Source organism: Eretmochelys imbricata, chromosome 1, assembly GCF_965152235.1.
Source record: "Eretmochelys imbricata isolate rEreImb1 chromosome 1, rEreImb1.hap1, whole genome shotgun sequence".
Lineage (NCBI taxonomy): Eukaryota > Metazoa > Chordata > Testudines > Cheloniidae > Eretmochelys > Eretmochelys imbricata.
Window position 1 is genome coordinate 25,128,503 of NC_135572.1, and position 72,089 is coordinate 25,200,591.

The window sequence follows — 72,089 nt, forward strand, 5'->3', positions numbered from 1 at the left end:
GCACATGATGGCATAAATCACATTGGTGGATGTGCAGGTGAACGAGCCTCTGATGGTGTGGCTGATGTTATTAGGCCCTGTGATGGTGTCCCCTGAATAGATATGTGGGCACAATTGGCAACGGGCTTTGTTGCAAGGATAGGTTCCTGGGTTAGTGGTTCTGTTGTGTGGTGTGTGGTTGCTGGTGAGTATTTGCTTCAGGTTGCGGGGCTGTCTGTAGGCAAGGACTGGCCTGTCTCCCAAGATCTGTGAGAGTGTTGGGTCATCCTTTAGGATAGGTTGTAGATCCTTAATAATGCGTTGGAGGGGTTTTAGTTGGGGGCTGAAGGTGACGGCTAGTGGAGTTCTGTTATTTTCTTTGTTAGGCCTGTCCTGTAGTAGGTAACTTCTGGGAACTCTTCTGGCTCTATCAATCTGTTTCTTTACTTCCGCAGGTGGGTATTGTAGTTGTAAGAAAGCTTGACAGAGATCTTGTAGGTGTTTGTCTCTGTCTGAGGGGTTGGAGCAAATGCGGTTGTATCGCAGAGCTTGGCTGTAGACGATGGATCGTGTGGTGTGGTCAGGGTGAAAGCTGGAGGCATGCAGGTAGGAATAGCGGTCAGTAGGTTTCCGGTATAGGGTGGTGTTTATGTGACCATTGTTTATTAGCACTGTAGTGTCCAGGAAGTGGATCTCTTGTGTGGACTGGACCAGGCTGAGGTTGGTGGTGGGATGGAAATTGTTGAAATCATGGTGGAATTCTTCAAGGGCTTCTTTTCCATGGGTCCAGATGATGAAGATGTCATCAATGTAGCGCAAGTAGAGTAGGGGCTTTAGGGCCAACATTTTTATGGCTGATTTAGAACAACGCTTCCTCAGCTCTCGTCCCCTAAAGCCCCTACTCTACTTGCGCTACATTGATGACATCTTCATCATCTGGACCCATGGAAAAGAAGCCCTTGAAGAATTCCACCATGATTTCAACAATTTCCATCTGTTGTGGAAACTGTTGAAACTGTTGTGTGGTATGTGGTTGTTGGTGAGTATTTGCTTCAGGTTGCGGGGCTGTCTGTAGGCAAGGACTGGCCTGTCTCCCAAGATTTCTGAGAGTGTTGGGTCATCCTTTAGGATAGGTTGTAGATCCTTAATTGCTGGTAATAGCTCATCCAAACTGACCACTCTCCAAGTTTAAAACCAAGTTAAACCAGAACATCTGGGGGGGGGGTAGTGTGTGTATGGGGGTGGGTTTTTGGAGGGGGGTGAGGGAGTGAGAGAACCTGGATTTGTGCAGGAAATGGCCTAACTTCATTATCATGCACATTGTGTAAAGAGTTGTCACTTTGGATGGGCTATCACCAGCAGGAGAGTGAATTTGTGTCGGGGGTGGAGGGTGAGAAAACCTGGATTTGTGCTGGAAATGGCCTAACCTGTTGCTCACTTTAGATAAGCTATTACCAGCAGGACAGTGGGGTGGGAGGAGGTATTGTTTCATATTCTCTGTGTATATATAAAGTCTGCTGCAGTTTCCACGGTATGCATCTGATGAAGTGAGCTGTAGCTCACGAAAGCTCATGCTCAAATAAATTGGTTAGTCTCTAAGGTGCCACAAGGACTCCTTTTCTTTTTACACATAAGGTTGTTCAGAAGTGCTTATACTTCATAATGTGGGTCTTGGCCTGCAGGGGAATATTCATTGCAGTGTGTGATTATTGGCTATAACCTTTCTTCTAAGAAAGAAAGAAAGAAAGAAAGAAAGATTCCTAGCTATCAGCCATTATTGACTTTTATACAAGATGAAAGACATTATGATAAATGACATCTAAGCATCTATTACACACACACACACACTTTTGCCTTCAGTTTGTAAAATGGCCTCAAACCAGATACAATGGCAGAGTAAATTAAGAACAAACCGACATGGGAATGGAAATCAGCACTAATTTATTTAGAGGGGAAAGATGTAGTTCTCAGAGATTAAAGATAAGTTTTCAAGATAAAAAATCATATTGAAAAAACACCCTTATAACAGTTACTATTAACCTTAGATTAAAACTGAAAGGATTTCTCATATCGAATCTACTTTTCCACATTTACACCGATATTTGGCATTTTACTCAATCTGGACAATGAAACTAGACGGGGAGCTTCAACTTGATTTGTAGAGAGCATCTCTTCACATCAGCCGGGCACACCACGTCAGACACTTAGGTGTCCTCATTCCTCCCATCTCCTTGGCATTTCATTCCCGGCTAGTTTAGGTGGCTTTCCAATCAACTTCCTGGTTTCTGAGGATCGCTTTCTTAGGTACCTAACTCTGCCTATACATTGTATGGGAAGCCTGGCTACCTAACTCGGGCCTGAGTATTCTAGTAGATGGCAGATGGCCTGGTAGGTAGGTGTCACAATAGCAAGGGGTACATGTGAGGATCTGGGCCTAAGTGTCTAAGTCACTTTTGAAAATTAGCTGTCCAAGTCATTTAGGCCTTGCAGTACGGAGCCGGAGCTGCATCAAAGTGCTTCTAAAAATCTGGCATAGGTGCCTCAAGTTTGGCACCCAAAATTTGTGTCTTTTAAAATCAGTTGCCACTTTGAAAACATCAGGCTTAAATTGCCATTTAAAACTCGTGATTTTCAGATTAATAGATTTTAAGGCCACCATGATCACTAGTCTGACCTCCTGCACAACAGCGGCAATGGAATTCCTCCAAGGGATTCCTGCATCTCAACCTGTGGGTGAACTAGAGTCTCTCTCTCTCTCTCTCTCTCTCTCTCTCTCTCAATGGGCGAGTCACTTTTCTGAGTAATGTTTTTCTAGCTAAAGGGGAGTGTATGCTTATAATTTGTGGCCAAAATATCAATCCTAAATGCCTAATGTGAGGGATCAAAATCCCTGTTACACCTATGTGGAAGCCCAGATTTTCAGAAGGACAGAGCTCCTATTGAATTCAGTGGATGTCCTGCACTTTTGAAAATCAGTCTATTTTCATGTAAGTACCTAAATATGGATTTAGATCATTAATCCTAAGAAATGCTGGCCTGTGTCTCTTGAAATAACCTGCATTAAGCATAGTGGTTTTAGGCCTGATCCAAAGCACAATTATCTCAGCTGAGTTTGGATCAGGCTTCTAGCTTCTCCTCTCACAAATACCACAAGTCTATATTAATCTTCTTCTTTTTTAGTACTGTTGATATGCCTTTACTCATTGCCTTACAATTAGAGCTCCAGAAACTTCTCTTTGTGTCCCTTATAATTATGCAGTGTGGTCTTTTCCCCACTTAAATAGAAATAATTTTTATCATGTCATTTTTCACTTTCCTCAAGGCCCTAATCTTTTCTTTATTCATTTTGACACATAGCTCCACTATGCTCCTGCTGACAACCCCATCTGTTTGACATATGCACGTATTCACACTTGAAATTGTTTTCTTAATAAGATTAGCTGTGTATGAATCTCCATTCTAAGATAATCTCTTATGTGTTCCCTAACATTTGAGAGACATTTTGCAATGAATTTGTCCTCATTTACCTTTTCTAATTTCCATTTTTTTAAATCTTTTCCCCCTCATTTGCCTTATTAGGTGCTAAATCATATCCTAAATAGATTTATTGTGAGCAGAGTAGGAGGCCAGCATGTGGTATAGCCATGATAGACTCCACTGATTTTGTGCTTGCAAATTGCTAGTGCAAAAATTGAGCAAAATTACATACATGCAATCACTTGTGTGCGTGCAATTTAGGCGATTTACAAACCAACTATCTGATTTGCAGGTGCAATATGGTACCCAGATGTCTGTAACTTAAGTGCAAATAATTGTGAGCAAAATTGCATTCATACATTGAATACATACATACATGTGTAGTAAACATTAGTGCATTGTTGTATGTGTAAGTGTGCATGTGTAAATATAGATCAAACATTAGTGCAATGTTGTATGTATATGTGTATTTATATATAGCAAACATTATATCATTAATCTAATATTAAATAAAACCTCAAAACACTCGTTGGCTTTCTCCTTCCATTTTAGTTTCTTCACTCCAATCTTTTACTGCACTTATTTCCTGTCTTTTTTTCAACCTGATTTCCTCTCTCTCTCTCTCGCCTTCTCTCTCTCTCTCTCTCTCTCGCCATTCCCTCATTCTTTCTCTGTATGGGTTATCTCTCCTTCTTCTTTCGTGGGCTACAGCCTACTTCATCAGATGCATAGAATGGAACATATAGTAAGACTATATATATACATACAGAGAACATGAAAAGGTGGAAGTTGCCATAACAACTCAAAGAGGCTAATTAATTAAGATGAGCCATTATCAGCAGGAGGGAAAAAAAACAAAAACTTTTGTAGTGATAATCAAGATGGTCCATTTCAGACAGTTGACAAGGAGGCGTGAGGATACATAACATAGGGAAATAGATTCAGTTTGTGTAATGACCCAGCCACTCCCAGTCGCTATTCAAGCACAAGTTAATGGGGTATCTAGTTTGCAAATTAATTCCAGTTCAATTTGAAACTAGATACCATTAATTTGGGCTTGAATAGAGACTGGAAGTGGCTGGGTGATTACACTCATTGAATCTATTTCCCCATGTTAAGTATCCTCACACCTTCTTGTCAACTGTCTGAAATGGGCCATCTTGATTATCACTACAAAAGTTTTTTCCTCCTGCTGATAATAGCTCATCTTAATTAATTAGCCTCTTAGAGTTGGTATGGCAACTTCCACCTTTTCATGTTCTCTGCATGTATATATATCTTCGTACTATATGTTCCATTCTATGCATCTGATGAAGTAGTCTGTAGCCCATGAAAGCTTATGCTCAAATAAATTTGTTAGTCTCTAAGGTGCCACAAGTATTCCTGTTCTTTTTGTGGATACTGACTAACACGGCTGCTACTCTGAAACCTCTCCTTCTTCTGTATTTTTATGTTCCTCCTTCCTCTCCATCTGGATCCTATTTAAATCACTCCTCAATCTCTCCCTCCAGTATCTTTCAATTCTCTTCTCTGAATCACCCCAGATCCTCAATTCTCACTCCCCCAATCCTCCTCGTCACCCAGCTCTCACATACCACATCAGAGTTGAGGAATCTTCCTCTCTCCCTAGGATAGGACTGGGCTGCCAGAAGAAACTTGACTTCTCTTCTCCCCAGAACTTCTAAATCAGCACAGTGTCCCCTAGCACCAAGCTGTTCAGAGGAAATTGTACCAGCGACTTCTTGCCCAATAGCACTTTCTGCAGCGCCCTGGGTTTTCTTGTGTGGTCTCCCATCCAACTACTGGGCAGACCCAATGCTTAGTGTATAGTATTGATGAGATCACGTCTCCAGGTGGCATGGCAACAGACTAATTGATTGACATATTTGTTTTTTGCCTATGAAACAAAGGGAAATTCATGCTGCCTCCTCCTAGGGCATGGCACAGGGGTTGTACTCCCTAGGAGCTTCAGGAAGCCTCTCGGAGTGGCAATGCTACATGGAACTCACCTTGAGATGATGCCCTTCTCCACTGCCCCCTACTCGGGGCTTAACTGGCACAATCTGATCCCAAATGAACGACAAACCTCACACTAATGTCAGCCTCCCAAGACTGACGGGCAATAGCTCGCTTCTGTGAGCTGTGTGCACATCAGTTTTCTAATTGGATAAGCAGTGCCTGTCAATCAACCGACCTAACAAAACAATTTCATTTGATCTGTTAATTTTTCTCTTCCTCTTGGCATTCACTTCAGTGTGTTCTTCATTTGCATCCCCCCTTCATTCCAAACACAACAGATTCTGTTTACCTCTTATGTCTAAGTAGCTGCCCTCCAAAGGCACCTTGAGAAGTTGCATCATTTCACATAGTCATTTAGGCCTAAATTTTTGTCTGCTTTGCCTCAGAATGACCTTAGCAAAGTTCCTACTGAGAACAACCATCATGTTATGTACAATAATTTCTGAACTGGCCAAGAGGTCTTGGGTCGATGGTCAATTACTATGATATAGTCATAGATTTTAAGGCCAGAAGGGACCATTAGATCATCTTGTCTAATCTTTAGTATAACCTAGAACCATTGAATTTCATCCAGTTACCCCTGCATTGAGCCCAATAACTTGTGGATTATACACTTTTTAGTTATGTAGCATTAAAATAGTGCTCGATACATTGCAGGTGAGGAAAGTCTAGGATCACCCAAGATATCTATCTGTTGTTTTTCAATACCATGGATCACTGTGGTGCCTAAGTGCTGAGACAGACCTATTCTTCCTCCTTGTTAACCAGTTCAGTCCTTTTTTTTTTTTTAAGGAGGAGGTTTCCCATAATCCTTCACTGCAAAGAGTTCTTTTTTTTTTTTACTTTATGAAAATAGACTCCCATTCCTTATTTACCTAACAATGGGCAGACATGACTACAACAATGGGACTGAACTACATTTCCCAGAATACTACAAAATGACTGTCAAGATGACTGCTAGATGAGGGGAGGGTTCACTCCATTGTCTTAATTATAAAAACCCCCATCTTCATTCTGTGCCTTCATTATAGGGAGCTCCTAAATGCAAGGAGCTAAACAACCATGTAGCATTCACTGGCCATCCCATTGCAATGAACACCTAATCAGCTTACTGAAAACAACAAAATAAGGTACCCTTTCACAGTTAATATGTAGCTCAGTATCCGTCTCTGGTTTAATAATATGTAACTGGCCTCTTAAGTGTGTACTTTTTTTACCTTTTATATACATAATTGCCTGGAAAGATTGCCCTGTTAAACATCCTACTTTCCCCCAATATATTTCTTGTGTCAGAGTAGGGCCTTTATGCTTGAGCTGCAAGTCATGCAAAAATGAAAGAAAGTCAGCTAAGAAAAGAAAAAACAGAACTATACGCATTCTTTAGAGCATATACATTTCCCCATACCCACCGGCTGTGACCTGTGTTTTCATCCCATGCATCCCTCTCAGCCTACCCTATCCTGGTAGGCAATGGACACAATATTTCTAGCAAGACTTTAAATCCCATAATAAGAATACCATGTTAGCCAGTCTGAGGGATGTCTTACATCCCCCTTATCTGAATGTAACTGATAAGCTACAATGAGCAGTTGCCTTTGGGAAACTTATGTCTTTAGCTTCTTCTAGTTGTCCTGCTTTCTTAGTGTATTTTATGGTAGGGCATTTCTTAGGGTTTGTCTACACTAGCATGCGGGGTCAATCTAAGATACACAACTTCAGGTATGTGACTAGCGTAGCTGAAGTCGATGTACTTAGATCTACTTAATGCAGTGTCTTCACTGCGGTAAGTCGACAGCTGATGCTCTTCCTTCAACTCAGCTTGTGCTTCTCTGGAGTTCCAGAGTTGATGGGAGAGCGCTCGGTGGTCGACTTATCATGTCTATACTAGGCACGATAAATTGGCCCCCGCTAGATTGATCGCTGCCTGCCGATGCGGCGGGTTGTGTAGACAAGCCCTAAGTGTATTATGTTAGATAGGCATTGACATCAGTGGCCTTTTATTGCAGACTGGATGATGGACTGTCATAAAGAGGCTTTCCTATGTGCTTTGTAAATCAAGTGTGACAATGATGTTGATTGTCTTTGTAGAGCAGAAGGGCTAATGCAGAAGAGTAGGGTGAACTGGAGACCGGTCTAGTAGCAAAGGCCATAAACATACTGGATCAAAAGACACAAGGCTAACAAGGATGATGAAACTTCTTCACTGAATGGAGGAGAGATGGAGATGAAAAAGTAAGCCTGACGGCAGGCTAAAATATATATTCATCAGAACTGCAAGCTATTCTGAGAAATCCTTAACAAAATAGCAGGTTTATTCAAGATAGCTAACAGTGAACAAAGTCCCCATGGAAATGGGGTAAAATGTAGTTCTTTATGCCCGGGATGATTCATATATTATAAAGCCAGAACTATCGTGATTATTTCGTCTGACCTACTACACAACATAGGCCAGAGGATTTCATCCAGTGATTCCCCCATCTAGCTCAAAAAATTTGAGTTTGAGCTACAGTATCTTTTTAAGGCTACATCTACACTACTAGCTAAAGCTCATGTACACGAACTCATGCTAGCTTGACAAGGACGAGTGCTAATATAAATAGCAGAGTAGCCTCGGGCAGCGGCACTGATAGAATAGGCTAGCCGTGCCAAGCCCAAACCTGCGAGAGTCTGGCGAGTACGTACTCTGCACAGCTAAATCATGCCTCTGCTGTTGCTGCTACACTGCTATTTATATTCACACTAGATCAGTGAGAGCTAGAGCAAGTATGGGTACACAACTTCGGACTCACACCTGGAACTCGTAGTGTAGATGTAGCATTGGAAGTCATTTAAACCCAGCACTACTTTATTGCCCTTCTGCTGTATTTTTAAGGCACCCTGTCATTGTAGATTATGTTTCCAGAGGTTTCAAAGTCTTCCATTGTTTCCCGAGTTGACATTTGAGGTTGCCACAATGCTGCTTAACGACAAGCAATAGTTCATAGATACCGTATATTGAGCTAGTTGCTCAACCCAGTGAATTACCTGAGAGCGCTTTGGAGCAGCCTTCCAGTAAGAGAAAACTCCATGGGAAAAACATTTTAAGATTACAAGCTGATAGCTCTTTTTCCCCCTCAGGTATTGCTCCTCATGTTGGTCTTCTTGGAACTCCTTCAGACTTCTTCCCATCCTGACAGTACTTATATACTACTAGTGACACTTCCTCCCTAGCCTTTAGGTTTGCCTGATACTTGAGGACTTTTGTAATTCTAGCTTCTCTTTTGTACATACTCACTGGACCCATCTGTCTTCTTGGTGTGCAATCCATGGTTGAGGCCTCATTCCCAAAGAAATGCCTCCCTGTGGTCATTAAAATTTGTGATGCTAGTGCAAGCCCAAAGAAGACATGCCCAAGTTAATCAGGAAGGTGTTTTTTTTAAAAAAAAAATGCAAATGTAACGCTTGAGAAATATCCTGGCTTGAAAGATCTAGATCCTCCAGCTTTCTGAAGACAAGCTAAAGTACACCCTACCCCACGCACAGCAACCTTCCTGTGAGCCTATAATTGAGGTTCCATGTCTAGGGGGAATGTAGCTCATATTCCATGTCCATTTAATTCATGGCCAACCAGGGTGCAAACAGTGATCACAGTTTTTTTGTTGGTGTGAAAACCAGCCCTCTGAGAATTGGAGGGAGACACCTCCCTCCGCCCCCCACACCCCAGCTCATCTCCTATAGGGAAACACACAACTGTTGGGAAATAACTTTCTGTCGCTGTTGAACTGCAGACAAGTCTACCAGGGCATGTTCATCAGATTAGCTTTGACACTGGGTAGTAGGCTGTGTAGCTCTGCTAGGATTAGCTCCTTATCTTTGTAAACTGATATTCCTATATTCAAAACATATAAAGAGTATGGACTTCAGCCCAGTCGTTAGGTGCTTTATGTGCTGCACTTGCAAATAAATTGTTTGTTGCTTTCCTCAGATTAATATTCCCAAATTATTTGATGGCTTTAAAGCCTGATTTTGAGACTCACTCTAATCGTGCAGCAGTGTTGCCACATGTTGTGGTTTTATCACAAGTCTCACAATATTTACTGTTTTTCTTAAAGCCCCAGCTTCTGGAGTCATGTAATGCGGGAATCTCAGTTTTCATATTTTTTTTAAAATAAAATATCTAGCCCTCATGACTGCAAAAAGCTTGAAAATATAAAACCTAAAGGATTCAAAACCCAAAGGCACCTCAAATTTATTATTATTTTTTTAAAAACTCATGATTTTTTAGCCAATCTCATATTTGGAGAGAGTCAGCTCATTGGTAACTCATTTTTTGTATGGTTGGGATGGGCAATAGTGCTGCAAGCACAATGTTGCATTCACGGTTAGGGATGGGGCCAGTTAAGAGCTACCTGATTTGCAAGCACAGGCAGTGTGTTACCCATCTGAGTTCCATGACTGCATGCTCCATTCAGATAGGCTCACGAAACTGCAGGTGCATTTATTTGTGGATGCAAAAATATGCCTGTAAAATCAGAAGCTGAATTGAGGCCATTTCAGAAATCTGGGACTTAAACTGCCTCTTTAAAATGGAAAAGATTAATTGGGGGCAGGAGGGAGGGGAAAGGGGAAGGAAAAGCTTCTTTCTCAACGATATAATACTTTTATTAATGCCAAACACTTAGCTTAAAAGATTAAGGGACAGGTTTTATATCTAGTGTGTTAAAACAAGTGAACAGTCAAAAGGAAACAATTCTAAAAATAAAATCATGAAGCAGAGATGTGTAGCATCAGAGTAGCTGAATTTGCATATGGTTATACAAGGATTCATGTACATTTATTTTGTTTGATTAATTTTAGAGAACATACATACTTTGTGTCCTGCCAGAAATGATTTTTATTATTATTACCAGAAGAACCTTCTGTCATATACTTAAATGCAGGTGCACTAAATGTATTTGTATTAACTGTTTCCCAGCAATTGACATAAATTGCATTTCCCTGCATTAAAATATATTTGCCATTTCCATTTAATTCAGATGGACAAGTTTCTTTAAAAACCCATGGGCAACCAAGCTACGGACAAAAAAAGAGGTCTAATTATATGTAGATTTAAACCAAAAGCAACGGGCTCCAGAAACAAAATATCAGCTGTCCAGTCAATTGAGGATATGTACATGAAGGATGTGATGGGCAAACCATGTATTGTTGGGAATAAGCTGATTTCTGACTGGCAAAAGCTAAGGACAACTTTGTTCTCTGCAATCATAATGCATAAGAAGAATGAAGCCTGATTTTAAGAGGGGCCAAATGCCTGATGCTCCCATGGGAGTTTACCCCACCAATTCACTGGAGTCAGACAGGTGTAAGAGAGCCAAATTTGCCCCTCGGTGTGTACATTTCCTCCTCTGAAAAGTGGTGTTAATGATACGTAAGTGCTTCTCCATGCGTGTGTAGGAATCAGTTAGATCGCGGTTATACAGAACTCTAAAGATATAAAGCAACATAAAAATGCAAAATGACAATACCACTTTTGGCAGGGGGAAACTTGCAAAGTCTGGCACTAAAACATCAAAATGGTCCCAAAATTCTGAATAAAGAGAAATGTCTCTTTTTCAAGAGATTTCAAGCCTGATTCGCCAGTGTCTAGCAACTTGTATGCTCATTTGTACTTGTGCAAAGATACTGTAAAAAGCTAACCGTGTGGTGCAAGTGGCGTATTCTAATCTGTTATCATTTTAACCACGCTTTGCACAGATGCCAATAACTACACAATGTGCAAGGCAGTGGAGAATCATGCCCACCCATAATTTCTTATGGCAGGGCAAGGGCATGCCAGAAGTCCAGAGTGAAAGCCTTTTTGCCTCACAATGCCCATGGAATTCAAAAGCTCACTCCCCAATACTAGAGAGGACAAGATAATACCAAACGTATCAGTAACACACAAGGAAATCCCATCCAGTCAGTGATTTAAACAATAAACTAAATTTCATACTCAATCCTGAAATGATCTAGTCACAACGTGATCACATTCATGATAAATTACAGAGCATTCTCTCTGGAGTGCTTACATCTTTTCAGCATGTGGCATCTCTGTTTACCCTGGTGGTATTTGTGCATTTCTTGTTTTATTGCAAGTGTCCTAGCAGTTACTCATCATCTAAGTAAAATAAAAACAGTGCACAGCCATCAGGAAAAAATCTGGAATGATTTTATCCTTACAGACCTTAAAGGGGCCTGATTCTTCACTGCACTGCAGTGTTTTATTCAGCATAACAAAGAGAAACTACTTACGACCACAGCACTGACTTACATGCAATCTATAGAGAGTCAGGGCAGAATTCGGCCCTGATAGGTGAGGTAATGGACCTGTATCTGTCCTAAATAGAAAGTCAGGCCCCAATCTTTGATTGATCAAAAAGCACACAGTAGAACTAAGGATGGGAGGTGGAGAGCTTACCAGACATTAATACAGTAAGTTACGGCAAAGAAACTAGTTTTTCAATGTTTTATTTTTGTTTCTTCTTAACAAGGAAATATTATGTCTAACTCTTTAGTCAGGCAAAGCTCTCCCACAGGCACTTCTGGGAGGAGGTTACATTTCTGTTGCAGGAACACTGATTGGAATCTGCTGTGGACAAGTGAAGATGAGGACAGCTAGGGCACATTGATACCTTCAAGACCAAGTTACAACACAGTTTAGCTCAACAATCTCATAAATATTAGTTTCTGGAAACGCAAGACATCAGGCGTCTCCTGTCCCATTGAGACATCTAGTTCCATACCTAAAGCACTGAGGCTCAAAGTATTTAGGCACCCTAGTCCCAGGGAGTCTGGACCTGAGTGTCTAGGGGGCTTGTCTTCACTGCATTAACTCAAGGTATAACTTGAGTGATGATTACCTGACTCCTGTTCACATACAGAAACCTCTAGCTGTAGTGTAGCAGTGCTTTAAGCTCAAGCTAGCTGGCCTATCAGATGTAGGTTGAAGCCTGAGTGCTGTTGATGCTCAAGCTAGTAATGCAGTGGGGATGCAGCCACAGGCCACAGCTTGAGGTAGCACAACTCATCAGCTGCTAATCCAATCAGCGTGTAGCTTGTTATTTCGCAGTGTGGCCATTGTCGCTCAAGCTAGAAGAGCTGGAGTGAAGTAACTCGAGCCAGCTGTTGCAGTGAAAACAAGCCCTAGTTTTATCTACAATCTAAGACATCAGAGAGCCATGTAGTTATGCAATAGGGTAGTAGCCATCATGCTTCACACTAAAAATACTTAGCACTTATACAGCTGTTTTCATCTCCAAAGCTCTATGCAGACGATAACCTGCGCAAAAGCCCTGTGAGGTAGGCAAATTCTATTAACTCTATTTTACAGATGGGGAAGCTGAGGAAGAAAGTTTAAGTGACTGGACCCAGGCCACAGCAGGAGCCTGTGTCGGAGGTTGGATTTGACTTCAGCACTTCGCTGTGCATGACACCTGTCCCTACATACAGACAGCACAGGTACAAGCAAGACTGGCACTTTTTTGTTTTAAAAAGCTGTGACTGTCACCTTGTTTCTTACTCTAAAATACTGTGACAGAAATATATTTACAATCTGAGGCTTTAAACCAAATTACCAGCAAGCTGTCATTGGTCACAGCTCCGTCCCTGGATCTATTCTGCAGTTCATATAGAGTAATAAGAGATGGCTCGGTCACAGACCAAAATGTAAGACCTGTTGACTCAATATTCGTTCATAATTTAAGGACACTTTGTTTTGCCCCATACAAGACCTAAGCACAGGCCTCTGTGTGTCCGACCCATTCACCTCCACCTTGGCATTCAGTTGAATTATTCTTATTCATATTACAGTAGTGTCTAACTGGCTCAGGTGAAATTGGGACCCCATTGTGCTAGGCACTGTACAAACACATTGTCAGAGACAGTCCTTGCCCCAAAGAGCTTACTACCCCAAAAGATAAGACAGGCAAAGAGTTGGATGGGAAACAGAAGTGATTTCCCCAAGGACACACAGAAGGTCAGTGGCAGGACTGGAATAGAATCCATGCGCTGTTTACTGGACCGCACTGCCACAATTCAGATTTCAGTGTTATTGTGGGGTTCATAATAGGTACCCAAAAGAGCTAGGTGAATACTGCAGAAACCATCCTATGAATATTCACTCCAGCCCCCTCTTGTTTTTACTTTCTGTCAACATTTATGCATTTGAGTTTTACTGGAAAAATATGGTTAGAAAGCAAATTTCCAAGTCGTATGAGTAAGAACTTGCAATAACCAAGAAGAAATTAAAAGACTGGGACTGTTCAACTTAGAAAAAAGACAGCTATGGGGGGATATGACAGAGGTCTATAAAACCATAAATGGTGTGGAAAAAGTGAACAGGGAAGTGTGATTTATCCCCTCACATAACACAAGAACCAGGGGTCACCCAATAAAATTAATAGGCAACAGATTTAAAACAAACATAAAGAAGTACTTCACACAGTGCACAGTCAACCGGTGGAGCTCATTTCCAGGGAAATTTGTGAAGGCCAAAATTATAGCGGGGTTCAAAAAAGAATTAGGTAAATTCATGGAGGATAGGTCCATCAGTGGCTATTAACAAAGATGGTCAGGGATGCAACCCCATGTTCTGAGTATCCCTAAACCTCTGACTGCCAGAAACTGGGAGTAGATGACAGGGGATGGATCACTTGAAATTTCCCTGTTCTGTTGATTTTCTTTGAAGCGTCTGGCACTGGCCATTATCAGAAGACAGGATACTAGGCCAGATGGACCATTTGTCTTATCCACTATAGCCATTTTTATGTCCTAACCAAATTTTAAAATCACTTGCCTGAGCATTTCTTGCTCACTCATTTAATCAGGGATTAGGAACACCACCATGTGACTTATCTGACCAATCATAACTAACCAAGACAATTTGTATGGTTACTATTAAAGTGAACTATTCACAGTCAAGCCAAAGAGCCAAAAAATCATTGAATAATTTTAAATAACATATACATTTGAAAAAATTGCAGTCTGCTCATGGATATTCTGTGAGCAGAAAAACAGGTGTTTTGGATAAATTATTCATCGTTAACTATTTGCTCAGCTCTAGTATCCAGGAATAGTCTGGGAGTCCCTTAGGATTTAAAGCAAGCTGAGCAACTGACAATATTAGAAGAATTCAGGTGTGGTTTTATAATATCTGGTTCAATGGGCTGCATTAGATCGCTCTCACTAGCAATTATGTGTTTCACCAGGCATCTGGAAGCTTCGTCTATATTTATGTTTTCCTGCAGGTGAAAGAGAGAGAGACATTAATTAGCCAAACAGTAGACACTCCATGTTGCATATCTTCTATATTCTAAGGTCAATTCTGGACAAAATCTAGCGTTTACTTTCCTATAAAAGCAGACTTTGAAAACTGACAGGATTTAATAATATTTTGTACAGATTACATTAATTAGTCATTATATACACTGTCATTCAAATATCTATTGAATAACACACAGCAATACCATTTAGCCTACGAAAACCACTGGTCATTTGTATAGCTCATGAAAGCTTATGCTCAAATAAATTTGTTAGTTTCTAAGGTGCCACAAGTCCTCCTTTTTTTTTTTTGTGGATACAGACTAACACGGCTGCTACTCTGACACTAGAAGGGAGTTTCAAAAATGGGTAAATAGCCATATTTTTGCACCTGCATAAGTAGCCTGATTTTCAAAAGTGTTGAGTACTCAGCAGTCATTACTGCCCTCTGTAGCTTTTGTGTTTTAAAATCTTGTACATTTTTTCAGTTGATTTTTCTGCCTGATGCACAAAACGATACGTGATGAACAAGATCTCTGAATACACAGATACAGAACTGAGTTTCTGCTAATACAAGTAAGCTCTAGTGCAATATTTGGGTTCATTGTTTTGTTTGTTATAGATACAGAGTTAGCACCTATTTAATTCCCAGAAGGCAATATCACTTTTAGTCCAGCTTCAGAGATAGAGATCCCCATCCCAAGGAGTTAGGCTCAGAAGCCCGGCATATCTTTATACATTTGCCTTCACTTCTTCAGTTCTCCTGCTCCCCTTGTAGCCAATGGCAACACTCCATAGAGGCAATGGAACCAGGTCTCATCCCTTTGTACTATAATAAAGAGCTGAAATCTAGGGAGCAGATCAGTCTTTTAATTGGTTCTTGGGTTTTAAAGGATTTCCCTCTCTCTCTCTCTCTCTCTCTCTCTCGCTCACACACATACACATGACTGTGCTTAAATATTTAAATGTTGACCTCTAAATAATATCCCTTGATTGTAAACAAACAAATCATAACACAAGACGTTTACAAATCTAACAGCCAGTATGGAACTGGGAATCAATATGCACCAGCTGCAACCTCAGAACTACAGTGCATCTCTGATTTTCTGACACCAGACTCCCAAATTCCTCAGCCATGCAACAAGTCATTTTCAGGGCACTGTGAAATTTAATTAGAAGACATAGTCAACAAGAAAAAGATCTCAAAGCGCTGGTTAGAAAAAAGAAGATGAAATAGAATGTCTCTCTCTCTCTCACACACACACACACAGACTTACACTTCTGCCACATTGTATTTGATGTCCTTAATAAAGTGACTAACATTCCATCTATCCCCCATGCTGCCTCCCTTCTGGAGGGGCAGGGCGGAGTTCTAAGGAATACTTCATCAACTATCTGAAAATTACCTAAACTCTAGTAATATTTAAAAACAGTAAACAAAAGGCCTCATTGTTAGAGGCTTGAAATAAGCTTCCTAAGGGGATGATAGAAGGGAAGGAAACACTGGAAATGAGCAAGAGGGAGGTGTGAACTGCAATTTAAACCATAGAACTATACGAGCCAGGCCTGGCCTTCACTTAAATATTTTGCCAGCATAGCTCCATCAGTTAGGAGTGTGGGGGGAAAAAATCATACCCCAGGTGACAAATATCCTGGCAAAAGTCCTGGTATAGATGCCGTTAGACTGGCAAAAAAGGCCTTTTGCTGACATAGCAAAGAACTCTTTTGCTGGAATAAGATGCATCTCCACTATGAGTACACAAGGTCAACAGAATCTGTCTGTGGTCTCAACCTTTCATGGATTCCTTCTGTGGCCTTAGGCAAATTATTTAAAGGGAGTAACCTCCCTACCTCAGTTTCCCATTCTGTGAAAACAGGCGAAGACTTGCTTTTTGCCACCACAGGCATGAAGTGAGGGTTAAGTAATTAATATTTGACAGTTCTTTGAGGATGACCACATTCCTGTGCTGCCTACTGGACAGAAATGCTTAGTGAGTATGTTTCTGGATGAGTGGGGGACTGATTGAACCATCACTTACACTGGCTTTACAGAGGTGACACACAGGCTTGTCTACATGTAGCGTTCCACTGTGGTAACTCAAGGTTTTATTTTAAACCCAATTTGATAGATTGGTATAACAGGCTGCATGTGTAACGCCGACAGACCCCAGTCGCTGATGGGCAGGATTGAACCTGTGACCTCTGGAGCTTAGTGCATGAGCTAAAAGCCAACTGGCTCTTAGCTACGGCTGCAGAGCAGACTTTTTTTCTCTCTCTCTCTAAGTGGTCTCAGTGCCACTAGATGGGACACAACACCACACACAGAAGGTGTGTGGGTTACACATGGACATGAGTTTCAGTTTAAATCAGTTATTTCACCTTAGGTTAAGTCAATTAGGAACACATGTCTACACTTTGAGCTGCAGAGGGGGGGTGACTCCCGGCTCGAGGAGACATACTTACACTAGCTCCCATTGAGCTAGCATGCTAAAAATAGAGTGTCACCACAGTGATGAAGCAGTGGGAGGAACTAGCTGCCCTGAGTACGTACCTAGCGTCTCAGACATCGATGTCTTTGGAAAAACTCCCATGGACTTCGTGGAACAGACCCTAAGCTGGAGGATAAACAAACCTGCAAATCTTGGTATTATATAGGTGGTGGTCCCTTATTTTATAGCTTGCACATATGCTCCAGACAGGTGGTGTACATTTTAGAGAGGTTTCATTATAACAATACGTGCCTAATTTTATTTCAAACATTCCATTCACACACCATCTGCCCCCATACAGCCTTTGGTCTTTTGTATCTCTGAATTCAAGCAAGGCATAAATAAATACCCTGCTATTACATTTGGTGGCCTTATGAAGAGAATGAGTCTTTGGTTTTTATCATTTAATTTTTCAAATATAATTTTCTAAACATCTTTATTAACATTTTGGTTACCACAAAATATCTTTTAAGTCACTCTCTTTAAGTAACCCACAAGTGTATCGGTGGCCCTATCTGAGCATTTCATAAACATTAATGAATTTATCCTCATGTCACATCTGTGAAGTAGGGAGGTATTACCTATCCCCATTGTACAGGTGAGAACTGAGGCACAGGGAGGTTAAGTGACATGCCCAAGGTCACACAGGAAGTCTGTAGCAATGCCAGGAAGTGACTCCAGTGCTCCCAAGTCCCAGTTCAGTTCCTTAACCACTTGCTACCTTATGTTTATATCACCTTTTGTTGTGACCCTAATCTCATGGTGTCTGGCCCGCATCTTAGGGCCGTGGATTGATCTCTGCTGTATTACTGCTGTTGCTCTGGTCTGCCTAATGAAATATTGATTTCCACCCCCAGCCCCAATGTGCTCCTCAACGAAATCAATAGCCCACTAGACTGCAAAGCAGCTGGAGACAAAAGAAGATGATCTGCTATCCCAACACGGGCACTCAGAGGTTCATGGATTTTAGAGGGTTGGATGTTCTGAAAAATCAGGGGAAGGGTGTGTTCAAGGAAGCAAAAGAAAAGATAAGTAACAGAGAGAACACACAGTAAGATGGTGGTGATGGATAGGTTAGAATAATCAAACATGCCCTAGTGCTGGTACTGAAACAGCTCACAGTATAATAAGAAATAACATTGATTAACTTCTAAAATAGACAAAAAACATAGGAGGAGCAACTGACAGACTGAAATGGTGTCTTTCCGTTCTCCTCCTTTACCATTCCCTTACTGAGTGCCTTTGTTCTGTACAATACAGGCCACAGGAATCCCACTGCTGAATGCAATTCAAACAAAGAACTATCGAAACACTCAGTCCACCCTCGGCTTTTCCTTATGTTTTATTCACCTTATATTTGCATGCTGAGTAGGCTCTTCCCTTCATTCTAAAGGGCGCAACACAGAACCCATCTCTGGGATAGTGCCACTTCAGATCATCACGGACCTGGCTCCACTGTGGGGGATGCTACTCTCCAGTTGGGATTGCTGTCGCTCCTATTTTAGCCTCCTCTGAAGTCACCTTTATGGACGTCCAAAGAATACGGAAGTTCTAGCTCTCTAAGATACTTCTATGGCCCCATCACCATAGCAGCTGGCACCTCACAATCTTTAATGTGTTTAATCTCACAACCCCCCCAGTGAGCTATGGAAGTACTATTATCTCCATTGACCAGGTGAGCTACTCATGCACAGGGAACTTAAATGACTTGTCTACAGTCTAAGGTTCACACAAGAACTCATTGGCAGAACAGAACTGACCACAGGTTTTCCAAGTCCCAGGCTAGCACCCTACATATTCCATTCTTCTCTACTTTGCCAGGAAAGAATATAACAGTAAAGATTAGCACTTGATAGTCTTTATTTCTAATGTTACAAATAACAAGGAGGAAAAAAAAATTGGAACCATCATTGAACAGCAGAAGGGAGCAGTAAAGGGCATATACCAAATTTGAATTTGCTTTGCAGTACACCTTTAACTATATATCCATAAAGGAAGGAATAGCTCCTCTATTTGTGTGCTGCTTTCCGTGGTTTTTACATGAGTTTCAACTTTTTAGCCAATTGCTATGGGAAATAATGTCACTGTCTAGAAATGTAACATTAAACAAATGAGAAAATAAACACTTTATTGAAAGGGTCTCCAAGCACTGCACAGTCTCAGTGTGCTACTTAGTATTTCTGACTGACTTCCACCCCTTATCTGTTGTCCCATTTGAACACAAATGCAAACCATTAACATCGAGAGCATTCAGTTTTAATATCTGAAATAAATCCCCTTGGACTAGACTGGTTTTTATTTCTTTACTAATGAAAAAGGACCGTTGTTAGTTTTATGAGCCTTTCACACTTCCAATGAAACATCTTATTCTTTGCAATGTGGAGAGCTTGGATTTGTCGCCCGGGTTGCCCCCGGTGCAAAATTACTCCTAGATTTCTATTGTCAAGTTGCTTCTTTCTATGACTGCAAAGGTGTTGCTTCTGAAATCGGCAGGGATCTACAAATGAGAGTCAGACATATGCAGGTGTAGTTGACCCCACTTGGGTCTGGCCTTTGGACTTTCAGAGGTAAGAGTACAAGCCTCTATTGCTTGAGCGAGAGACCAGAGAGGAAAATACCTCCCTCTAACTGCAAGCAGTAGCAGATGCATAAACCTCCAGACACTAGATGGGGGCACGGACCCACACAGATGCTCATCTATTGTGAGTTATACAGGCAATGGCTTTCGAAGCATTTTCAGGTTTCAGAGTAGCAGCCGTGTTAGTCTGTATCCACAAAAAGAACAGGAGTACTTGTGGAACCTTAGAGACTAACCAATTTATTTGAGCATAAGCTTTTGTGAGCTACAGCTCACTTCATCAAATGCATTCAGTGGAAAATACAGTGGGGAGATTTATATACATAGAGAACATGAAACAATGGGTGTTACCATACACACTGTAACGAGAGTGATCAGGTAAGGTGAGCTATTACCAGCAGGAGAGCAGGGGGGAAAATGCCTTTTGTAGTGATAATCAAGGTGGGCCATTTCCAGCAGTTGACAAGAACGTCTGAGGAACAGTGTGTGTGTGTGTGGGGGGAATAAATATGGGAAAATAGTTTTACTTTGTATAATGACCCATCCACTCTCAGTCTTTATTCAAACCTAAGTTAATTGTATCCAGTTTGCAAATTAATTCCAATTCAGCAGTCTCTCGTTGGAGTCTGTTTTTGAAGTTTTTTTGTTGAAGAATTGCCACTTTTAGGTCTGTAATCGAGTGACCAAAGAGATTGAAGTGTTCTCCAACTGGTTTTTGAACGTTATAATTCTTGACGTTTGATTTGTGTCCATTTATTCTTTTATGGAGAGACTGTCCAGTTTGCTCAATGTACATTGCAGAGGGGCATTGCTGGCACATGATGACATATATCACATTGGTAGATGTGCAGGTGAACAAGCCTCTGATAGTGTGGCTGATGTGATTAGGCCCTATGATGGTGTCCCCTGAATAGATATGTGGATACAGTTGCTAACGGGCTTTGTTGCAATGATGGGTTAGTGGTTCTGTTGTGTGGTGTGTGGTTGCTGGTGAGTATTTGCTTCAGGTTGGGGGGCTGTCTGTAGGCAAGGACTGGCCTGACTCCCAAGATCTGTGAGAGTGATGGATCATCCTTCAGGATAGGTTGTATATCCTTGATGATGCGTTGGAGAGGTTTGAGTTGGGGGCTGAAGGTGATGGCTAGTGGCGTTCTGTTATTTTCTTTGTTGGGCCTGTCCTGTAGTAGGTAACTTCTGGGTACTCTTCTGGATTTGTCAATCTGTTTCTTCCCTTCAGCACGTGGGTATTGTAGTTGTAAGAACACTTGATAGAGATCTTGTAGGTGTTTGTCTCTGTCTGAGGGGTTGGAGCAAATGCGGTTGTATCGTAGAGCTTGGCTGTAGACAATGGATCGTGTGGTGTGGTCTGGATGAACGCTGGAAGCATGTATTTAGGCATAGCGGTCAGTAAGTTTCCGGTATAGGGTGGTGTTTATGTGACCATCGCTTATTAGCACCGTAGTGTCCAGGAAGTGGATCTCTTGTGTGGACTGGTCCAGGCTGAGGTTGATGGTGGGATGGAAATTGTTGAAATCATGGTGGAATTCCTCAAGGGCTTCTTTTCCATGGGTCCAGATGATGAAGATATCATCAATGTAGCGCAAGTAGAGTAGGGGCATTAGGGGACGAGAGCTGAGGAAGCGCTGTTCTAAGTCAGCCATAAAAATGTTGGCATACTGTGGGGCCATGGGGGTACCCATAGCAGTGCCACTGATTTGAAGGTATATATTGTCCCCAAATGTGAAATAGTTATGGGTGAGGACAAAGTCACAAAGTTCAGCCACCAGGTTTGCCGTGACATTATCGGGGATACTGCTACTGATGGCTTGTAATCCATCTTTGTGTGGAATGTTGGTGTAGAGGGCTTCTACATCCATAGTGGCCAGGATGGCGTTTTCAGGAAGATCACCGATGGATTATAGTTTCCTCAGGAAGTCACAGGTGTCTCGAAGATAGCTGGGAGTGCTGGTAGTGTAGGGCCTGAGGAGGGAGTCTACATAGCCAGACAATCCTGCTGTCAGGGTGCCAATGCCTGAGATGATGGGGCGTCCAGGATTTCCAGGTTTATGGATCTTGGGTAGCAGCAAATACTCACCAGCAACCACACACCACACACCAGAACCACTAACCCAGGAACCTATCCTTGCAACAAAGCCCGTTCCAACTATATCCACATATCTATTCAGGGGACACCATCATAGGGCCTAATCACATCAGCCACACTACCAGAGGCTCGTTCACCTGCACATCTACCAATATGATATATGCCATCATGTGCCAGCAATGCCCCTCTGCAATGTACATTGAGCAAACTGGACAGTCTCTCCGTAAAAGAATAAATGGACACAAATCAGACGTCAAGAATTATAACGTTCAAAAACCAGTCGGAGAACACTTCAATCTCCTTGGTCACTCAATTACAGACCTAAAAGTGGCAATTCTTCAACAAAAAAACTTCAAAAACAGACTCCAACGAGAGACTGCTGAATTGGAATTAATTTGCAAACTGGATACAATTAACTTAGGTTTGAATAAAGACTGGGAGTGGATGGGTCATTACACAAAGTAAAACTATTTCCCCATGTTTATTTCCCCCGCCACACACACACTGTTCCTCAGACGTTCTTGTCAACTGCTGGAAATGGCTCACATTGATAATCACTACAAAAGGTGTCTTCCCCCCTGCTCTCCTGCTGGTAATAGCTCACCTTACTTGATCACTCTCCTTACAGTGTGTATGGTAACACCCATTGTTTCATGTTCTCTATGTATATAAATCTCCCCACTGTATTTTCCACTGAATGCATTTGATGAAGTGAGCTGTAGCTCACGAAAGCTTATGCTCAAATAAATTTGTTAGTCTCTGAGGTGCCACAAGTACTCCTTTTCTTTTTCAGCATTTTCACATGCCAGTCCTGTATGGCTCCAGAACACAGGGAGTGAAGACATGGCTTCAAAACCATTTTTGCCTACAGTCTCCCCACCAAACACTGGAACAGACTGACAGACTCACTGTATATCTTAGGACAAAAATTAATTTCCTTTCTCCTGCATACATTAGTAATACCAGCCAGATATTATGTATATATGTGTGGTGGTGGGGCAGAGGAGATAATCAAACTAGAATTAGAGCAGTTCTGTGCAAAACAGCACACACAAAACTTTAGCAACTTGCAACACATTTTCAAGTGATTTCCAAGCCAAGACTTAAAAGTATATCTAGTTTTGCCTGACCTGTCTTGTTTCCACATACAAATCACGTCCATTTTCATTGGGAAGGGACAATGAGGCTGAAATTATTGCCCTGGCAAGCACAGTTTAAAGCTCCTCTATTTGAACAGGCAATAGAGGTGATGTGTATGTGTGTGCTGAAAGTCATGGATCTCTGTCTGATAGCAAAGCACAGAGGAGGTTTTCAGCTTTATTGGTCACATGAGGGCTATTTAAATGGTGTGTAGTAGGAAGGAGAAGTCTTGCTGCTTTGGACAATGCATCTTTTGCAACTGCGATGACATTGTAGCTTAAATTTATGACAGGATTACCTAAAAAATCAGGGGCGGAGTTAGACTGAAATCTACACAACTAAATAAAATACTGAGAGGTAAGCATACATCAAAGAGCAACCAGGCCCTCAAGTGAGAATGTAGCAATAAGTATAAATTATGACTGTTTTGCACTGTGTTCTTACACAGCAAGGCAACCTGTCAGAGTGAATCCCCAAGTCCTTTCAGTGCCCTGAAGACTGGAATGGATTAAATATTTCGTTTAAAAATATCAAAGAACCAAAACAATATGAGTACATTCTGTGTCCCCAAATGTTTTGTTTTTAAGATCATTAAGCTAAGAAAAAAATAGCACTAAGGAACGATACAACAATATCCTATGGTATAATTCTCCAACAGTTTCAAATGGAAGTTTTAATCCCCTGGCAGCCTGAAAAATGATCGGTATGTATATAACACATAGCCTTCTGCAATATATCCAGAACTAAAGGGGGCATTTTTATAAATAATCACCTTTCTTTTTCCAAAAGGTATGAATCATATTCTCTCTGCTCTGAAAGCTATAACAATTCCAAGCATGTTTCCAAAAAAAACCTCTGGAGAGCTAATTACACCAGAATTGAGCAAAAAAGAGTCATTACCTGTTTGAACTGCGAGCTGCTGTATGATGGATTCTCAGTCAGTAGTATTCTACTTCAGAAAAGAGTTTCTATTCTCGATGTAAAATGTAGGTGGCTTTTTATTTCCCCTACTCCTGAATTCAATGATTTAATTTGCCCCAGGCTGAAAAAGACTAGAGCCTTTCCTGGTTTTAAAGTAATTGTAATCATACCGTTTTAAAAAAAAGTTACACCATGGCTTTTAGTTCAGAACTAAGACCAAATTGGGAATCAATTCTGATCTCACTTACACCAGTTACATACTCGTGTGACTCCACTGATTTAACCCTACTGCCTTGAGTTAAACCCCCTAACTCCCCCACCTCCCCTTGTTCAGCTGCTGTTTCTTAATGTCTCTTTTGTCTTTGTTTTTTGAATGCATGTGATGTGTTGTGTAGCCTCTCTCCTTTTGCCATTGTTATTGTGCAGAAGCCTGTGTAAGACATCTTCATCCATCTCTTGAATCTAACCCAAACCATTTTTATTGTTAACGCTTAAATAACACTTCTTTTTCATGTTTTTATTCTCTTGGTTTCCATTCTGGCCTGGAAGCGGATGTGTCAAAATACCATAAGAAACTAGATGCTATTGAACCACCAGCAGGAGTGAAACAGTAGACTCCAATGGCCAGATCCTCAGCTAGGGTAAGCTAGCAGAGCTCCATTTACTTCAATGGAGCTACACAAACTTACACCAGCTGAGTATCTAGCCCTAAGTATGCAAGAAATTTTAGCACTGGAAAAATACTTTTAACTTTGGCCAAACTGATTCCCTTAAAGCAGTGGTTCTCAACCAGCGGCACAGATACCTCTGGGGGTACACAGAGGTCTTCCAGGGGATACATCAGCTCATCTAGATATTTGCCTAGTTTTACAGGCTGCATAAAAAGCACTGGCAAAGTCAGTACAACTAAAATTTCGTACAGACATTGACTTATTTATACTGCTCTAAATACTATACATTGAAATGTAAGTACAATATTTATATTCCAATTGATTTATTTTATAATTACATGGTACAAATGAGAAAGGAAGCAATTTTTCATTAATAGTGTGCTGCGACACTTTTTTATTTATATGTCTGATTTTGTAAGGAAATAGTTTTTAAGTAACATGAAACTTGGGGGCACACAAGAGAAATCACACTCCTGAAAGGAGTACAGGAGTCTGGAAAGGTTGAGAGCCACTGCCTTGAAGCAGCCGACTGGACCTAGTTTTATGATCTACTTATTAACAAGATAAAGACTATGGAGTACTTTTGAATACACAGATAGCTCAGTAAATAGCAGTGCTAACAACAGCCCAAGACTCGGATAGTGCTTCATGCCTTTCAAATAGTTCATGCCTTTACCACAAGACCAAACTCGATATGTGGGGACCCGACAGCTCAGATCTTTCAGACTGAATACTTACAACGATGGGCATATTAGAAGTGCCATAGTTTACAGATTTCAGAGTAGCAGCCGTGTTAGTCTGTATTCGCAAAAAGAAAAGGAGGACTTGTGGCACCTTAGAGACCAATAAATGTATCTGAGCATAAGCTTTTGTGAGCTACAGCTCCCTTAAATAAATTTGTTAGTCTCTATAGTTTACAGAAAGGCTGTCTCTTCTCTGCGTGGGAATGAACGAGCTCATGGCATCTTTCCTAAGAGGAGCTCTGGTGTCCATTGCCAATGTGCCGCCTTCCTCACACGGTTGTGCAGCATGCTGTGCATCAGATACACACCTTAGCAGTGGCTGCATTTCAGAGCTTCTAAAGTGCTTTGAGATCCTTTGAGACGAAAGGTTCAATAGAGATATACGTTCTCTTTAAAAGGTTTTATTGTTTTTTAAAAGTGCTTCCGTTGACCCTTCATTAATTCAGCAGAGATAAGAGCTTTGCAAGGTACACATTGCAACTGAGTAACCCATTTTAGTAGTTAATGTCTCTGCATTCGGAGAATGCTTCTCACACATTTGGTTTATTAAAAAAGAAATGTAATTACCTTAGCTGATGTTTCAAACCATCCCACAAACCCATTTTCCTTGCAGAACTGTTCCATCTTGAGACCGTTGTTCATAAGCACATCTTTTCCCTGGTCACATTTGTTTGCTAAGAGAACTGTCGCCACGGGTTTGCCATTTGGGAGAATCAATTTAGAGTCCAGATCCTCTTTCCATTTTGCCACCGCTTCAAATGTCGCTGGTCTTGTAACGTCAAAGACAATAAACGCTCCCATGGCTTCTCTGTAATAGACCCTTGTCATGTTTCCAAATCTTTCCTGACCTGTGATGATGAAGATGTGACAGGAAAAAAATCATTTGAATCATCATTTCCAGACTGAGGCAACAGTTCACATGCCCGTGTGTTATCTGGCAGAACATTATCTAGCCTGGAGTTTAATGCTGTAAATCTGGAAAGCTACAATTCATCTAAACAATAATACACATTGATAGCCTCATTTGTGTGAAAATGCCAGTGAGTGTAGAGAGCAGAAAGCATTTAATAGGGCTAGAGTCTAAGGAAATGTAATAACTTTATCATAAGCTTAAATATTAGTAGTGCTAGAATCCTATTAAGCCAGTAGGTTTCCAGGTCTATGGAAAAATACCAAGGATCTTAGCAGGCTTTACAGATATTAATACATCTCACAAGGCATATAAAGGTTATCCCCATTTTACAGATGGGAAAACAAAAGTACTAGAGAAGCTAAGGGCAAAATTCTAGATTTACAATTATAAAATGCACTGTGCGGCGTAGAGCAGCTATGGTTAAGCAAAGGGCTGCATGGTTCACGTGGGCCCCGGGAGCAACATGCTCCACAGTAAAGCCCCTGATTACTGTTCCAAGAAAGAGCAATATGCAATTTGCACCTCATGACAATAGGAGCATATGTGCAAGACTAATGCCTGGCCATGCTGCCAAATTGCTTGCTAACGTGCATTTGGAGCTCTGGAGTGCTACTGTTATAATAGCCAAGTGCCGTGGGTCCACAGTACCTGTGCTATGCTTTTAGACCGTCTCTTGGAAGAACCAAGGGGATTCACTCATCCTTCAGGGTAGACCATGCAACCTCACTGCCTCCTAGACTGAGATACTGGGCTCCCGGATTCCTTGTTCACACTGTGAGCTCTGTCCAGTGAGTCCAGCTGAGAGAGACTCTCAGCTGGACTGAGACTTGTACCTTCTTCGCCTGCACCCCAGGCAGTATTTACAGTGACACCCCAAACTCAAAACAGAGTAGGGTTTGTTAGTCAGGTGGAGCACAGCATTGCAAGTGCTTAGGTTAGCAGAGAGAAATAAGGATTCAAGTATAGTCCATTCTGGTCAGCTTATAGCAATTCACCATCCAAGATGTGGTAAATTCCATTTGCAGACTCTGAAGTTCTCTAGTTGGTAATCCACCTCATCAAGAGGCAGTCACTAGAATTCTTCCATAGACCTAGCACTGTCTACACTGGGGATTAGGCTGGCTCAGCTATGCTGCTCAGGAGGGGTGGATTTTTCACACCCCTGAGTGACAGTAAAGCTGACCATTTTCTAGAGTAGACCAAACCTTAGTCACTTCCAAAGTCAGAGAGCCCAAGCTTCTTCCAGAGCTCACATTTATCCTGCCTCATTCCACCCAGTCCTTTGTTCTAGAGCTGGGATCTGTATGTAGCTTCCCTGATGAAAGGTGAAGAAATCTTCCTCCCTCTGGGTCACTGGTTAGTTGTTCGCATTGTCTTCTCAGATTTCCCGTTGCTATGGGTTGGCCTCAGCCAGCCTTTTTTTTTAATGACACATTCACTCCACTCAGACAGCTAAGTGACACCCCCCCACCCCCCACCTCTCCTGGCAGAATGAAGTTTGTTTTCAGGGCATGCTACTACCCCACCCCGGATAGGAATGTATGGGGGGGGGAAACTGAGGCACAAGTAGGTTTCATAAAAACATTACAAAAAAGTCCTGCTTCGTCACACCAGAGCCCTGCCTAGCACACAGAGGAATGCTCAATCTAATCTGCCCTGCTCCTGTTGCATGCATCTGAGGGTGGCATGGGAGGGCACGGAGCCTCCCTGGCCCTTTGCTCCTACATAAGACAAGGCAGACTTTTTGCACGAAGGGATTTGGTGAGGTCACACCGTGAGGTTAGGTGCAGAGTACGGCTACGCTGCAGTGGAAGGTGTGATGCAGGAGAGCCATGGCGTAGGGGCAGCGGCTCAGCCTCGCCACCCACATACGCACCAAATATCTTGGACAGGATTGTACTTCAGTGCCTGCCAGCCATGCTTCTGCACCGGCACTGTTTTTAGCACACTAGAGCAATCAAGGGTTAAATGGTTTCTTCTACCTGGGCTGGAAATGACACCCCCAGCTGCAGTGGAGACATACCCTGAACCTGAATCATAGAGTTGGAAATAGAACCCAGGAGTCCTGGCTCCTGGAACACGTACTCTCATCATTAGGCCCCATTGCCTTTCCATTCTGTCTTCCATGTCTGGCACATGGAATGCTGAGAATGTGTATTACGCAGACCGTCCCCCAGAGCTGTGATATTTAGCTTTTGTTTTCGAGGTTAACATTCAGACTAACAAGGAGATAGTCATCCACATGATACAGAAGCCAAGAGTGAACTTCCGTCTTTTCTAAATTAGTCTTGGTTTCATATACCTGAAACAAACACTGCTCTGCATTGATGAAACAAGACTTGGACATGTCATTGCTGGAAAACATACGGTCATGTTGAACTATTATTATGGCCATGTTTTATAATAGTGTCTTATGATCTCTCTCGATGGGCTAATCAGATGAGTGGCTAAGTCATGTGTTATTCAATAATCTACTTGTTGGGAAGATTTTTTTCCAGACAAATGTTCATTTCTGTCCAATAGCCTAGGATCGACAACAGCAACAGATATAAATAATGTTCGTGTGTCATGGCTCAGTAACACTTCCTGCTTTTCGTGGAAGGCTCTCAAGGGGTTGACATTGGTGATAAGCATGAAATAAAAACTAGATCAGTAAACTTGTGCCTCACAGAGTCATTCTGATGGGAGTAATGATTGTATCCATTTTACAGATGGGTATACTGAGGCCCAGCTACCTTCAGCAACTTGCTAATGATCACACTGCAAGTCAATGGCAGAGCTGGGAATAGACTGCACCAATACACCAGGCTCCTGGTCTCTTGCTCTCCAAGGGCCAGTCCTTGCTTTCCTTCACAAGGAAGTAGTCTCCCTGCCTTCTATGGTCTCTACTTAGTTGAGTAAAGACTTCTCAGACTGCAGTTCTGGCCATGAGGGGAGTGCATGCCAGATAATGCCCCTTGGCACTAAGTTAGCAGGATGAGACAGAGGAGAATGATTTAGAGGACCCCTGGTTCCACCCTGCTCCCTGCAGTCACCAGCCAGTGTAATTAGCTGGGAGCACAGGGGGACGGTAACTTCCTTCTTCCCCAAGCAAGGGGGACAGGGAGGGGTAGTGCCTCCAAGGCACAGTTCCTTCCTAGGTCTCCTCCTAGGGCAGTGCAGCTACCCCCCACCTCTTACTCTGGGCTGAGCCTAACTGTTTAGCCCTGATCAGTGCAGTATATAAATAACATACGTGCAGTCCCAGTAGGACCTTGCAAATCCACTAATGTGCCTACTGCAGATCTTACTCATCCCCAGTGCTGGCCTCTTTCCACCTTCCAGTGAGGATTTCACAGCAAGGTGCTGCAGGGAGGGAGGCCCCGCGTTACTAAATTACTTTTGCAAAATATACTGCAGAACCTTGACTCCTTTACCAGGGAAAAGCTAATAACGCAAACTGGACCACGCTCGCCAAAGTGAATGAATGTCCATTGATGCATCAAAGGGTAAATAAGGTCTCATTGATCTTTAACATTGTGGCGTTTACTGTGCCCTTCACAATGATCCTCTCCAGTCCTTGCATTGGGACGCTCACCACTATGGCCCTTCCCTGACTAGCTCAGTCAGTGCCCACTATGCCGTTTGCAAAGAGGAGCCTTTCCTCTCCTCTGGCACAGCCTTGTGCGTGGCATTCCTCTCTCATTCCACCAGCCTCACTAACCTGACGGGACAAAGAATCGACGCTGGCAGAGCGCCTCCAACTAGCGAACGGAACAAGGGTCAGAAATGGAAGACTAAAAAGTTGTCCTGCAAAGAAGGGAGGGTGGGACAAAAAAATCTGGACTTAGGATGTTTTTTTCTGCAAGAGAAAGAAAGCCTGGGAGGTTTTCGGTTTTGTCTCAAAGTCTTATTTTCTGCTTGTTTTTTAACGTTAGAAATTCCCGGGAAACTCTGATTGCAGAACTAGTGGAAGGACAATGTCATGGTAACCTAGTGTGTGTGAAAGCTGAGCAAATGAGAAGGGGAAGAAATTTCAGTCAAGGTTGCCTAAAATTTTTGTATAATTGTGAATGGGAAAGGAGGTGCTCCACAAGCTACACATGTGTATTAAGAGGTGATCCTTATTAAGGAAGAATGATCCCTTGAATTAATGTTTGTATGGTGCTTTGAAGTGCTGTTATAGCTAGAGTGCCAGCCAAATTCCTTTACTCCAAGGATTTTGACCTACACCAACTAGTACCTTACTCTGCAGATATACCTAATCCCAATCTGTGGGATTACTCGTAGAATACAATCCCATTCATTGTGAGTGTGGGTAGCAGAACCTGGCTTTACAAGCAGGGAGTTAAACACAGACAGTACAGTTACTGGGTTAGCAAACAGACCAGTCATTACGCACTCAACAGTATCTCAAACACAGCCTTGAACATTAGAACCTCTTTTACTGCAAGAGGGAGTGTTGATCAAGACACCAGAATTATCTCCTGATTGTCACAGGATCTTCAGTTTCCTCCTTTACAGGGATGGGCAGAAAGTGGCTGGGGTGCAACTTGTCATCAGAAGCAGCAGAAATTTAAGGAATAGTTGTTTTGTTTGGCTCATGGGTACAACAGTGCATCTCTTTCCAGATCACACAATTTATTTATTTATGGCCAGATTCAGACTATCTTCACTCATGTATTTTACTCTACAAGTGAGCCCCAATGAGCTCCTGTTACTGGAGTAAGGTCATCTACAACCTGCGCAATCAGGATCAGAATACAACCTTACTCCACAAATGGTACCATTGGTCTCAGTGGAACCACTAGTGAGGAGTAAGGTATCATTTGACACAAGTAAAGATAAAGGGCACCAAAATCTGGGCTTTATTGATTTATAAAAATGCACCCTATATAATCTCACCAGCAACACATCATAATTTATACTGCAACCATCAACATGTAGCTGACCACAGTCATACTTTAAAAACTGCGTCTGTATCTGCTCAGAGTCTGAAAAATATAAACCAAAAGTTAAAACAAATCCTCTCTGCTCCACAATTCTACTGCCTATCTGGCTAGAGTCTATGGAAGAGTCAGGCAGGCTTTGCACCGTGCCCTTAAGGCCATCACGTGAGCTACCAGCAGTAGAGGAAATTAATTCCAGGACTGAGAGCCCTCCACTGAAGACACCTTGCCAACCGCTCCCAGACATTTAAATCTAGGTCAAATGGTATAGTTGATTTTGGCTGCAACAGAAGATCATGAAGAGAGAGGTAACTTCTTGGGGAGACAGTCATGGGCGGAGTGTATACCGCCGGCTCAAGGAGACTAGCCCCCAACCCCGCCCCCTTCTGCCTGAGGTCCTGCCCCTTTCACCCGAGCCTAGAGCCCCCGCCCCCCATGGCTGCCAGCCCCTGCCTGAAGCTAGCGCCCCCAGCCCCAGAGCGCCAGGAGGACAGATGGTGAGGCCCCAGCTCCTCCCAGCCCTGGAGCGCTGGGAGGATGGGTGGCACAGCTACGAGCCCCTCAGCCCTGGAGTGCTGGGAGGGCAAGCGGCAGGGATCCAGCCCCCCAGCCCCGGAGAGCAGGGAGGGAAGGTGGCGCATGCAGCCTCAGCCCCAGCCCGAGATGGAGCCATGGTAAGGGGAACTAGAAAGAGCCAGAGAGGGAAGCAGGAGGGGGCCTGGGAGCAGAGCATGGGTGGGGCCACGCCTGGCTATTTGGGAAGGCACAGCCTTCCCCAGCCTGTGATACCCGCTGCCCATGGAGATGGTACCCAAACACACAGTGCTTTATAAGTCACTAACACCCTTTTCCATTTACCTGGAAAAGAAGAGGAAGTCAGATACTGAAGGGCAGCTATTTCCCTGAAGCCAGTTGTCAGCACTCCCATATTACGTGATTTGAGCTTCAGTTGGCTCACCCTCATTCAAGCCCCTATATCAAAAGCCCTTGGAAATCAGGGCCACTACACCACCCAGTTTTGGTGGTGGTGGTGGTGGTGTTGGTGTAGGAGTAGACGTAAAACTGACTGTTGTCCACATATTAATGAAACTGCAGCCTAAACTACCTCACTTCCCTCTCTCCTTATCCAGCTGCCTCACCTGTATGAGGAACAGGGGGGATAGAGGATACACTGGGAGGGAAGGTTTGCTCCCAGGTGCAGTGTAGACCTGCCCAGTGGGTCAGTGAAGGATGGCATTAAAGTAGAACTTCACACCAGTGAGGCAGAGTGGAAATAGGATGTGCTCATATATGGGAACGCTAAGGATGTCTAGGGGATAGTGTGGTATATTCTCAAAAATGACCATAGTTCGCTTGGTTGTAACTCCTGAGAGCTTCTCAATAGGGATCCTGTAACCTGAATGACGTGTATGTCCCCAGAGATGTTTGTCTCTTTGGTACCTAAGATACATGTGTAGGCCTAGACTGGGCACCCCTGACTCACGCTGTTGAGCATTTACTCCCAGCAGTAGTCACCAGTGGGAGTGAGTGGTCACCAGTGCAAGGTAGGGTTGCACATTCTAGCCTGTGATATTTGTGTCCCATGTGCTGTGCAGTCTTGCAAGGAATCTGTCAGCCAACAGTATGCAGACTGCCCTGCAACAGACAGGTTTGGGTTCATCTTTGTCCGCAGGATAAATACTTTTTCAGAGAATTTCCATGGCTAGGAGATTGTGGAAGGTTAAAAGCTCAGTCACAGCTGAACTGATCTTTCCTCCAAAGCCACCTCCACTCACCCCATTCTCTGTCACTGGTGCCAATATCCTGCTTCTCAACCAGGCCTGGGAGCTGGGAGTCATCTTTGACTCCTCCCGCTATCTCCCCACCACAATTCCAGGCCATATAGAAACACCGCTGCTTCTTCTGCCATAGCATTTCTAAAATCTAACCCTTTCCTTCAGCCCACACAGCTCATTCAGGCCATGATCTCCTATGTTGATTATGGCAACCTTCTACTTTCTGGCTTCCTTCATATCAGGTATAAAGCTTTTCATCGTCCTCTTCGGAGCCTATCACAATTCTGCTCCTCCCTATTTGTCCATTCTTGCCTCTTATAACATCACCCCATGACCCTTTTTATTCTGTCAATGATACCAGCCTTAAGCACCCATTCATCCGCTCTTCCCACAAAGCTCTTTCACATGAAATACCCTTCTTTAACTGAGCCCTAAAACTACTCTCCCCCACCTTCTTCAAATCCCTTCCCAAGAGCAACTTGGAAATACATTACAGGCAGAGCTAGTAGCGCTGCCTACAGTTAAGGTTTCCTGACAGTTTCCATGCTAAGACCCTGTTTTCAATTGTCTATGTTTTTGCCAAACTTTAACAGTTTGGGCTAAAATTCCACATACAAGGTGTCTGCATCAGGCTGAATTTTCTTGTCAAGTTTCAGCAAAAATGGTTCAGCCATTTGCGAAAACAAGATTAGGGACTAATATGTTGTTTTGTCCGTGTTATGGTAAATTTTCAAATCACTTCACTGAGAAGTCTCATGCTAGGTCATGGACATTCATTCAGCCTGAGAAATGCCCATCCCTTACATTAGAATACTGGCGGGGGTGGGGGGGGGATGCAGTTGTAGTGTGTAGGAACCGGGTATCACCCCTTTAAATTGTTTGTGAGCTCTCTGTGTTCAGGAGTTGGGTAGTATCCAATTCTTATACACTGCAACAGTGGCCACGTTTTCAAAGCCTTTGAAAGTTCACTTGTAAATTTGGGTATTGGGCCTCCCCCAATGAACAAGCTACTGGGAAGTCAGTGGGCTAGGGAGAGAATTTTAAAGGGCCACTGACTGAATGTATCAGGCTTTCCTGGCTCAGTTCCTGTCACCTTGTGAGAGGCAAAAGGGTCCCACTGATCTGAAGACTCATCTCCCCTTGACAATAAAATGGTTAGTGATGAAGGGAAATAGGTATCCCCTCCCATGGACTCTAGGGTGATGTGAGAATTCTACCCACAGCTTAAAAATAGTTGAGCCCAAACTCCCTTTTTTGCCCATATTCTCTGGTGACTGGGAGGGAGAGGGCAGGACATCTCCTTCCACCTCCACTTTCAAGTATAAATCAAAACAAAAAATCCAGTCCAAAACCAGGCCCAGATCCATCTGCCTGCCCACCAGGAGCTACAGGAGATTAAATGTATTCTTCCATTCCTATGGTTTAAGTAACCTCCAACCTTTGCTGGGAGAATGGACAGGGTCAAGAGCTTTCTTTCTTCAGGGAGCTCTGACACCTCCATGCCCCCTCCACCCCCACTCCCATCCCAGTGAATAGCTTTCAGTCTGGGACTTGTTTCCACTTTCCACCTCAAAATGGCCTTTCTCTGGTTATGGAGAAGACCCTGCACCATTTAAATCAGTGGGAATTTTGCCATTGGCTTCAGTGGGGGCAGGACTGGACCCTAAACTGTCATGCAGTGGATTTAGTCTCTGCCATCAACTGAGGCTTGGGCAGCTTGGAAATCAGGCTGCAAGTATAGTGTGCTGGCCCAGGCTCACAGATGATGACAGATCACACTAAAACCACAGACAGTCTCTGTGAAAGAAGAAGCACATTTAAGGACATGGGGCTTTTTCTTTATGACTGCAGAGCTGTAATTTCAAGGGAGCTTAGCTGTGAAATCACTGTGACTATCTTCTTTGTGCATATGACCCAAAATGTTTGGCATCCCACTAAGGGCATGATCTACTGAGGACGTAATGTGCTCAGCATTAATGAAAGGCTCGTTTGCTCGTGAGAGATCCTAACGTTGTTATAGACTTTACAGCTTTTTAAACATTTGAATAGTATCTGTGCAAATGCATCTGTCTCTGAAGGTGAAAATGGCACGGATGGGAAACAAACCCATTTTTAATACTATGCTGCTGTCTTCAATATGAGGGGCAGACATGGGCAAAAAGTAACAGGAGTTGATCCAAGCTAGGAAAATGCAAGCCAATATATGGGAGAAAGAAATAATCCAACATGCATGTGCTCAGTGGGACAAGAAAACCTGGAAGCCATAATTCTGAAAGAGACCTAAGGAGTGATAGTGAACAGCAAATTAGACACAAGTTTGCAGTATAATACATTGTGGCTTCAAAACAGTTCTGGACTGTATTTGCCAAGCACACCACTGCAAACCAAGTAGATAATAGTGTCTGTCTCCAAGGCTCTGATTCAAACTATGCCTGGTATTTTTGGTTTAAGGTTTAGGCACCATCTGCCAAAAGTATACTGACAAATTGGAGGGAGCTCAGAAAAGAACAACAAAAAGATAAGGGGGATGCAGGGACTGAAAGATTAACAGAGCTAATTATCTATCTTTTCGTTAATCAATAACTAAAGGAGGATTGGATAACAGTCTACAACTATCTGAAGGGTGTGAAATCCAAGTTGCAAGAGTAGTTATGTAGGGACATACTCTGAAATATAACTACGAGTAATAGGGCGAGGTTAAGATAGGGGAAAGGTAGGCTGTGTATTAGGAAAAACTTCCTGGAGTATTGGTTTGTGGAATAGCCTCCCCCTGGATGTGCTGGAAGCACAGTTGCTTGGAATTTTTAGAACTTGCCTTGATTAAAACATTAAATTCATAGATTTTTTTAAGGCCAAAATGGACCATTATGCTCATTTAGTCTGAGCTCCTGTAGAAAACAGGCTGTACAGCTTCACCCAGTAATTCCTGCATCAAGCCCATAACTTTGCAAGAACTTATTTTTGAGAAAGGCATCAGTCTTAACTTAAAGATGTCAAGTGACGGAGAATCCACCTCATCCCTTGTTAAATTGAGCTAATAGTTAATGACCCTCCCTGTTTAAAGTTTGTGCTTTATTTCTAGTCTAAATTTAATACATTTCAGCTTCCAGTCATTAGATCTCATTGTGCCTTTTTTCTGCTGCAAAAAGAATAATAAGAAAATATACTGTAGGGGATAATACTGCAGTGGCAGGGGATGGCACTGAATGAGCTAGTTTTGTCTTTTCCATCTCTTACGTCTATGTCTCAGTGAGCTATACTGTGCACAAACACCTAGCTGGAAAGTATTAATTCATTCTAGAAATAATGCAGTCACAAGGGGCTCTAATCTCTGGTGGTGCTGTAATAGCACTTGCCAATGCTCAGCACCACTCAGAATCAAGCCCCATGCTACTTTTACTGCGGAGCAAATTATGGGCTCACCCCTGCGATTTACTACCATGTGTAGCTCCACTGAAATGGACAATTGATCTATTCATGCAAGTAAGCTCTACGTTTGGTAGTACAGTGCAGTGCAGTGCAGTGCAGTGCGCAGCGGCCACCAAAGAAGCAAACAGGATGTTAGGATTCATTAAAAAAGGGATAGAGAATAAGACAGAGAATATATATAAATCCATGGTAAGCCCACGTCTTGAATACTACATACATATGTGGTTCCTTCATCTCAAAAAAAGATACACTGACATTAGAAAAGGTTCAGAAAAGGGCAACTAAAATGATTAAGGGTTTGGAACGAGTCCCATATGAGGAGAGATTAAAGAGGCTAGGACTTTTCAGCTTGGAAAAGAGGAGACTGAGGCGGGATATGATAGAGGTATATAAAATCATGAGTGGTGTGGAGAAAGTGAAAAAGCAAAAGTTATTTACTTGTTCCCATAATATAAGAACTAGGGGCCACCAAATAAAATTAATGGGTAGCAGGTTTAAAACAAATAAAAGGAAGTTCTTCTTCACTCAGCGCACAGTCAACCTGTGGAACTCCTTGCCTGAGGAGGTTGTGAAGGTCTATAAAGAGAACTGGATAAATTCATGGAGGTTAAGTCCATTAATGGCTGTTAGCCAGGATGAGTAAGGAATGGTGTCCCTAGCCTCCGTTTGTCAGAGGGTGGAGATGGATGGCAGGAGAGAGATCACTTGATCATTACCTGTTAGGTTCACTCCCTCTGGGGCACCTGACATTGGCCACTGCCGGTAGACAGGATACTGGGCTGGATGGACCTTTGGTCTGACCCAGCATGGCCGTTCTTATGTTCTTATTCAGTGACCATTGAAGTGGGGAGCATATAAGAACTCAGACTGATAAATCTGCAGGATCATCTGCTTTTAATGTGGCCCTAATACAAAGCCAAGCCGATCCATTTGTTTTGTAGGATAAAGGGCATTGCTTCCTCTGCAAAGCTAAGCATTACCTTATAAAGATATTTTCCAAAATGAGACCCAGAACAGCTCTGGAATTTCACTTGTCCCCTCTTATACTTTGGATATTTGTATTTTGCTCGCAGTAGCTCTTGACAGTCAGAGTAAAAGAAACAAAACAAACCACTGCTTCTGTTCATTGCCTGTCGCAATCAAATTTATTTCCCTCTGATTTTAAGCAACTTGTTTTTCACACCATCCAGCTGCCTTACTCATGGTAGCTTTAAAACCAGAATTGTGCTGATTTGAATTTAAAGTGTTGCTTACAGAAGTTATTTTCTATTTTACATTGGTCAACAACTAAAACTCCTTGGAAGCCAGACACTAGAACTCACGAAAGCTCATGCTCAAATAAATTGGTTAGTCTCTAAGGTGCCACAAGTCCTCCTTTTCTTTTTGAGAACTCAGATGGTAACTTCTGTTTGTTATTGAGCACTGTACTGACCTTCATTGGGATTCTTGGAGTTTAGCAATCCAGTTTAAGTTTAGGAAGTCACTTGATCAATGCACACAAACACAGTACTGTAATTCTCTCTGTCATGTGTGATCACTCAGAGATTGTGCTAGTCATTGAATACTACTGCTTGGTGTAATTGCTTTCAAACCTACTGCTGCCTGACTGAAAGCTACATCATATGATCCAACAGCACATGATTAGCAGTTTAATATAGTCTCTGGGACAAGGCAGGCAAAAGAAGTTTTTAAAAACTGTGAGTGCATGTCTCATTAGAGATGCTGCATCTGTTTTTAAGGATTTAAATAGTTTTAATATTGTGCATAGACCATTTTCTGCAGTGTTAGTAGTTTTGATAATACAGTGCCAAATTCAGAGCTCAGATATGAGCTAGCTCGTCTCTCTATGCCAAATACACAAGTGTATCAAATCCCTTTATTCAAAAAGAATGCTAAGAAGTTTCTTATTTCACTGGCCTCAGTAGGTGTAATTCTAGGGTAAGTCAATAAACCTAAAATACAGGTCAGAAGTCAGAATGTAAGTAGAGCAGATCAAATTTTCTCTGCAGTTCCTTACTTGTAAAGGTAACTTCTTAATTCATTTGAAGGAAAAAGGCCTTCCTTTGTGCTATAGTAGTATAAAAATTCTGAGTGATAGTAGTAGTATTTAAGGTACCTCTCTTATATAGACTAAATAAAAATTGGTACTGGCATCATACTAAATACGCTGTTGAGACATATTTACATTTTGCACACTGAACCCCAATTAATGGTTATAAAGAGAGACTGTGAAAATGAAAACTCATCATTTTAATTAGAAGCAAAATATAAAACAATGCAAAAAAAAAATCTTTCCCCAAATATCTATTGCAATGATGTGGAATTATTCTGTTTTAAAAATGGAAATAAAACGGGCATGATAGGATGTTGTTCTTTTTTTATTATTTTTCTCATGATGCAGAGGAATTTACCAAATTTTCCTGTATATTACCGTAAAATGTCTAGGAAATATTAGTAAACCAGTTATTGACAAGTGAGATTATTCCTCAAATACAAATAGGGATTTTTTTAAAAAAACAGTGTGAATAACTCTATTAGATTGTACCCATGGGCGGGGGGGGGAACAGAAAGGAAAAAAATGGAAGACGTTTGCTAAAATAACCCAACAATAGCTTTTCCTCGGTTAATAACTACAAAAATCACATTAACAATCCTGATGAGCCTTTTCTTCCTCCAGAAAATGCACAACGAGGAGACCATTTTTCCCCACTCCCACCAAAAAAAGAAAAAACAAACAAACAAACAAAAAAACACAAACCCCCAAACCACTTAGGGTTGTCAGGCAAGGTGGATGAGAACAATTTGAATGAGAGGGGGAAAAAATCATAAAAGTGATGAGAGACTCCATCAGTGTGTGCATGTAGAAGATGAGTGAGACTAGACAGAACTGCCTTAGCACTGAATCCCCAAGGGGAGGGTGTACCCTCCCTCCCCCACCCTTGGGGGAGCTCTGAAGTTTTGATCTAACCTGAGGTGTTCTCTCCTAGGTCTCCTCCATCATTTTTAAAGCATCTGTAGTTCCCAGTTCAAGGCTTGATGCTGTTTTGGGTTAATACTTAGTGCATCACTAGACAGATATGGGGGAAAGGGAACGGGACCCCTCCCTCTATCACTTCCCTTCCCCTCTGTACTAACCAGCAATATCCCAGAGCTGCAGCCGCACCACCGTCTCAGCATCCCAGTTGAGCACCTTCAAGGCAAAGTCCACCCCAATGGTGGCCCGGTAGTGGGGAGAGAAGTTCTGGTGTACGTAGCGCTTGATGATGCTGGTTTTGCCTACACCAAGGTCCCCAATCACCAGTAGCTTGTAGAGATGTTCTTTCTGACTAGACTTCTGCATCTTCCCTGCTGCTGCTGCTCCCTGATTGCATGCTCTGCTGGTGGGATCCTGCCAGGCTGAGGGGGAGAGTAGGAGTGAGGAGCCAGGGAGGGAAGAAGTGAAAGGAGGTGGAGGCTCTCTCCCCTATCACAGAAGCAGCAACGCCCAGATCCAGCAGTCAGCCCAGCTGGAGGATGAAAGAAACATGAGAGCAAATCAAGCAGGAAAAGTCTCCCAGCAAAGTTTGTTTGTTTTTTTTTTGGCAGAGTTTAGTGTGAGGTGTGTCTGTGGGATAAGTAATAGTGCGGGGACTAAAGGGTTTGCATGGAAGATAATGCAATAGACAACCCTGGCCAAGTTTCACTGCTTGTTGCACAGAGAGTCCCTCATGTGTGAATTAGATTTAAGGCAGTTTTTAAGAACACTCGTCCTTTAATAATGGATATTTTCCCCTCTGTGTGTTTCAGAAGCACGCAACATACCAGGCATTAAAAAAGAAGAAGTAGAAGAAAAAGAAATAGCCTTTCAGATCATCACAGCTTAGCAAAGACCTGGTGTACACTTAAAAGTTTTACCAATATACCTATGGTTAGGGATTGAGGTTTTTTTTAGCATAATTGTTATACCAGTAAAAGCCTTCGTGTGGATGAAGTTATTCCAGTACAAAGGTGACTTATTTCCTTTCCCATATAGGAATAGTTACACCAATATAAAGCATCTTTATATCAATATCACTGCATCCACATTAGAAGATTTGTACCATTTTAACTATATTGGAATAGTTAAAATTGTATACCGTTTAAGGGTGGACAAGCTCATAGCTGCTGAATGCAGCACACAACTGATTTAGTGTTTATCTTCCTGCTCATAGACCTGGAATCTAAAATGAAACATGATGCACACCAGTTCCAGCAGAATTTTCCTGGAATGCTGATGAACTGCACTCATGAGAAAGAGAACAGTATTGCAAAATATGGACGTGGGTGGTCATTGCTCTGTTTGCCAAAATCAAAAGCCCCAACCCTGCAAAAACATATATGTATGCTTAACTTTATACAGTGTGAGTGGTCCCATTTGCCTAGGCTAGGGGACCTAGGCTTTCATTTTGAGAGCTATCATGGTAATGAATGTAAATCAGAAGTTAGGAATTGTAGAAAATTGATAAGGGAAGCCAAGGGACACAAGAAGAACTCTATGGCCAGCAGTGTTAAGGACAATAGGAAAGAGTGTTTTAAATATATTAAGAACAAAAAGAATCCTAGTCCATTAGTAGATGAAAAGGGTAGAATTATCAATAATAATGCAGAAAATTCAGAAGTGTTCTGTAAATATTTTTGTTCTGTATTAGGAGAAAAACAGATGATATAGTCTTATTATATGGTGATGATAACACTCTTTCCATTCCACTAGTATCTCTGGAGGATGTTAAACAGAAACTACTAAAGTCAGACATTTTTAAATAAGCAGGTCCAGATAACTTACATCTAAGAGTTTTATAAGAGCTGCTGAGGAATTCATTGTTAATACTGATTTTCAATAAGTCTGTGAGCACTTGGAAAGTTCCAGAAGACTACAAGAAAGCTAATGTTGTACCAATATTTAAAAAGGGTAAATGGGATGACCCGGGTAATTATAAGCCTGTCAGCCTGACATGGATCCCAGGCAAGATAATGGAGCAGCTGATATGTGACTCAATTAACAAAGAATTAAAGGAGGGTAATGTAATTAATGCAAATCAACATGGTCTTATGGAAAATACATCTTGTTGAAGTAACTTGATATATTTTTTGATGAGATTACAAGATTCATTGATAAAGGTAATAGTGTTGATGTAATATACTTAGACTTCTGTAAGGCATTTGACTTGGTAGCGCACAACATTTTGATTCAAAAACTAGAATGATATAAAATTAATATTGCAGTCTATAAGTACCTATATGGAGAGAAACTATTTAATAATGGGGTCTTCAGTCTAGCAGAGAAAGGTAGAACACAATCCAATGGCTGAAAGTTGAAGCTAGACAAACTCAGACTGGAAATAAGATGTACATTTTTAATTATGAGAGTAATTAATGATTGGAACAACTTGTCAATGGTCTTGGATTTTCCATCACTGATGATTTTTAAATATGGTAATGGATGTAAGAAAACTTAAATAGGAAGCAGATTGATAGAGAATATTTATAAATATTTAAATGGAAAAAAAATTGAAGTTATTTCCATTTTGCCAAGTTTGAAACTAATCCATCCATTTCAATTTTTTTACATTTTTTCATAGAAGTTTTTATCCAAATGTTTATTTAAATGATTAGTGATTTCTTTCATTTATTAAGATACAGGTTTTCAGTAAACAAAACATTCCAATAACCATTTCAATATGGTTTTTTATAAAAACTTCTGTACAAATGTAATTAAAAAGTTTTGCAAAAAGTTTTGTGAAAATGGAAAATTTAAAAAAAGTCAATAGTTTTTTCTTGAAATTCTTTTATTTTAAAGACAAAATAAACCCTTTCTTTCAAAAAATTTCAATCAGCTCTTGTTTGGAGCCCTTCTATGTGGAATGATGACACTGATAGGCTACGGTTTTGTCATGGAGGTTGCAGAAGGCACAGAATCTGTGACTTCCAAGGACCTCTGTGACTTCAGCCCTGGCCACTGGGAGCTGAAGGGTCTCACTGCCTCCCACAGTGGCAGGGAGCTGTGATGTACCCCTGCCATCTGAGGCAGTGGGCCCCCAAGCTCTCAGCCGCCATGGGCAGCAGGGCTACTCCACAGTCCCAGCTGCTGCTGCAGGCAAGGGGGGATCCCCACAGCTCCCTCCAGCCATGCCGACAGGGGGACCCCCGCAGCTTCCCAGCCACCATGGGATAGGGGGACTCCCACAGCACCCCACTGCCACCACAGGGCAGGGGGACCCCCTCAGTACCCTGCTGCCGCCGTGGGGCAGGGGGACCCCGGCAGCTCCCTGCCACCGCTGTGGGGCAGGGGGACTTCGGCAGCTCTCCTGACACCATGCAGGGAGAAGGGGACCCCGCAACTCCCAGCTCACTCCGTGGCAGCAGGGGGACCCCTTCAGCTCCCCACTGCGGTGGTGGCAGGGGGATTCCTGCAGCTCTCTGCCTCTGGGAAGGGGATGGGGGACCCTGCAGCTTCCTTCCACCACTGGTGGCAGGGAGGACCCTGGATCTCTGAGCCCCCACTGGTGATGGGGGGCATAGAGCTCCCAGACACCCCGCAGCTGCCCAGTCCCTTCCCATTTTATCATGGATATTTTTAATAAAAGTCAGGAACAGGTCATGGGCTTCTGTGAATTTTTCTTTATTGCCCATGACCTGTCTGTGACTTTTACTTAATATGTCCATGACAAAATGGGAAGGGACTGGGTAATCTGCTTCGCCTTACTGACAGGGTATGCCTACACTGTATATTGGAGGTGTGATTGAGCACGTGGGGCAGGGGTGTGGCATAACTCTCTTTAATTGGGCTAGCTCGCTAAAAACAGCAGTGAAGACATAGCAGCCGGGAACATGGCATTAGCTTTACAAGCCCGCCTGGGGATGTCCCTGTGCTGCCTTGGCTTCATTGCTATTTTTTGTGAGCTATCTCAATCAGAGCTTGCTTGGGTATGCCTTCATGTGCTGGGCTCACACCTCTCCACCATGTTTTGGACACACCCAGAGTCTAAATAGCTGCTATGTTGACTGTAGCCAGCCAGACTGAAATGACAACAATTTAGGGGAAAAGTCAACAAACTCCATCCAAACAGTTGTTAACTCTGGCCGGATCCTGTGTTGTCAAACCACACATTGAATTTACATTGTTACCTTTGGGTATACAACATGTGACTCATTCCTGCATATCTCTAGAACACAAATAAATTGCATTTATACATCATTTACCCACCAAGGATCTCCAAGTGCTCACTACACACCTGTGAGAAAGGTTGTATTAGTGACCCTATTTCACAGATGAGAAAACTGACGCAAAGAGTGGTTAGGAACATAGGAAATATAGGAATTGACATTTTGGAGTAGACCCAACATCCATCTAGTCCAGTATCTTATCTCTGAAGGTGGCCAATACTAATGGCCAAAGGTGCAAGAAACTCCACAGTAGGTAGGTGTAGGATAATTTGCCACTTATTAATGTCTCATCCCAATTCCTAATAGTCAGAGTTTGGCTTAAACCCTGAAGCATGAGATTTTATATCCCTTTCAAAATTCTTGTTAATTAGCTATTGTAATGCTGGATATTCCTGTTAGTCATAAAAATGTCCAATCTCTCTTTGAATCTTGCTAAACTCTTGCCATCAGAGACCTCTTAAAATAATAGACTCAAAAATGATAGAATCTTAGGACTGGAAGGGACTTTAAGAGATCTTCTAATCCAGTCCCCTTTACTTTTGGCACAACCAAAATATTATCTAGATTATCTAGATTAGTTGTTCTCAAAGCCAGTCCACTGCTTGTTCAGGGAAAGCCCTGGCGCACCGAACTGGTTTGTTTACCTGCTGCATCCGCAGGTTCTCACTGGCTGCGATTCACTGCTCCAGGCCAATGGGGGCTCCGGGAAGCGGCGTGGGCCAAGGGACCTCTGACAGGTGTTTGTCTAACCTACTCTAAAAAATCCCCAATGATGGAGATTCCACAACCTCCCTCGGCAATTTATGCCAGTGCTTAACCACCCTGAGAGTTAGGAAGATTTTCCTAATGTCCAACCTAAATTGCTCTTGCTGCAATTTAAGCCCATTGCTTCTTGTCATATCCTCAGAGGTTAAAGAGATTTTTTTTTCTCCTTCCTCCTTGTACCTTTTAAGTACAGTAACTCCTCACTTAAAGTCGTCCTGGTTAACGTTGTTTCATTGTTAGGTTGCTGATCACTTAGGGAACATGCTTGTTTAAAGTTGTGCAGTGCTCCCTTATAAAGTTGTTTGGCAGCCGCCTGCTTTGTCTGCTGCTTGCAAGAAGAGCATCTGTTGGAGCGAGCTGGTGGGGGCTTGGAACTAGGGTGGACCAGCAGCCCGCTATCAGCTCTCCGCTCCCCTAAGTTCCCTGTGTGGCAGCTGGCCAGCAGGCTATCAATTGCTGGCAGTTCAGCTGTCCCTCCCACCACTGCCATGTGCTGCTCCTGCCTTCTGCCTTGGAGCCGCTCTCCAGATTCTCCCGCTTGCTATGCAGGGGAGAGAGGGAAAAGGGAGGCTAATGTCAGGGTGTCCCCCTCCCCCCTGATCCTGCCCCCCGCTTACCCCATCTCCATAGAGCAGGGAGGGGACACGACTGGGTTCAGGAGGGAGGGAGCTTGCTGGCAGCAGCTGCTGTCTCAACTTGCTGATCTACTTAAAAAGGCAATGTACATAGAGTGGGATCAGCATACTTAAAGGGGCAATGCTCATGTCTCTCTCTCACATAGGGTGTGTGTCTCTGTCTCTGTCTGCCATGCTGTCTCCCCTCCCTCCATTTGTGCTGCCTTGTAGAGTGTGAGGCTACATTAACAACAATGTGTTAAACCGTGTGGGCTCATCCGACTGCTAGTTCATCATTTAGCAGTAAGGCATTCCCTGGGAAATATCCCACCTTCTTCCACCCTCTGACTTCACCATCTCAACCAAGCTTCGCAATCATCATCGCTGTGTACAGTATTAAATTGTTTGTTTAAAACTTATACTGTGTGTATATCTATATATATAATATAGTCTGTCTAGTGAAAAAAATTTCCCTGGGGAAACCCCCCCACCCCCCATTTACATTAATTCTTATGGGGAAATTGGATTTGCTTAAACATCGTTTCACTTAAAGTCACATTTTTCAGGAACATAACTACAATGTTAAGGGAGAAGTCACTGTACTTGAAAACTGTTATCATGTCCCCTCTCAGTCTTCTCTTCTCCAAACAAAAGAAACCCAATTTTTTCAATCTTCCCTCATAGGTCCTGTTTTCTAGACCAGGGGTTCTCAAACTTCATTGCACCGCGACCCCTTTCTGACAATGAAAATTACTATATGACCCCAGGAGGGTCATATAGAAGCCTGAGCCTGTCCAAGCCCCACTGCCCCAAGTTGGGGGGGACCAAAGCCAAAGGACTTCAGCCCTGGGCAGGGGGCCTGTAACCTGAGCCCCCCTCCCCCTTGCCCAGGGCTGAAGCCTTCAGGCTTTGACTTCAGCCCCAGGCAGTTGGGGTAGGACTTCAGCTTCAGCCCTGGGCACTGCAGCTCCATCCCTGGGCCCCACCAAATCTAATGCCAGCCCCGGAAACCCCTTAAAATGGGGTTGCAACCCACTTTAGGGTCCCAACCCACAGTTTGAGAACTGCTGTTCTAGACGTTTAATCATTTTTGTTGCTCTTCTCTGGATTTTCTCCAATTTGTCCACATCTTTCCTGAAATGGCACCCAGAACTGGACACAATACTCCAGCTGAGGCCTAATCAGCATGGAGTAGAGCAGAAGAATTACTTCTTGTGTCTTGCTTACAACTCCTGCTAATACATCCCAGAATGATGTTTGCTTTTTTGCAACAGTGTTACACTGTTGACTCATATTCAGCTTTTCATCAACTATGACCTTTTCTGCAGTACTCCTTCCTAGGCAGTCAGTTCCCATTTTGTATGTGTGCACCTGATTGTTCCTTCCTAAATGGAGTACTTTGTATTTGTCGTTATTGAATTTAATCCTATTTACTTCAGACCAGATCATTTTGAATTTTAATCATATTCTCCAAAGCACTTGCAACCCCTCCCAGCTTGGTATTGTCTGCAAATGTTATAAGTGTACTCTCTATGCCATTATCTAAATCATTGATGAAGATACTGATATTGATGAAGAGATTACCATCATGTGGCAATGAGTTAAATATTAAACTTACCCAGGGTCACCCAGAAAGTTGATGATGGGGGTAGAGATATAGGCCCCTGTTCAGAAATCTACATAAGCATGTGCCCAATTTTAAGCATGCAAGTATCCCCATAGACTTCAGTGGGACAATTTGCATATTTAAAGTTAAACATTTGCTTAAGTGCCTTGGGGTATGTCTGCCCAACAAAGAAAAACCCCCAGCTGTCCCATGCCAGCTGTCTCGGGGTCACGGGGCTCAGGCTGCAGGCTGTTTCATTGCTGTGTAGACTTTCGGGCTGGCACCCAGACTCTAGGACCCTGTGGGGTGGAAGGTCCCAGAGCTCATGCTGCAGCCGAAGCCTGGATGTCTACATGGCAATGAAACAGCCCCGTAGGCCAAACCCCACAAGCCTGAGTCAGCTGGTACAGGCCAGCCTTGAGTTTTTCTTTGTTGTATACACATTCCCTTGGAGGCCAGGTACTTGACTGGAGGCCATAGTCCAGATCTCCTACCTCCCAGCTAGCCACAAGGCAATCTTTTCTCTCTATTGTTGGTGGGTGACCTTATTCTATACATCTTAACTAGTCCATCAGTCTATTTCTATGAGAGCCAGGGAATAAGCATACTGTAAACAAAATGTCAAATTATTTGGTACTTTAATGTTCATCCTTTAATAATCTATGTATCCTCTAACAAATACATATAGACTAATTATTTTAATGTCAATGCAAATAATTTTTAAAATGACAACGTGCATATGTGACAATAATAGTTTCTCATATTATTTTACCTTTGTAATCCAAGTACTTGCATCCCCCATTCTCCACGCATATTTATTGTCATCTCTTGCATTGCTACGTCTGTTTTAGGTATAAAATCCTTGTGGCGGGAATTTATCACTTTTAGTGGCCTGGTAGGTGCTCCGTACATGCCAGGCATTCTATAAATAACAATAACAGAAAACTGCAACAAATTAGCGGTAGTAGCTTGAGGGCAGACGTGTAACCCTGTCTACAGTAGTGTTTTTTAGGATCTCTGTCACTACAGCTCCGACATCAGTGCCAGGGATCGTAGTCTTTGGGCCAGGGACCATGGGTGAAGTTCTGATCTCATTGAAGTCAGTAGTAATTGGGGCCCAGGATTTCGTCACAGCTTTGTACAGCATTTAACACAGTAGGGCCTCAAACCTCAGTGAGGTCTTTGGTTACTACTGCAATACAAGTAAATAATATTTTCCTGGGTGTTGCAATGGCTTTATGCAAAGGTAGTTGGGTTTCCATAGCTTTAGTCAAAGAGGCTGATTGGGACTATGAGAAATGCATGGACTTAATTCATAAGCACTTAACTATCTAGGTTTTTATACAACATCCATCAGTGCAGTTTCTGATTGATTGCTTCACATGTCTTAGACGGAATGGACTGTGCTAACTCAGTCAGACAGTATACAACCAAATTTGCATTATATAGAACAGAGAAGGAAGTAAAATAAAAAAGATTTACATAAAACTCAAATGACACAGGACTATTTTGTACTCTAGATTTTTCTCTTTAAAAGGAATATGAATTATAGAAAAGAAATTTTAAGCCTAGGCTTCTGCCAAACTCTGAGATCATAGATTATTTCTTATGCTGTGTCTTGATATCTGTAGCTTGCTAAATAAGAGAGAGACAGTTCACCTTTCATTAACAAATCATCTCCTTCATTTGTCATGCCACATTCACTGACTCTCTTATAGGGGTGCTAACACATAACAAAAACATCTTTTTACCAAGAAATATGCTGTTTTAGGGAAAGCTGTACATTTCCTTCGAATTTTCTCCTTAAGACAAGAAAGATTTCATCAGTTTGGATCTCTCTCTATTTCTAAAGTTCTTCTGATGAAGACATTCCTTGGGGTGAATTGACTGTTGACTCATCAAACACACCTGTAATGGAATGCCTGTTGACTTACCAAACACAGCTATAGAGCTCCATTGATTAAATTATTATGTGTCTAAGTTATAATTAACTTGCAGACAAACATTTTATCAGAAAAGACATTTGCATTAATATGCAAACAATCTCTTGCACAATCCAGAGAAGCTATTAATTTGTTCCTGTGGTCAAGTGTCAAAGGTTATTATTCTGACTTAGGTTATAATTTCAACATGCATTGGTTCGAAGACATTGAAATTCCAGTCCATATGATGGTTGAAATTATGTTATCAGAGGTGTGGCTTGCATGGGTTTCCTCCCCTGAATTATGTTCTAACTCTGTTACTAAAACAGGCTATAGACAGTTTTTCAGAAACACCCCTATCCACAATGCTTGGGAACATTTTTCTAGCACAGGTAAGTCACAGTATAGAGAAGGACTTAAAGTGACTTAACACAGTAGCTTGGGTCCTGATCCTGCAGTGAACAGCTTGTGGGTAAAAATCCTGCCCCTGCATGGAACTAATTGACATCAGTGGGACTATGTGCAGGGGATCTGCCCACACAGAGCCAAAAATCAGGTGGAAATAGATTCCAAATTTTAAAATCCATTAGTGCATTAATAATCCTATTTCAAAAACGAGAATTAATAGCTCCCTGACACAAAAACTCATTTTGATGAGAGGACCTCACTTAGCTACTCGTATCATGCCATAAAGCAAACACTTGTATTAAGGACCATGATCCACTGTACTTTCTACATGAGTTAGAGCAGTACATCAGCAAGACACTACCCTTAAGTTAAAATCATGCTTTTTTTTTTCTGAATACAAGATTATATCAGCATTAAATATCTCCTCTTTTCCGAATGCTGAATTATTTATGAAATTCATAGGTTGTTCCATGTCTGAAGGGCATGGTCCTTTTTTCTAAATTATCACAACACTCAATTGCTCTTGAAAGAATTTCATGCAGTTGGATTTTCTGAAATGAAATGGGTAGAATTAAGAAGCTACAGTTTAGTCACTGGTGAGATAATATGGTGATGATTGCCATAGAAAAGCCAATCAATTAATCAATCAATAGTGAGTCAACAACGTACATGCCAGTAAATGGGTGTTATGAAAGGACTGGAAACTGCTCATATGCACCAATATGTCCTACCAGAACTTCTCCAAAGCTACTGTCTTTTTTCCTCCAGCATCTCAGCTTTCTTTCTAGCTCTCATGGTTGCAAAGAAAACCTCAAGAATATGAACTGATTGTAAGTGATGCAGAGATGTTCAGTGAGTCTGCACAAAGCTCTGAGGTGCCCCGTTCTTCTCAGTGAGGGGTTAACTCAGATCCCTAGTGATGGCCATTTATATACCAACATTTTTGTATTCCTTATGTAAGAATGGAGAAGCAGGATCACAGATCTTCACAATTTATAGTGAGTGATGACTAAGGCTGCATGTCTGTCACGGAGATCAGAGATTCCATGACTTTCCGTGACCTCCGTGATTTCTGCAGTGGCTGGTGCAGCTGGCTCCGGGGCTGCCCGAGCAACTCAGGCAGCCTCTAGGCCAGTGCACTGGCTGCTACTGGGGCAGTCTCGGGCCACCATGTTCTGTTCCCCGCCCCCCACCCCCCGCACTGCAGCAGCAGTAGTTTGGATGTGGGACGGGGCTCAGGGCTGGGGCAGAGGGTGTGGGAGGGTGGCACTTACCTCGGGGGGGCTCCCCAGAAGTAGCCAGCATGTCCCTGCAGCTCCTAGGAGAAGGGGCTGGGGGGTTTGCGTGCTGCCCCTGCCTGTAGGCACTACCTCCGCAGCTCCCATTGTTTCATCCCCTGTCACCCATTCCCAGCTACTGGCAAACACAGGATAGGGACAGCATCCCTGTCCATCCTGGATAATAGCCATTGATGGAACTATCCTCCATTAACTTATCTAGTTCTTTTTTGATCCCTGTTATAGTCTTGGCCTTCACAATATCCTCTGAAAAGGAGTTCCACAGGTTGACTGTGCATTGTGTGAAAAAATACTTCCTTTTCTTTGTTTTAAATCTTCTGCCTATTAATTTCATTTGGTGACCCCTAGTTCTTGTGTAATGAAAAGGAATAAATAACACTTCCTTATTTACTTTCTCCACACCAGTCATAATTGTATAGACCTCTATCATATCCCCCCTTAGTCGTCTCTTTTCCAAGATGAAAAGTCCAGTCTTATTAAGCTCTCCTCATATGGCAACCATTCCATACCCCTAATAATTTTTGTTGCCCTTTTCTGAACCTTTTTCAATTCCAATATATCTTTTTTGAGATGTTCACATCTCAAAACCACATCTGCATGCAGTATTCAAGATGTGTACATACCATGGATTTATATAGAGGCAATATGAAATTTTCTGTCTTATTATCTATCCCTTTCTTAATGATTCCCAACATTCTGTTCACATTTTTGACTGCCGCTGCACACTGAGAGCTATCGACAATGACTCCAAGATCTCTTTCTTGAGTGGTAACAGCTAATTTAGACCCCATCATTTTATATGTATAGTTGGGATTATGTTTTCCAGTGTGCATTACTTTGCATTACTTTACAGAAACTGGGAGCAGTACAGCATCATCCTTCATTCCCGTCCACAGCTTGTTCCTTCTTTAAGCCCAGCCTTGTCATGTCTTTGTGTACGATGTCCTGCCATCTAGTCAGTGGTCCTCTTCTAGCTCTGATGACCTAGGTAGTGTCTTCATTATTTTCTTTGCCATTCTATCATCTGTTTGTCTTCCGCAGTGTCCTCACCATTGAAATCTTTTTGTATGTAGCCAGTCCTATACCCTGATTTCACATCCTACTCTTTTTCTAACTTTGTCATTTGTCCTAAAATCTTCGCACTTTACACCAGACATTTTTTGAAGAACTTCCATCTCTACTGCCTTCAGCTGTCTGATGTCTGTTTCACTTAATGCAGCTGAGTGACCATCCCTCATGCTGGGATACAACAGTGTAGAGGCGAGTCCTCCAGGTAGGTGGTGGATAGGGATGGCCTGTATTGGGAAACCCAAAGACAGCACACCAAATATTATGGAATACAGTGCCATGAACTAACATTATCTAGGCAAAGGACAACTCTGAGTTCCAACTGAAGCAATCCAGGCTCACAAGAAAATGGAGGGCAAGCAGACTAGCATGGAACCACTCATACCTGTTGCTAGTAGGCCAACAGGCTGCAACATGGTAGAGTTCATGATTTTAAGGAAGGTAGGAGGGAAAACAGCAAAATAAAGACAATGGATTTAAAGAAGGCAGACTTTAGCAAACTCAGGGAGTTGATAGGTAAGATCCCATGGGAACCAAGTCTAAGGGAAAAAACAATTGAAGACAGTTGGCAGTTTTTCAAAGAGACAGTATTAAGGGTGCAAGATCAAACTATCCCATTGCATAGGAAAGATAGGAAAGATGGCAAGAGACACCCTGGCTTAACCAGGAGATCTTCAATGATCTAAAAATCAAAAAAGAGTCCTACAAAAAGTGGAAACTAAGTCAAATTACAAATGATGAATATAAACAAATAACAGAAGTATGTAGGGACAAAATTAAAAACGCCCAGGCACAAAACAAGCTCAAACTATCTAGAGACATAAAGGGTAACAAGAAAGCATTCTACACATACATTAGAAGCAAGAGGAAGACCAAGGACAGGGTAGGCCTATTACTCAATGAGGGGGGGGAAACAATTACAGAAAATGTGGAAATTGCAGAGGTACTTAATGACTTCTTTGTTTCGGTTTTCACCAAGAAGGTTGGTAGTGATTGAATGTCTAACATAGTGACTGCCAGTGAAAATGAGGTAGGATCAGAGGCTAAAATAGGGAAAGAACAAGTTAAAAATTGCTTAGACAAGTTAGATGTCTTCAAGTCACCAGGGCCTGATGAGATACATCCTAGAATACTCAAGGAGCTGACTGAGGAGATATCTGAGCCATTTGTGATTATCTTTGAAAAGTCATGGACGATGGAAGAGATTCCAGAAAACTGGAAAAGGGCAAATATAGTTCCCATCTATACAAAGCGAAATAAGGACAACCTGGGAAATTACAGACCAGTCAGTGTAACTTCTGTACCCAGAAAGATAATAGAGCAAATAAATAAAATAAGCAATCAATTTGCAAACATCTAGAAGATAATACAGTGATAAGTAACAGTCAGCATGGATTTGTCAAGAACAAGTTGTGTCAAACTAACATGATAGCTTTCTTTGACAGGATAAGAAGCCTTGTGGATAGGGGGGAAGTAGTACATGTGGTCTATCTTGACTTTAGTAAAGCTTTTGATACTGTCTCCCATAACCTTCTCATAAACAACTAGGGAAATGCAACCTAGATGGAGTTGCTATAAGATGGGTGCATAACAGGTTGGAAAACCATTCTCAGACAGTAGTTATCAGTGGTTCACAGTCATGCTGGTAGGGCATAATGAATGGGAAATGACTGCCTAGGAAGGAGTACTGCGGAAAGGGATCTGGAGGGTCATTGTGGACCTCAAGTTAAATATAAGTGAACAGTGTAACACTGTTGCAAAAAAAGTAAACATCATTCTGGGATGAATTAGCAGGAGTGTTGTAAGCAAGACACGAGAAGTAATTCTTCCGCTTTACTTCACACTGATTAGGCCTCAACTGGAGTATTGTGTCCAGTTCTGGGCCCCACATTTCAGGAAAGATGTGGACAAATTGGAGAGAGTCCAGAGAAAAGTAAAAATGATTAAAGGTCTAGAAAACATGATCTATGAGGGAAGCTTGAAAAAATTGGGTTTGTTTAGTCTGGAAAAGAGAAGACTGAGAGAGCACATAATAACAGTTTTAAAGTTACAAGGAGGAGGGAAAAAAATTGTTCTTCTTAACCTCTGAGGATAGGACAAGAAGCAATGGGCTTAAATTGCAGCAAGGGAGGTTTGGGTTAGACATTAGAAAAAATTCCTAACTATCAGGCTGGTTAAGCACTGGAATAAATTGCCCAGGGAGGCTGTGGAATCTCCATCACTGGAGATTTTTAAGATCGGGTTAGACAAACACCGGTCAGGGATGGTCTAGATAATGCTTAGTCCTTCCATGAGTGGAGGGGACTGGACTATATGACCTCTTGAGGTCCCTTCTAGTCATTTGATTCTATGATTCTATGGCATTCCCATGAGCTGGATAGGGTAGACAGGCCTAGCAAGCCGTTACATCCAAAACTCATTTGTTATAGAAACAGTACAACAAGCCAAACTGATTTATGTCCTAAAAACAGACAAGTCCTCTGAAAAAATTTGAGATTGCGAAGTCAAGCACTCCAAAGCTTGTGTCACGTGTTATGACACAGTCTTTAAATGCATGCTCATATTCTATTTTTTTCCGCAAGACTCATGCCTCATTCAGTGAATGAGTATTCAGTCTTCCTTTTGTTCCTCCTCATTCAGTGTGTGGCCCCAGGCTTTATTTAAATATAATAGGGAGACTGATTCTAGTGAAATCACAAGACTTGGTAAACTGTAAATGAGATTTTTCAAAGGCTTAGAACACTGTCAAATGTGGGTGGTTTGGCAAAAGGTACATGCTTGACATAAAGGTCACACCCTTGTCAAATGTCAGGCTCCAGCTCCAATGCTTGGGTGTGCTTGTGCATCTCAAGGAAAAGGTCACCAGAATTTTAATATTTGTTCTCTGAAATGGCTGAATTGTTTTAGCTGAAACTTATTAAAATAATTTTGTCTGAGGCAGACACCCAAATTATAACCCAAATTGATAAAGTTTGGCAAAACTATAAGCAACTGGTAACAGGGTCATATAATGGGAACTGTCGGGCAACCTTAAGTACAGGTACCGCTACCAGTTCTGCCTACGCTACATAAACAATCCTAAATTCCCAGTGCTATGCAGCACAGTGTAGCACGATACAGAGGTCAAGCTAATGTTGTCATCAGTCTTCTTTAATTAGTATTTGTCTTGCTACCCAAAGGCCCCAATCCTCCCTCCTCTCTCACTCACACACACACACACTGCTCACTCACACACATGTAATGTGTTTAAAACACAGAACAATATCTAATAACCTGCAGCTAACCTATCTAAGAGACCTACTACAAACAGCAAATGATTAAGAACTTACATCCTATTAGAAAGATAATTAGACGTGAATGGTCAAACGTGGTTAAAATGGGCCAAATTCTGAGAGATGCTGAGCACTGTGCATCACACCTATCAACGGAGGTTCCTGTATCATTGCCCATCACTGTAGTATGAATGTCTCCAAAGAGGGAAAGAGACATTACAATGATTTCCTTTTCTCTTCCTTCCTTAGATCCACTTATCAGGATTTGGGCCAGTGTAAACCCCAGATCTGATCCACTTGTAAATGGAAAGAAAGTTGAAGATGCGCTGCACTGTAATTTAGAGCTAGTGCATTTTAATGCACACCTAGCAAAGCATGGAAGTGGTCCAAGTGAAAAGTAATAAAGGGAAGGACATCTGTCATGGATAAATCTAATAACAAGAATGCAATATGACTGTGAGAAGAATGAAATGTCTTGTCCCTGGGGCTAGTAAAGCACTAAAACTATCACACAGTAGTACACAGTTATTCTGAAAAGTACAGATTCAGATGAAGGCAGATTCAATTAGCTGGATGCAAGTGTAATTGCTGAAGTGAGTCTAGTGAACCAATCAAGAAAGTTTCAGCCTCACTAATACGAAGCTACAAGCAAAAATTTGGACCAGACATCTAACAAACAGTGTCTTCATTTTAGCCCCCGCCAAGGCTTCAGAGTTACTATTAGACACAGATGTAAGCTGCAGCTGCCCTCCAGATAGATATGTCTGAAATCAGCTGGCAAAGCTTCTGATGGATCAGTGCCCAAATCATGACCCACCACCACAATTAGCACACATATCTCATCAGAGAGACCACAGCCAGATTGGGCATGTGGATTGAAGAATCCTCTCACCGCTAGAGAGGAGCCCCTCTAGAAAACACTGGAGGCTCACTGGTAAAGATTGTACAGCCACCATTCATGTTACATGGAAAACATCAGCCTCTAGGGCTGTCAGTCCAGCAGTACCATCACTTGCAAACAAATGTAAATGTAAAGGAGCAGATCCTCAGCTACAGTGTACGGGCACAACTTCCTGGACTTTGATGGAACTACACTGATGTTCACAAGTTGAGAATTTGGCCACCAAAGTGAAGAAACTAAAAACAAACAAAACTCCTCCTCTCCCCCATCACAATATTAAAAGGGAGTACAGTTTATATGCTCCATTCTTTAGACATGGCTTTGAAAACCTAGGGTTATTCTTCTGCCCAACAGGAAAAGACCTGCAGCAATCGACTCTGTTTAAGGAACATCCAGCAAAATGATTTGGGTCATTTGCTTTAGGAATTAGACTGGTTGCTCACTTCTACAGGAAATTGTACAATATATTTATACAGCTCTGTCAGATACAATCTTCTTTGCTTCATTTGTGTGTAAGCAGAGTCAGGATGCGCCACCCTGACATCTGGTGGTGAGGTGTGGCAAGTTGTGGAAAAGAACTTCAGGGGCCGATATCATTTGCATAGGCACACCCACCCCGCCTAGAATGAGGCCATAGCTGCCCAAATGGTCACTTTGGCTGTTGTGGGATCCCCAGGGTCTCTGTTATTGGGGCAGGAAGAATAAATTGTTATTACCCTGATTATGGGAACTGAGCTTGGAACTGTACTTGGCCTTTTGTTATGATGGAGGGACTCACCATCATTAAGTAGCACTCACTAGGCAAGGGACATGGGTTCCAAAACTCTGTGAATTGAGAGAGGCTTGAGACAAGTATTAGTACCTGGTGGTGTGGGCCTCTTTGTGAGGGCCTGAAACACCAATTGCATCTCTGTCTCTCTTCACGGTGGAATGTCAAAGCTAATTTGGGGTCTGTTAAGAGTCTTGCTACAGGTACTGTGCTGAATTCACTTTGGCCTTATGGTGCACCAGCATTAAGGCTCCCACTACTATGAGCTGAAATCACTGAGCACTGTGTCAAGCAGTGGGGAGCTGGAAGATCTAGAGTGCAGTGGTGCTGTTCATGGCTAGGCTGGCGGAGCGTTCATGAGACGGTGAGCTGTGCAGCGCAGAGCTGTTTGGAGTGGAGCTGTTTGTGAGACGGTGAGTGGAGCTGTGCAGTGCGGAGCCATTCGGAGCGGAGCCATTCGTGAGACGGTGGAGCGTTTGTGAGACGGTGAGCGGAGCTGTGCAGAGTGGAGCCGTTCAGAGCGGAGCCGTTCGTGAGACGGCGAGCTGAGCCAAGCTGTGCAGAGCGGAGCAGAGCCGTTCGTGAGACGGTGGAGTGGAGCCCTGTGGGGCAGTCAGCTTCACGTAAGGTGCCCCTTACCTCTTTCCCCCCCACGCACAGGCACATTTTTAGCCAGACTGGGGGAGTAACACTCTGCAGATGAACTTTTGAACTCCTGGGCTGGACTTTTTGGACTTTGGGTGATTTGTGGATTGCTGGACTCAAGAGACGTTTGGGTTCTGGGACTCAAGAACCCGAGGGAAAGGATGTGGGCCAATTTACTGGGGTGGGTCTTTGCTCATGGTTTGGTTAATGAACACTAGTTGTAGTGTTTCCCCAATTTAATGCTGATGTCGTTTACCTCATGTTATTAAAGATTGTCTGCTACACCGAGACTCTGTGCTTGCGAGAGGGGAAGCATTGCCTCTTTGAGGCACCCAGGGGGTGTGTAAGATTTTCCCAGGTCACTGGGTGGGGGCTCAAGCCAGTTTTGCATTTGCTTTGATGAGAGGGAACCCCTGTGTACTGAACCCGGCCCTTGCTGCTATCAACTTAGCCTGGCAGAAGGGTTACATGTGCCCTCCTGCTATTGTCTCACCACACAAGGGATTGTCTGCACAGTGAAGCCCCGCAAGGAGCTGTACTGTATATTAATAGCCTGTCTTATAACAGCCATCACAAGAAAACTGATCAGGGGTCTTGGTCCTATGATCCATTCATGGAAGATGCAAAGTACTCTCAGCTCCTTTCAGAGCCAGTGGGATTTGAGGCCACTTGGAACTTCAGAAGATAAGCTTGGAAACTTACAGGACATGGGCAATGAGTTGCATACATCATATTACTGATGCAATGTGTGTAAGGGTAGTTCCCATTGACAGCCAAGTCGTAGTCATACTTTTCTCCAATATCAGATCATTTTTATTTTGAATAGAAAGAAACACAGTCATCCAGAATAAGAGGCTTAATTGGGGTACTCTCGCTCACAGGTACTGGGGTGCAAAAGTACCAAACCTGTGGGGGAGGAAGAAAGAATTTTCCTTCACTGCATAATGGAATTTCTTGGCCTTCCTTTGTAGCTCCAACTGTTTGTTAGGAGGATGTGGGGCGTAATCCATATGACTGATGGCTCTGTGGGTATGCTTATGCTAAACAATCTGTTCGACACTGTATTTAGCTGTGATGCTCAGAGTATGTTTCCCAGACCTGAAGAAGAACTCTGTTTAAGCTCGCAAGCTTGTCTCTTTCACCAACAGAAGTTGGTCCAATAAAAGTTATTACCTCGCTCACCTGCTTTGCTCTGTGGGTGGCAACATGTGGGCTCAGTAAATCAGTACATGCTGGGCCATATGTCTGTGTGGGCCACCTCCTTTGACAAATGTCACATGCAGAGATGGTTGGGATGGAACCAGCTGCAGCTGTCTGTGCAGAAGTCTAACCTGTCCCTCTGCTGTTTCAGAATCTGCGCTTCCCGTTCTAGCACTTCTCCATATCAGGCCAGAAGCAGGATTTGTAAGATTGTCAACAGTCAATGTGAGAAATCATGAGCAACTCGTATATCAGGGCTTTGTGGGAGATCCAACTGCTGCTACCTCCTCCAGAGAAAAGAAGGTCCCTGCTTAGGAGCAGAGGCAGGGAGAGTTGGGAGGGGGAAAATAACTTTTCAGGCCTTTTCTCAGGCCATGGTCTGATGTAGCTGCACTGGTTAAAATAAACCTCCAGTGTAGATGTGCACCAATGTAAACCGTGACAAGTTGGTGACATCAGGTTTACACTGGTGCAGTGTATCCAACCTGATGCATGAGAAACAATCCCTCCAAGGAAACATGAAATTGCTGCCCAGCATACAGTGAGGGAATGCATTGTCCTTTGTGGCCCAGCAGAAAAGTGGACATAGATCAATTTCCTAAGGTACGTTGCTAGCTCTGGCTTTACTCAGTGCTATAGGCTTCAAGTAGAAGTGATGGAACATTCATTGGATGTTAAAGGGAAGCGCTCCACCAACAGGCCATGGTATTAAGGGCCAAATGTCCTCAAGACTGACAATTAGTGGACAAGTCCCCAGACCCTCCACATAGGAATAATTAAACTCTTAATCGTGTCTAACTCTTGAACATCATTGCTGGCCGAAGTTGGTGAAAACCTATTACTAAACTCTTGTAGACTTTGCCATTTACCTAAAGAATTTAGTAATTACTTTCCAGGATCAATTTCACAGCATTCTGGAGTGGCCTGAAGATATGTGACTGCGTGAGGCCATACGCTTAGGTACAAACTACTGAGCTGAATTCTGTTGTCCCTGGTGGTTTATCAGTGGGCCTTCACAGAACTTCCCCTATTCTCTGTCCCCCTCTGTAGTGGGGTGGTTACCCGCTCCGGCCCTGACAGGGCTGAGGCCGGCCCTGGGAGAGGGCTGGGGCTGTGGGGAAACCCCCAAGCTGATTAAGGGAGCAGCCACAGCTGTGGCCAGCTCAATCAGGCCCAGCTGGCCCCTATAAGAGGCTGTGAGCCAGGAGCCTAGTCAGTCTCCCTCTGCCTGTAGAGGGAGAAGGGTCTGGCTGTAAGGTGCTGAGCAGGACATCCAGATTGGAGCAGGGCTGGGGAAGGGCCAGAGGAGCTGGGAGCTCCGGCCTGGAAAGCCTCAGGCTGCAGGCCTGACTATGGGCCAAATAGGTGCAGAGGGGCAGCCCAGGGGTAGGTGGAGGCAGCAGGTCCAAAACCCCCTTGCCCGCAATGAGTGGCGTATACACTGTAGTCTGCCCCCAATACAAGGAGCTAAGTGGGGACTGGTAGGAACCCAGACTGAGGTGAGTTGGGGTTAGAGGGTGGGGGTTCCCCTTGGTGGGGAGACCCAGAACCTGAGAGTGTGGGGGTACTGCCACAGGGGCAGCACCACAGAGAAAGGGGCACCGGGTCCTGGGAGGGACATGGGGGCTGGCGGTAAGGCGGATCACCGGCCTGCAGAGGGCGCTCTGATGGCTGGATGAGCTAATTTTTAATGACTACCAGCAGGAGGTGCCGCCCGGTGAGTCCAAACCTTTACACTCTCCACCCTCCAAATGATAAACTGAACTTAGGGGCAAGTCCAATCTTGACTAAACTCCTGTTGGTTGAAGTTACTGGCATAAAAAATTCCTGGAGGCAGAAGTAGTCACATTAGAGGGTGAGACATTTATAAATTCTTGAACAGATCTGATTCCTTGTTGTAGATGGCAGTGATGCAAACACACAATCTCACCTCTTCAGTACCTGCTGGAGGTTCTCTTATCTGTAACTCTTGACACCCATTGCCAGAGCCTCTCTGGAGCCATGGAGCACAAGAGAAGACAAAAGCAGAATAATTCATATTGTCCTTGCCTAAACCCATGCCGTTAACTAGCACTAACAGTCAAACCACAGATAACCAAAGCTTAAGGAATAGCAATCTCCTCTCCATGGAACCCAGTTATATTTGGTAAAATTTTCAAAAACACCTACATGATTTATAAGCCTAAGTTTTGCTCTTAGGTGCTTTTGGGAATGTTACACATTACCTGAAGGGATAGAGGAAAGCTTGAGAACATAAAGGACAATGAATCAGAACATCCGCAATCCCAGCAAGGAGCACTGGTAAACTCCTGAGGACGGTAACAACATCCTCTTGATTGCTAATGAATTTTTTTTTTTTTTTTTTTACAAGTAGAAATGGCAGTGTTAGGAGTGGTACTGACAATGTAGGATTCAGGCCTGTATTTTTGCCTGAGATAGAATTTTGGGTCTTGCTTGCCAGTTTGATTTTTTTTTTTTTTACATTCTTACTAATATGTGTAAACAAAGGACAAAAACACTGGGTAAGTTGTTTCTGTCTAGCCAGATGGGTTTGTTCGTATAATGGAACAGATAAGAGTAGTTAATGTGTTACTGGGCATGGTGGGAGTATAATATACGTGCACAACTTGAAGACTGCCTCAACCCCTATCTCAAGGCAAGGTCAAGCAACCAGTCGGGAGGGGCAAGGGGGGTTTGTGGGGGAAGGTAAAACACTAAAAGGCTAAAGAAATGCCTGCCCCTGACCGTAGCACAGCCTCACCCCTCCCTTGGGATACAAAAGAGGTGGGATGAAGACCCCAGACTCACAACTCCCCAAAATGGAACATGACTATAAATAGGAAGGGGTGGGACCGAGGGCATGAACTTCAGGTATAATTATGCCTGAGGAGGAGGTAGGGACAGACACTGGGAAACGAGGCTTTGCAGCATCAGAGTTATGGACACGCTTGCTGGAAACTAACCCCAATAAACATTGCTTTGCCTGCACTTCGGACTTCTGGTCTTCTGCTTTCTGTCTGTGTGACAAGAACCAGGGGAGAGGCTGAAGGGAAAGCCCTCTAACAGGCTGCAGTGGTAAGTTGTGGAAAGCCCAGCAGATCCCAGGTGATCCATGTGGATCCAATGCCTTCCATGGAGCTCCAGATAGGCTCCATAATCTATTTTGGATAGAGTAGGGTGTGCAAGCCCTACCACATCAGTGACAGACTAGTCAGGGAAGATCTCTGCAAATGAGGTCCTGGTGGAGGTTTCCTTGCTGTGAGGCCTGTCAGACGCTTTCCAGCAGGAGGGAGTGATGTAGCCTATGGATATGAGATGTTCAAGTTTAAAGGAAGACATTAATTCAAAGAAAACAATAGCAAAAATAAAGATAATATCGCTGTGTACATCACTGCATTCCTCTTCAAAGTCCTTGTGAAGGATTCATGAATCATTGCCAGTGCTTCTCCTGACAAATCCTACCAGAAGCTAGAAAACATAAATCTCCATCATGGAAGCTTCTGCTTTTAAAAAGATGTTTTTTTCTTGATTACATTAAACAGGCTTAATTGTGACAATAGCCACCTACAAATATCAACAGAAGTTGTGCAAAGACAAACATTGCTGGCAATTTGCAAGTAAATTCAGTGCCAGAAACCCAGGTTCTGCCACTCTTAATTCACAAGGATCAATGCGTTACTATACAAGTCATCCCACTGAAGTCAATGGCATTACTCCGGGGATACAGTTCTACACATTGTGAGGAAGGGTAATCTGACCCAGTGTAATGATGGACAAAAAATGGTAAAAGTTTTCTAAGAAAAAAAACCCCACTTCTTTTTTTAATGAAAAATCAAAATTTGGAAAATTTCACCCAGCTCCAGCCCAGAGTGCAGCAGAAGCTTTCCAGTATTACTCACTGTTCAAAGGCCTAGTTGGATCCATCACCCACCACTCGCTCCAAGTGGTTACTATGCCTTCATTCTCTCCTGATAAGAAAGCAGATTGCTAATATTTAGATGTAAAATCAGAATATGCAAGAGAGACTGTCATAAATATAAAGGGAAGGGTAATCACCTTTAAAATCCCTCCTGGCCAGAGGAAAAATCCTTTCACCTGTAAAGGGTTAAGAAGCTAAAGGTAACCTCACTGGCACCTGACCAAAATGACCAATGAGGAGACAAGATACTTTCAAAAGCTGGGAGGAGGGAGAAAAACAAAGGGTCTGTGTCTGTCTGTGTGATGCTTTTGCCGGGGACAGAACAGGAATGGAGTCTTAGAACTTAGTAAGTAATCTAGCTAGATATGCATTAGATTATGATTTCTTTAAATGGCTGAGAAAATAGTTGTGCTGAATAGAATGAATATTCCTGTCTGTGTGTCTTTTTTGTAACTTAAGGTTTTGCCTAGAGGGATTCTCTATGTTTTGAATCTAATTACCCTGTAAGGTATTTACCACCCTGATTTTACAGAGGTGATTCTTTTTACTGTTTCTTCTATTGAAATGTTTCTTTTCAAGAACTGAATGTTTTTTTCATTGTTCTAAGATCCAAGGGTTTGTGTCTGTGGTCACCTATGCAAATTGGTGAGGATTTTTACCAAACCTTCCCCAGGAAGTGAGGTGCAAGGGTTGGGAGGATTTTTTGTGGGAAAGACGTTTCCAAATAATGCTTTCCTAATAAAAATAAACCCAGATAAATGTTTGGTGGTGGCAGTGGAAGTCGAAGGGCGAAGGGTAAAATAGTTTGTACCTTGGGGAAGTTTTAACCTAAGCTGGTAAAAGTAAGTTTAGGAGGTTTTCATGCAGGTCCCCACATCTGTACCCTAGAGTTCAGAGTGGGGAAGGAACCTTGACAGAGGCGCAGCATGAGTGATGACCCAGTCTAGAGACTTTTTAAAATAGACAGCAACCCCTCCCTTGCCACTACTTACAAAGCAGCAGAAACATATTGAACTGTATATCTATTACCTTTATGGGACACAGAGTGCATTAGATTACCATTTATAGGAGCTATTGAAAAGATTATTATTGCTTCTTGCAAGGGAAAGGTCAAGAAAGAAAGGGATTGCTTTATACCTGCAGAGATGAGGGCTTTTATATTTTTTCCCCTGTGGAAAATGCAGTGATTCAATACAACTTAATTTAGAAACATTTCTAAGTGCCTATTGTTAAAAAATAATAATAATCCTTCCTCCGGTACATTAAAAATTAATTCTCATGACATTCCACTGGCATGGAAGATGTGACTATGGTACCTTGCTGGGAACTCCAGCTTGGTGTATGATAACAAGTGTAATCTGTTGCATACTGTACCCAATTACTATAGGTTTTATTCATACTACACTAGAGCCCCGAGACCTCTTTCAGGTTCAGGACCCCATTGTGCTAGGTACTGTATACATATATAAGAAAAGGTGGTTCCAGCCCTGATGCTCTCCCTGGCTAACCTGAAGAACACAGGTTCTATATGATTCTGATTGAAGACCTCCATGGACTTCAGTGGGCATTGGAACAGGCCATGAATCAACGTGGTAGATCATGCTGCTACCGTGGTCCAGATTCTAGCCCTGATGTGTACAGCTTATGCATCTCCAGCACAGAACATGGTCCCAAGAGAATAACCATCTTATCTCTAGAAGGGTCAAACCCTACATTCTTCACTTGGGCAAACATTCCTATTAAAATCAATGGGATTTTTGCCCGAGTAAAGGACTGTCACAGAGGCCCCTTCGCACTTTTTCCTCTGAGAGGCAGCACAGGCATGACAAAGACTGTGCAAGCTTTGTATCTCACAGCTCTCATTAGAACCTTTTTTTGGCCTGAATGGAACTCATTAATTCTGTGAATTTACCTTATTCATCCATCTCCCCATTTCTCCAGCCTCGTATTTAAGCCTTTCCTTTTTGCAGAAACTGCTTTGCCTAGTGGAGAGCCTATATTTGGAATCTGAAGGACTTCTGTATCACAAAGTTGCTTATGTAGTCTAGCCAAAGGAGTATGGAATCTGGCAACATTTTACACATTCTGAAACCCAGAAATATACAAAGTATAACATCTTTCAGCAGGTAAAATGACCTAAGTGGCCCTTTAATCCTCAATTGACTATGCTCTCCACAGTGCTACAAGTATTCATGATCCTCTACAAGCAACTAAAAGGGAGCTCCGGATCCTCAGCTAGAGTTACTTGGCAAAGCTTAATTGAAGTCAGTGAAGCTCCACCAATTTACACCAACAGAGCATCTAGCTTCCCAGAGTCCATGTCCCTAGGGACTTACAATGTAAGGAGCCAGTTCAGCCCTCAGATATTCAGGTACCAATGCCCACAACAGGATTTATGTGTATTGTGTACTGACGTTCAGAATTTGGCACTAAGTTAGTTGAGGCATCGCAAGGAAGAATGAAGAAAGGGAGCAGGGTGGGAAGAATGAAGGATACAAGAGTAAAAGAATAGAAGTTATGCGTTAGGGGCATGCACAGCTTGTTAATATTTTTGAAATTGTTTAAACTGCTTTTAGGTATAGATTTTGTTATTCTATGATGCTGGTAATTTAAGAGCCAGCGAGCGGGCAGGAGTTATAGAGTGATGGTCACCATTGACAAGCTGGGAGTTTGTATATGAAACCTTGGACCTGCACTTCCTCCATATTATTATCTTTGTTGTTTATAATGTTTATTACAGCAGTGCCCTCAAAGCCCATGCAAGAACAGAGCCTCATTCTGCTAGGTAGTGTTCAGACATAGAGTAACAAACAGTCCTGGCCCCAAAGAGCTTACAATCTAAATAGACAAGTGCAACAATCAGGGTCCAGACACCCCCATTGGGAAAACAGGGGGTCTGAACCCCAAAGAATAAGCTGTTGAATCAACTGATTGTATACAATAGTATTGTAGTATGCAAGTGTACCAAGTAAGGTCTTTTATGAAAGATGGTGTCACACTGTTGATTAATATCATTGTGAAATGTCTGTATTAATATTAAGGGAGGAATTATGGATACTCACTGCTATTATGCTTTACAGCCTGTGACCAAACAAAGGGAAAAACAGGTTTTCTCCCAACCAGGAGCAAAGGTAGCTGTCTCCCTGTGTCTTTAATGAAAATTAAGCATTGTGGAACTAAAACAATGAAAGCTCCATTTAGATACAAGTCAAGAGAGGGATGGCAAGTCCACCGGAAGAGACAAACAGCAGGGAAGAAAAATTTTATTTGGGGATACACTTCAGAGGAATACATTTCAAAGGTTTTCTGGACTATAAAAAGAAGGGGAGGGATCCCTTGGCTATCCATGACTTAGAGGACAAAGGGGTCAGGACTCTCTGATTCTGTGATCAGTAGATCCTCTGGCTTCAGGAGCTTGATCTAAGTGAGAAAGCTGCTTAGGCGAAAGTTGTAGCTTGCTAAAGCTAATTTTTAGGCACTAGATAGCGTGTTATTTTGGTTTTGTTTGTAACCCTAACTGTCTCTTTTTCTTGTTTAGTATCACTTAAATCTCTGTTCTTTGTTAATAAATGTAGTCTTAGTTTTACTGTGAACCATCTCAGTGTTGTGTATTAAGGTCGTGTGTCCTCACTTGGCCTAACAGGCTAGTGTGTGTACTGTCTCTTTGTGACAGCAGACTTCATAATTTCTGTGAGTGTCCAGAGAAAGGACTGTTCTCGCTAGAGAGACATGTCTGAGGAACTTGGGAATTGGGGGTCACTGAATGTTACCCGCAAGGCAAGGTTTGGATTGGCAGAGTCTCAAAGAGTTTGCTGGTTAGGCAGACAGACTGATGTGGCAGGGAGCTGTTACACAGTTTAAGGGCCAACAAAGCTCTCTCTTGTTGAGGAAGAGAGGTAACACAATGGCTTATGGCTCTGGAGTCCCTGAAGAGAGTGTCACGACAACACGGACGCCAGGCAGGTGCTGGAACATAACTCGAGCTGTGTGGCGAATGGAAACTCCATTGCACATAGAATATTTAGATTTTGAACTCTGACTTCATTCCAAATCAGAATGAAGCCTGGAAATGTCAGAATGCTCTGCAAAAGAAAATTCCAAACAAGAAAATAAAAGTAGCTCAGCTGAAACCGTTTGGTTTGACAAAATTGAAAATATTTAGATTTGATTTTGACTGATAGTCTAGACTACGTCATACAAAACAAGAAAACATTCTAAATGAAAATTATTTCAAGACAAAAAAAATAGAAATGTTTCATTCCAAAAACTGGTGAAATGTTTTGACATTATCTGAACTTCTTTTCCCATGTTTTCTCCAAAATGTACTTTTGATTAGCTTACTACTAGTTTGCAAAGCCTTTCAATTAGGACTGAACTACATTCTTGGATGGAAATTGGTTCCCTCAAAGTTTTTTCAAACAGCTGTAGATATAACATATTTATGGATGAAGGCTGGCAAATGTCATGTTAGTTCCATGATTTTTCCTTTTTTGGGGGTGGGCAGTGGGGATTAGACAGGGAGATAAGCTAAATTGAAAGTGAATGTGAAACCTGTTTTAAGTGACCTCTCAAGGGCCCAAACATACAATTGGTTGCTGAATACAAAGCGAACAGAAATGTATGTACTCAGCACATTTGGGGATAGTTTGAGGTGATCTCTTAAGATAGAAGGTTGCCTGTTAAAGATCTTCTTCTTCTGTACTGATTCCACTGGAGGTTTTGTATGTGTTTGTTCAGTTTCCTTATTAACAAAAAAAAAACCACCCTGCTAATGATAAGCCTGAAAAGTCAGCCTATAGCAGCTACAAGGAATTAATCATCTTTTCCTGCTTCTTTCCCCAAGGTGAGTGCACACCAAATAAATAAATATGTTCTATGAAAACAAGTGTCACATTTCTTGTATTTTATCCTCTGTCTGAGTTTAATATTTCTGATTTAGCCTTCTAGCCAATTTATTGTAATTGTTTCCCCCCCACACACACACACTACTGGATGCAGTTTCCTGTAGTTATTATCCTGCTTGAAATTTAAACATGTGCATATAATCTCAAGGTTAATACAGGGCTTGGGAAAAGGAGGAAGAATTGTAATTAATTTACAAAGACACAACCTCAGCAGCCATATTATTATAGAAGATTTAGACGGAAATCCATGTGCAATTCCTTTGGTGGCACGAACTACCCATCCATTTTTTATTAACTAACAGTTTAATAGGGATAACTGGATCCTTTGGAAGACTTTCTCTTATTACATGCAGAGTATCAGAATCATTGGGCATTAGCAAGAATCCACGACGGGTTAAAAAAAATCTAGTTAACGACATTCTCACAGGTGCAAGGACCACTTCCTCGCTTGCTTTTTCACTCATGATATTGCTTGAATTTATTACTTATCACATCTCCAACATGACATCAGTGAGGGCTTTTCTGGTCAATCCTTTAAAAGCAGCCTCAGTAAGAAAGTACTTAATGAGTTAACTGAGGGATTGGCATATATTGTCCTGGGTAGTTTTCTGAAAATGTAAACATATGCATATACATCTTGAGGTGCTAACAGCTACAGCTAGCTGGTTAGCAAAGGGTTAAGTTATCCTGCTGTGAAGACGTTAGCACAAAGGAGAGATTAATTTAGAATATGTGTCTCATGCTAAACTGCATCTGCAAGATCAAGCCAATTGACCTGAATGAAATGATTAGGAAAGAAGAACTGGTAGATGTTGATGTGAATGTCTTTTCCATTAGTGCAGGGGAGGTTTCTGTGTACTGTACACATGCATGTACCCATTTCAGCCTGACCTACCTGGAAAGCTCTGGGCAAACATTCTTCCTGCCCACATGCCCACTCAGAATCAATTGAGTACAAGACACTGTTCTGTCAATGTACTGGATTTGCCCATTCTGGGGAGGAAAAACCTCCAACCTAATTCCTTACATGGCTAATAACTTCCCAGCTGCCATAACATGCGCTGATTATTTTCTTTTCCCAGCGCACAGTCATCTATAGAAACCATGGCAACCAGCAATGAATGCTAAGCCTGCTGGAATTGAATTCCCTGGCGTTTCTCCTGATCACCCAAGATTCCTTGGGCCACACCCAAAAAGGGTGTGAGTCTTTTTAGTTAAAATTTTGCTACTCAGAACAGCCAGTAAAATAGAGATGATGTATTATTATTATTATGGTACAAAGCCTCCAATTCCTTTTTCATCATCATGTGCAGTTGCTTACTGTAATCCAGGTAATCAAAAGCAGTTTAAAGAAAACCAATACAGAGCTGTCACTTCCGTCACCAGTTTAAATCCAGGAGAAAATTTCCAAAAGCGTCTGAGTGATTTAGGAGCCTAAGTCCCATTGACTTTCAGTAAGACTTAGGCTCTGACATGCATAGGTCACTTTTGAAGTTGGGACTCAGGCTCCTAAGTCACTTAGGAGGCATTGAAAATTGTACACACTGTCTACGTTAGTGGCACTTGTCCACTCGCTGTCCTGTGCAAAGACAGTTTTGCGATCTCACCATAGGTCCCAGTACACCGTGATGGTCTCTCAGAATGTACAGCACCTGGCACAATGGGGCCCAAATCATATCTGGGTCTTTGGGCACATTTAGAGCAAAATGTGATGGTTCCATCCAGTTCTTTGTGAAGCGCTGTCCACACACAAAACACCTACACCTTTGCTTGCACAGAGAAGCCAAGGACAGAATGAGAAGGAGGGCAGTTACACTCCTCCCTGCCAAGGCTATGTCAACACTACAAGCTGGGGATTGATTTTCTCTGCTCGCGTACACATCCTACCACCAGCTCTCATCAAGCTAGGGTGAGGATAAATAGCGGTGAAGCCGTGGGAGCAAGGCTAGCAGCAGTTGAGGCATGGCTGAGCCATGCCAATTACAGACCTACTGGCAGGGGCACTGGAACAAGAGTTCCAGGGGGTCATGGCTCCATCACTTTTTACTGGCTCGAAGGGTGAGCGACATGGGGGAAGGGAGCGGAGAGGAGCGAGTGGGGAGAGGGTCTTGGAGGAAAGGGGCGGTGCGAGGGCAGAGCCTCGGGGGAGAAGGGGCAGCATGAGGACAGTGGCTTGGGGGGAAAGGGGCAATCCTGGGGTGGGGGATCAGGGAGAAAGGGAGATATGGGGGGGCGGGGCCACGGTTTGGGTGCCAGTGCTATTTATACTGGTGCTAGCTGAACAAGAGCTAGCATGAGGTTGTGTACATGAGCAGGGAAATCACACTGCTAGCTCTAGAGGGGTCTCACAACAACATTTTTGGTGGCCTCAGAGTGCGGCCACCAACTGTTGCTGGTGGCCACTCTGACCATTTTTCCTAAAACACTTAATTAACTTGAGGAAAAAGAAACAAATTTGCACATATACGTGTCCAAATAATTGTCATTTATTTATGGAGGGTTTTTTGCAGACTCAATAATAACATAATACACAGTTGTCTCAATTCTTTAGTGGACCTAAACAGAATAGAAAAAAATAAGGTGCTTTGCGTGTTCTTGTCTTTTTTGTTGTTTCTTTTGAGTTCTTAGGCCTTGTCTACACTACGAAATTCGGTCAATTTTATAGAAGTCGATTTTTAGAAACCGATTTTATACAGTTGCTTCCATATGTCCACACTAAGTGCATTAAGTCAGTGGAGTGTGTTCTCACTACGGTGGCTAGCATCAACTTACAGAGCAGTGCACTGTGGGTAGCTATCCCACAGTTCCCACAGTCTCCGCTGCCCATTGGAATTCTGGGTTAAGCTCCCAATGCCTGATGGGGCAAAAACATTGTTGCCGGTGGTTTTGGGTACATGTCGTCAGGCCCCCGCTTCCTCCCTCCCTTCGTGAAAGCAACGAGCAGACAATCGTTCGCACCTTTTTTCCTGGGTTACCCGTGCAGACACCATACCATGGCAAGCATGGAGCCCGCTCAGCTCACCATCACCATACGTCTCCTGGGTGCTGCTGGCAGACATGGTACTGCATTGCTACACAGCAACAGCTCCTTGCCTTCGTGACAGCTGGTGCAGTAGGACTGATAGCCGTTATACATCTCCTGGGCGCTCCTGGCAGACCTCGGTGAGGTTGATCAGAGGCACCTGGACAGACAGGGCTATCCTCCTCTTACAGCTCCAAGCGAGAGCCAGAGACTCCAGGTCATTCTCTTCTTCAAGTTTCATCTCATGGAGATTCAGTCCTGCCTGGAATATCATGAGAGCAGGAGGCTTCTGCCTCAGGCTGCTCTCCCAGCGAGCAGCACCACATGGTCACACCTACCCCTTGCTCCCATGGCTCATGAAGCCTGGACAGTAGTAAGGAGCAGTTCAGCTATAGGCTAAGCAAGTGCAGAATGGTGGTAGAATGTGCCTTTGGATGTTTAAAAGCTCGCTGGTGCTGTTTGCTGACTACCAACATTCCCATTGTTACTACTGCTTGCTGTGTGCTCCATAATATCTGTGAGAGTAAGGGGGAGACATTTATGGTGGGGTGGGAGGTTGAGGCAAATTGCCTGGCATCCGATTTTGAGCAGGCGGACACCAGGGCGATTAGAAGAGCGCAGCAAGGTGCGCTGCGCAACAGAGAGGCATTGAAAACCAGTTTCATGACTGGCCAGGCTTCAGTGTGACAGTTGTGTGTGTTTCTCCTTGGTGTAAACCCGCCCCCTTTGTTGATTTTAATTCTATGTAAGCCAATCACCCTCCCCCCTTCAAAATAAAGTAACTATTGTTTTGAAACCATGCATTCTTTCTTTATTAATTAAAAAAAATATATGAGATAACGGACAAGGTAGCCCGGGTGGGGTGGGGGAGGAGGGAAGGACAAGGCCACATTGCTTATTGTAGCCACACTAAAAATCAACTGTTTGAATGACAGCCTTCTGTTGCTTGGGCCACCACTCCAGGGAAGGAGGGGGACTCACACCAGCTGCCTGCCTCTCCGGCATCTGTGGTTCCAGAGGGGGACAGGGTCCAACCCCTGCTGACAGCCCAGGGAGAGGGACCATGCCGCCCACCCTCCCGCCCCAATCACTGCCCAGGAAGCTATGGCCGCACAAAAAGTTCTCGGTGGCCACATTTGAGAAACACGGATTGAGGTAGCCTTAGTAGGGAAAAGGGTGACTGTCCTCCTGCTCTTTCAGTCTTTGGCTTCTTTGTGCAGGCAAAGGTAATAGCCTCAGATTGGTTCCTCCAAAACAATCAGGGCATATTTTTCCGAGGAGTGTTTAAAATACAAATAAATAATAAAATAAATCAATAATAATGGGACTAGTATCCCCATTATAAAAACAGCCACCATGGAAATTGTTACTAATTAGCAGCAACAAGGTCCAGAAGAAAATGAGGTTTTGTTTTCTTAGAACTGAAATGCTTTAGTTTAACTAAAGTCATTGGGCTCAATATAGGAAAATCTGGGTAAAAATTCAGAGCCTGTGCTATACAGGTTGTCAGACTGGATGATCTCATAGTCCCTTCTGGCCTTCAACTTCATGGCATCTGTTAAATGAAGTCTGATGAGGGTATGTCTACACTGCGAAATTAGGTTGAATTTATAGAAGTCGGTTTTGTAGAAAGTGTTTTTATACAGTCGATTGTGTGTGTCCCCACACACGTGCTCTAAGTGCATGTAGTTGGCGGAGTGTGTCCACAGTACTGAGGCAACCGTCGACTTCCGGAGCGTTGCACTGTGGGTAGCTATCCCACAGTTCCCGCAGTCTCCGCCGCCCATTTGAATTCTGGATAGAAATCCCAGTGCCTGATGGGGCTAAAACATTGTCGTGGGTGGTTCTGGGTACATATCATCAGGCCCCCCTTCCCTCCCTCCCTCCATGAAAGTAAGGGCAGACAATCATTTTGTGCCTTATTTCTTGAGTTTTCTATGCAGTCGCCATACCACGGCAAGCATGGAGCCCGCTCAGCTAACTGTCACCGTAGTCTCCTGGGTGCTGGCAGATGTGGTACTACATTGCTACACAACAACAGTTTATGGCCTTTTGGCAGTAGACAGTGCAGTTTGACTGGTAGCCATCGTCAATGTAGTCCAGGGTGCTCTTTTAGCCGACCTCGATGAGGTCAGGGACACCTGGGCAAACA

At 42.8% G+C, this 72,089-nt stretch overlaps 1 protein-coding gene across 1 annotated transcript; it reads right to left on the reverse strand.

The window, feature by feature from the left end:
• Positions 1 to 14,579: 14,579 nt before the first annotated feature.
• On the reverse strand, positions 14,580 to 39,782 carry RAB38 (RAB38, member RAS oncogene family). The gene is made up of 3 exons (XM_077842207.1): positions 39,578 to 39,782; positions 25,965 to 26,245; positions 14,580 to 14,732 (listed from the first exon to the last, which is right to left on the reverse strand). The coding sequence occupies exons 1-3, from the start codon at positions 39,780 to 39,782 to the stop codon at positions 14,580 to 14,582; spliced, it is 639 nt and encodes a 212-aa protein (XP_077698333.1).
• Positions 39,783 to 72,089: the final 32,307 nt, after the last annotated feature.

Bases quoted from the DNA above. Each gene is read 5' to 3' on its own strand.
- RAB38 (XM_077842207.1), bottom strand. From the start codon at position 39,782: ATGCAGAAGTCTAGTCAGAAAGAACATCTCTACAAGCTACTGGTGATT. The intron at 26,246-39,577 runs GTTAGTACAGAG...TCATCATCACAG, and splicing joins GCAGCTCTGGGATATTGCTG to GTCAGGAAAGATTTGGAAAC. The intron at 14,733-25,964 runs GTAATTACATTT...TTTCACCTGCAG, and splicing joins GGTTTGAAACATCAGCTAAG to GAAAACATAAATATAGACGA.